This window comes from Ictidomys tridecemlineatus, chromosome 5, assembly GCF_052094955.1.
Source record: "Ictidomys tridecemlineatus isolate mIctTri1 chromosome 5, mIctTri1.hap1, whole genome shotgun sequence".
In the NCBI taxonomy this organism is placed as follows: Eukaryota; Metazoa; Chordata; class Mammalia; order Rodentia; family Sciuridae; genus Ictidomys; species Ictidomys tridecemlineatus.
Window position 1 is genome coordinate 80,785,954 of NC_135481.1, and position 72,089 is coordinate 80,858,042.

Below are 72,089 nucleotides of genomic sequence, written 5' to 3' on the forward strand. Positions count from 1 at the left end.
GGCAGTGCTTTTGGGTTTATTTACCTTAAAAAAAAATGAGGGGATGTTTGTAACTTCTTAGTCTGCTAGAACTCTGGGATGGGAAAGTGAACCAAAAGGTTTTTTTGGTTTTAGGTAAAATTTGGAACATGCAGATAATATTTTTTTGCCACAAAAATACTTTCAGAGCTTTCAACTTGTTTGATTTCCCAGGAGACTCAAAAGTGTGGTGGTTTAAGCTTTTTTAAAATTTGTGAGACTTGTCATGCAGAAGCATAGGCTACTGTTCACATCCTATACTCTCATAAACTATATTAATTTATTGGTTTCCAAGGTAACCATGGGATTGAACTAGTTGGCATTACATGGATACCACATAATAGATGTTTAATTGGCACATGCCTAGAAGGAAACAACACATTAAACATTTGGGTATAATAATGGATGGAAGTTCAAGCCAATAGGTTTTCTCTATACTTAATTCTTTTGTGTTTAAGAATGATAGCTTAGAAGCCTTTGTGTAGACATAGCTCTCATTGCAAAAGCTTATATTGTAAAGGCTTTTACATGTGTCTCCTCATGGGGAGGTTTAGTGGTGGTCTAAAGAGAAATAAATTTCCAAAGAAAGCGTAAGTGAGCTAGCAAGATAGAGTAAAAGTCCCTTTCCCACTCCCCTCCCCAAGTGATTTATATTCTGACCAAATCTATGGAATTATATCTCTATGATCCATTTCTCTTTGTATTGGTCAACTTTCCATTGCGAAAAAATACCTGAGATAAAAAACCGGAAAGATTTGTTTTGGTTTATAGTTTCCAAGGTTTCAGTGTAAGATTGGCCCAGTTGCTTTGGGTCTATGATGAGGCAGTACATCATGGTGGTGGAAGTGTGTGGTAGAGGAGGCTGCTCACCTCCTGGTGACTAGGAAGCAGAGAGAGACCGGGGTGTGTGTGTGTGTGTGTGTGTATGTGTAGGAGTCAAGGTTCCAAGATTCCCTTCTATTAGGCACTATCCTCCCTTTGTTAGGCCCCACCTTTTATAGGTTCTACCACCTCCCAATCGTGTCACAGTTAGTGACCAAGATTTTGGCCTTTGGGGAACATTTAAAATCCAAACTATAACACAATTTCTTATAACTTAGAGGCCTCTAGGTAATATTTGCAAAACTTGGCTCCTACACAAGTTGGGAAGAGGAGACATCAACTAAAATACCACTTTGTAAGTAGGAATTTTTAAACACACAAATGATTTCTGAGTGTATACTCTGAAACTAAGAATGTATCCAAGGGTTGAGATGGGCAAAACATTTCCAGATCTGCAAACCTGATGAGAGAAACACCACCCTGAGGACAAGTATGCAGAAGTAACTACTGGGAAAACTACAATAGTTACAATAGGAAAACTACATAGGTTTTGTTAATGATAACTGTGCATTCTCAAAACAATTTATCTCTTCATTTTGTTACAAATTTGTATTGAGGGAATTCTGTGCTGAGTATGATGCTAGTATTTGATATTAAAAATATATCTCCCTCTGAAGACTTTTAGGTCTTATTAAAGAAAATAATTTTTAAACCATTGTGATTACTATTTGACTAAAGATGTTGTTCATCTTCCCCTTCTAATCCAACCCCCTCTGGTGGGATGAACCCTTTAGAGCTTCAGTGTGGCCGGTAGACTACTACAGGCATAGTCCCTGTGGGTGGACAGAATTTAAATTGTCCTTCATGTCCTTCATGTCCTTTACCTTTATCACCTTCTCTTGAGTATGGGCAGTGCCTGAATCTTGATTTTAACCAATGACATATGGCAAAGGCAAGAGGATATACATGACTGTGTTTATGTGTGTACATAAGAATGTACCATTCATATGACCCAGCTATACACTCCTCAGTATTTTCCTAAAGAATTTTTAAAAAGTCATCTTACTATAGGGATACATAACCACAATAATAGCACAATTCACAATAACAGAACTATGGAATCAGCCTATGTGTCCCTCAACAGATGAATGGATAAAGAAAATGTGGTATACATATGAAACCTTATTCAGCCATAAAAAAATGAAATTATGGCACTTTCAGGAAAATGAATGGAACTAGAGACCATGATGTTAAGTGAAATAAGTCAAACTGAGAAAGTCAAGGGTCTTATGTTTTCTCTCATGTATGGAAGCTAGAGAGGAAAAAGGAAAAGAAAAGTGGGGGGTGGATCTCCTGAAAATCAAAGGGAGATCAGTGGAAGAAAGGGATCAAGGGGTGAGAAGCAGTGAGGAGGGGGAAGTGGTGGGGGTTAATATTGTCCAAATTATACTGTTATATTATATGCATGTATGAATATGTAACAACAAATCCATCATCATATACAACTATAATGCATCAATAAAAAATGTGGGGAAAAAAAAGAATGTACCATCCACGTTGCTAGAGTCTCTCTTTGTTGCTGGCTTTGAATAAACAAGCTGCCATGTATCCTGTGTCCACAAGGAACTAGATGCTTCTGACACCTTAGGGTGGGGAAGCAGATGCTTTCCAGTCAAACCTCCAGGTGAGAACCCAACTTTGGCCAACACCTTGGTTGCAGTCTTCAGGATCCTAAGCAGAGGACCTGGCTGTTTCAGATCCTTAGAAATGTGAGATAATAAATGGGTGTTGTTTTAAGCTGCTCAATTTGTGTTAACTGGTTACACAGCAGGAAAACACTAGTATAGTCTCTAAAGCTCCTCTACTCAAAAAGAAAAAAAAAAAAAAGTGTGTGGCCTGGAGTTAGTTTCACCACTGGACAGGGCCACAGAGACAAGAAATAGTTCCTGGGGTCCGAGGAAGGAGCACAGGGAGCTTCATCCTCGCTAAGGAGTTCATACCTGATCCAGGAGGCACTGAGGACTTTGAGGAGCTTTCAATGAAGGACTAGCACATTTTAGATCTTGGGCTCTAATTTCCCTCTGGATAAAAGAGAGGAAGAAAGACTGACATTCTTTGCACCTGCACCCCATTTCCCTTTCCCTGCGCTTGTGTTCTGCACCCTCCAGTGTCACTGGAGTGTGCTCTTCTTCACACTCCCCACTCTCTTCCCTCCCCAACCCCTCAACTATTATTTCTGAAACTTTCTTCTGATTTTTCTCGACTGCTTTCAAAGTTTCTGAAGATAAGTGGTACGAATATATTATTGGCTGTTAGAAAGTAGGCTTCAGAGATAATCCAAACAAAACCCTGCAGAGCGGAGACATCCTAGATGAGTCCTTGAGGGAATCAGCATTTGATAGGCAAACGAAGCTTCAGGGGGAGGGTGCTGTGCCTCAGGCACACCGGCAGCTGGTCTCAGCTCCAGTAACTACTTTATTTAAATTATCTATATCTATTATTGCCAGTGATCTAGCTTTGTTCTGACTGACACATTTTCAGTAAATATGTGAGAGAAAGAGATTTTTGTTGTACAAACTGTGCCACTTCGACACTTTACCCATTATGAGGTCTCTTCATTCCACTTCCTTGGTGCTACCAGTTTTCAAACTGTTTGTGAAAAAGACCTTCTTTCCTAACTATTGATGTGTTTATTACTATTAAATCCAGATTACAAATGCCCAGTGTTTTCTCTTATATAAGGAGGCTGATTCAAGATGGGGATGGAGGGAAGCATGAGAGCAATAGAAGAACTTTAGATAGGGCAAAGGGGAGGGAGGCAAACGGAGGGAGCATGGGGGGTAGGAAAGACAGTGGAATGAAGTGGACATCATTACCCTAAGTACATGTAGGAAGACATGAATGGTATGACTCTACTTTATGTACAACCAGAGACAGGAAAAATTGTGCTCTATATGTTTAATATGAATTGAATTGCATTCTGCTGTCATATATAACAAATTAAAATAATAATTAAAAAAAAATCCTAGGGTTGCTTTTAGACTCATCACCACCTACCTTTTCCCTGTCCCTTGCTGTTGTCTCGGTGTTTTTTTAATCCCCTCCTCCTTCCCCCACACCCTTCCCTCCACTTCCTGTGGACTCTTCCTTCAATCTGCTCAATGTTGTATCTGCTCCTTCAGGATTTGCAATGTGGCCACCCTGACTTAGGCAGTGAGAATAAAAGCAGTTAAGATATTGTCCCTGCCCCTAGATGATCAGCAAAGTATGGATACAGACAGGCAAAGCCAACCATTACACAACTAATCCAACGTGTGTCCAGCCACCCTCGGAATGGTCCCACTGAGTTGCTCACAAGCATTTCAATCCCAGGCTCAGCCCTGTTCTCACACCCACTCTCCCTGCCACTGCTCTGCCTCTTACCTTTCTGATTTCAGGCGACAACACTTACCAGCCCAACACTTACCAGCCACTCAATTGTTCAAGTCTGAAACCAGGAACCATCCTTAACTCCTCGGTTCCCTTCTTATCTAATCAACCAGTAAATCTTGTCCACTGTGTGGCCTCCTGGCTTGGCTTGTTCTGCATCCATCTACCCTCTGCCATGGCTCCTGCTGTCTTTCCCCTAGGTTATTGCAGTAGCTTCCTGAACCATTTTTCCTCATCCCTCCCTTGTCCTCTTCCAGTCTTTTTTTTTTTTTTTTTTTTTTCTTACAAGCCACTGACATCCTTTTAAAGTCCAAACCCGGCCAAAGCGCTCTCCTACTTAACACCCTCAGTGGTCCTCAGTGTCCACCATGGAATCCTGACTCCTCACATTCTGGCCTTCTGCTCGGTGGCTCGCTGCTTTCTTCCTCCCCCACTCCAGCCTGTGGAACTGACTGCACATGGGCCCTTGAGCAGACTTGGAAACGGATATTGCCCTCCTCCCTGGGTCTCTGTGGATGGTGTTCCCTCTTCCTCATAAATACTGCTGTCTCCACTCATCTATTATGGTCTCCTCAGGGAGTTGGCCTTGACCCCAAGACAGGATTATGTGCCTCAACTTTCCTGTGAAATAAAATAATTTATGGAAACCATTGTGTCCCCAGGACATAGCAGCACACTTCCCACTTCTTGCCATAAACAGAGTGGTAAGTAGGTGCTGTGGTGGTGTCTACTGCCGTGTGGGCTCACAGAGGAAGTATGCAGTACTCCACCTGGGGTGGAGAAAGACCGGGAAGTTTGTAGAAAAACTCAAGACTGCCTGCCTCAGTCCTACACCTGATCCCACCCGGCGTTCCTGTTTGATTGGTTGAATTGCTCAGACTGTGTCCCACCCCCTACCCTGGCCAGCAAGGGTGGTCCATAGGGCCCTCTAGTGGTGTCTTCCTCCAAGACCCATGCCATAGTCTTGCTCAGAAGAGGACAGAGACTGGTTGTCCCTAGATCCCTGGAGAGATTTTCTTTCAGTCCTGAGCAGAGTGCTGCTAGCACACCGGAAAGCAGCCCTGCTGGGAGAGTTAAACTTCTCACAGTGGCTCCCTGACTGGGGAGGCTTTGAGGTAACACATGTGAATGGCCCTTCTAGGAAAACCAGATCAGCTGGGAAGGAAGATTTGTGGGTGAAAACCAAAACCAAAACAAAACTAAACAAAAAACCCAATGACAACAACAAAAATTTCTTGTGGTTGACTCAGGGTTCTGAATCATTAGATACTAAATTTGGAAACTGTATCCAGCTGGAGCAATTTCCAGAGTGTTCATTTTCATCCAAGGTGAACAGTAACCCAGTTGCCCAGTGCCCCCACAAGAATGATCAGATCCCAGGATCCAGTGTCTGATGTGGTCTGGGAGGCTTTGGGATATGGCAACAAATGCTCTGCCTCTCAGCTCCTCTCTGCCTTGCACCCTCTCTATGCCCATTCTGTACTGGGGACACAGGGAAAAGTCGTAATGCCTCTTTTCATTTTGATCCATGCCTACTATTCTGAAACTAGGACAGCTTTGCAGACTTGACCCATAACTACGAGGGAGCGTGGAGCACCAGGTTCTGTTGGGTTCAGTCTTTGGCCTCATTCTTCTCCCCACAGTAGCAGACATTTGACTACTATTTCTATGACCTTCTGCCTGTTCTTCCTTCATTCCAGCTTCTGCTATTTCATTTGGAACACAGCAACAGAGATAGTTTATGAACTATCTCCAATTAAGGATACTGTTTTGCAAAAAATAAAATGCAGAAAGGCCTACTGAAAACTGAAGACACAAGTAATAATAAAGCATTAAGAACTTAGGTTCTGGAGATGGAGGGACTATATTCTAATCCTAGTTCTCTCCATTTCTACCTTTATGAGCTAGAAACTTCTATTGCTTTCTTTGTGGTTGGTGTTCCATCTATAAGACGGATTCATAATGGTACTGGTCAGAGTTCTTTGTTGCAAGCAATAGAAATCAGCTTTGATTCAGGTTAAAATAAAACTTGAGGAACTAATGGAAAGGACCTTGAGGTAGCTATTTCACAGATTTGTTGAAAGGATAAAATTATGAAAATTTATCTATTAGATAAAAATCACCTAGAATGATACGTGTCACATAGAAAGTATTAGAAATGTTACCTGTTATTGTGTCATTGCTGTTTTGAGTTCTGTCCTAACTTTCTCACCTGTAGCTTTGTTTTATATAAAGCCATTGCTGGCCTTGATACTTTACTTTTGATTTTTGAGTACTGGTCTCCAGAACATATGGTTGTTTCTGGCCCAAGGAGCTATTGAGAACAGAGGAATGTTTATCTGTACAAACTTGACCTGCAGACTCTTAATTCAGCTGGGGCTATAGACAGGGTACAATTTTCTGAGAAGGGCAAGCAAAACTGTATCAGTTTACCTGAATACTTACTTGCTTTCTAGGACCATTAACAATATTACTTGAGTTATTTTATCCAGGTACTGTGACTTATGCTGGTAATCACCCAATATGACAGGCTGAAGGAGAAGGATTGCAAGTTGGAGGTCAGTCTCAGCAACTTAGTGACATCCTGTCTCAAAATAAAAAAATAAATAAAGGCTGGGGATGTACCTCAGTGGTAAAGTAACCCTGGGTTCAATCCCCAGTTTTGGTGTTTTTTTTTAAAGAGGCATTTCATAAGCTTTAGCTCAGTAATCGACATCAACCCACTTCATCTATAAATTTTAGTAACTGGTTTTGCCTGAATCAATTCAACCTTTACTGAGTACCTATTACATATTAACTACTGGGTATACAAAAATAGTGTCTGCCTCCCAAGGCTCTTGCTGCTTCACAGAGGAGGAAAGTGTCGGACTAATACTTCTAAAACCATGGTGTGAAGCCTATGGGCTAAGTACAAAAAGCAAATAGAAGACGATGGGATTAATTATGCCAAGGAGAGCAGTGGAGGGGAAGTAAGTGGCATTTGATTTGTGTTTTTAAAATGACTAGGAGTTTCCTGGCTGGCAAATGGGAAATGAGGAAGAACACAGGGACCTTTGAATCTATGCTATGTGGTTTATACTTTGTTGTTTTGAGGTTTATGAAGTAGGAAAAGTGATGTGACCAGATGGAACTTTTTGGTGGCAGCATGAAGGAGGCTTTGGAGAGGGATTATCAGAGTCAGGGGACTGATTGGGAAGCTATTAGCATAGTTGTAAGAGACGATGAGGGCCTCACCCTAGCATTGGAGGACAGGAAGGAGCCTGGGACGAATGGGGCATAAATGGTAGGAGGACAGAGTCCCTACTATTTTGAGGATTCTCATCTGCCTGTGTGAGTGGATGGTGGTGGCATTCTCTGAAGAAGGACTCAAAGAAGACAGGCCTGTTTTGGAGGGAGGATGACGAGCCCCTTTTGACATGTTGCCTTGAGTTAGCTGTGGAATGCTCAGATGGAAAGCCTATGGGTGGACAGGATCTGGACGTCCAGGGAGATGTTGTTTAAGGTTTCTTGGGAAGGGCTCAGGCCTGGAACTAGCCCCATGAATGGAAGGCTTAGGACTTGGATCTAAGTCCTTGAGACTGGGAGCTAGGACCCTAGTTGTCCTTGCTAGTTCCCTACTCTGGGCCTGGAGTTCTGTCCTGCGCCTTGCCATGGTAGCCAGTGCCTTGCTACCCTATTCATCATCTCTGTGATGGCTGCCTGCTGCTGCTTCCCATTTCTAAGTGTTCCCTGATATTGAATGTACTCTACCCACCTTGCAGAAAAGTCAGGCAGCAAATATTAGGCCTTCCTGTTGCTGATAGTCAAGTTCTGGCCTCTACTGCCTTTTGTCTGTGGAGACAGTCTCAGAAGCTTGTGAACGCCTGTGCTAATTAATGCCTTCTCTCTTGTGGGAAGCTCCCCTGGTACCTGCAAGCCAGTCTGTGTAGCTGACATTCAACTTGCCCTGTCCTGACAGAACTGGGAAGCATTTGACTTTAAATAAATACGTAAGTTAAAATGTCCAGAGCTCTTAGTAACCAGGCAGTTGGGGAGTTTGCTGCAGCCCTTTAAAAAAAAAGAGAAGATAGCCTTCAGACTGCAATTTCTCTCAGTTTATAGAAGGCAAACAGAGGTAGAAAGTTCTCAATAAATCAAACATGAAGGTGTTGCCCCCAAGTGGCACGAAGGAGATTAGATTCCAACTATCACTTTCGAATAATGGGCCCTTGAAGACTTAACTGTGGTAGGGTTTTTTAAAAATGACATGAGTGAAACATTCAATTTGTAAATTGGGGAACTCATATCTATAGTTATTTGGGGTTTGGCAGTTACCCCCACTCCTGCCATGGGCTCTGTCCCATTCTCCTCAGCCCCCTTCCAGGGGGTTTTAACCTAGGGCCTGGTCTGCAGGGGGTTGTCCAGCTTTTTTCTTTATCTATCATGGCTGCACCTAGCATCTTTACCTTTTATCTTTGTGGTATTGTGCTCTTCTGAGTTGTGTCCTTAGACCTTTCTTTTTCTTACCCTGTTGGGCAATGATGGATTCATTTCTGGAACACAGAGCATTATACTGGAGACAAGAGAGTTAACTTTTAGTCCTAGTTCAGCCATAGCTAAGTTGGGTAACCTTGGACAAGACCTTTGCCTTCCTGGGCCCTATTTTCCTCAGCTGTAGAGTAATGAATGTAGAGACTCCTGAGCAAGTTATTCACCTCTCAGATAAGTCACATTGTCCACTTTAGCCCACCCTCCCACACCTGTCTCCATTTCTGAAGGAAACCCAGAGCTGGACCAGTTGCCTCTGCCCAGGCAGCCATGTCTCACATGTGAGAGGACCCTCCCCATGCACTTCTCCTTATTGGTCCAGGGGTAGTTTGGTGGTGCAAGGACAGTTACTTCATAAGCAGCTCTGTGGCGAGGCTCTAAGAAGATGAACTGGATGCTTCTCTTTTGCGGGGAAGGGGAGGCAGACATTGAAATAAGGAGCCCTAAAGGAAATTCTCATTTTTTCAGTAAGGACAGAAGAGAGTCCACACTTCATAAGGCTCAGCTGAACTTCGTTGCTATTCTTGAGTGTTCTTTAAGATTTCAACTTACAGAACATCTATACAATCATCTTGCTTTAATTGAAATCAGAATCTAGACTATGGAAATGAAAATGATTCTTCTTATTGAGTGGGAGAAAGAGACAAGAGCTAACCGCCAGCCTCTCCCCTCCTCAGGACCGCCTTCCTCTACTTGGTTAGGGAACGAGGGAGTTGGCCCCACATCCTCTGTTTCTGCCCTTCAGCTGTCCTCTCTGAGGTATGCTCAGAGAAAGCCGAGTTCAAATCCTAGAACTGCCACTTATTTTCTGAGTGGCAATGAACAAATTACTTTAACCTCTCTGGATCTCAGGTTCCATTTTGAATAATGGGAATAATTGTTGTATCTGTCTTACAGGGTTGTTGAGTGTTGTTTTTGCTCTGCTGTGTAACTCTTGGGTTCTATATGTGAATCCATACCTGAGGGAAAGAGGATTCTTCTTCATGTCTCCATTGCTTCAGTGTGTGTTTTGCAATTGGTAGTCAGTGGAATGATTTGGAGGAATAGTGAGGAAGGAGCCCGTCCACATTCCCATAGCACATCTATGACAGAAACAAACCCAGAATGTTCTTTGGCTATTGGCCTAGTTTCTTTTTCTCTACATTGAATTACCTCTGTATGGTGTGCACATGAATCCATGCATGAACATGGATGTGTATAAATGTACACATATGTTCATGTGTGTGCATACCATGTGTGCATATCAATGTGTGGCCACATACATGTACACGTATCAATCTCAACTTCTACAAAGTAGCCACCAGCTGGTAATTTTCATCAGAGTTTAATGAAAGAGAAATACCCCCACCCAAATCAGGCAGAGAGCTTCCAAGAAAGGAAGGCAGACTCAGGCACGATAAATTCCTGGTTCTGACAGCTTTTAGTAGTTTCTAACTTTAGGGGGGAAAAATGTGAATAAATAATAAATAAATAAAATTTACATTAACCTGAGAATTACTTACAGTGTTTTTTGAGAGGGGAAAAAAATGGAGAGTCGAGCTAGCAGATCTATTTCAAGATGATTTAACAGGTGAGAGGGAGTTAGCTGCGATTGTTTTATGTCTCAGTCTATTAGGTACTGTACAATGCGACAGATCCATTCTAATTTATACAGTTGTTCAGCAAAACTTTTGTGGGTTTTTAAATTGACTGTAATGTTTAGCAATTGGAATATAAATTTATTCAAGCCTCTTATTTGGTCGCCTCAATGGCGCATTACAAAGTATTTTATAGTGTCTGATCTGCTTAAGTTTTACAACCAGCTCCCGTTGTTCTGCACTCTTATAGCTGGTGCTGAGAGCAGGACCCGGTGTCCCTACCTCCTGCTGGTCCCTAAGGCTGCTTCCAGGGACCCAGAAAGCACTTAGAGCTGAGCGTAGGATAGAAACAACCCCTTTTCCTGGCTTCCTGCCTACCGTGTGAGGCAATCAGCTACTGCTTTGACCTAACCTCATTTGGGAATTTGCTCGCCTGGTCCTACCTGTGGTGATGAATGCTAAATTCTCAAGCTTCTTCCTGTGGTAATTTTTTCCTTTGTTGCTAACCTTCTTAAAATAATAGACTATTATAGTGTGTCTTCACGTTCTCATGAAATGCTTTTTCCTTTGGCATTGGGCTTCCTGGCTTTCTCAAAGATCTACAATGGCCTCTGGTTATCAAAATTTCTTTTGTGTGGTTTGTTTGTTTTTTGTGGTACGGGGGATTGAACCCAGAGGTTCTTTAACATTGAGTATTACCCCCAGCCCTTTTTTATTTTGAGACACAGTCTCACTAAATTGCTGAGGCTAACCTTGAACTTATGATCCTCCTGTTTCAGCCTCCCAAGTCACTTGGGATTGTAGGTATACACCACTACACCGTGCCTGGTTGGTTGTCATATTTGAGTGCCTATGTTTTCTGAGTGTCTGCAGGAGTTGACATTGAATGTTTCTCTGTCTCAATACCATTTCCCTCTGAATGACCTGGTATAGCTATTACATTTGCTTTCATTCATCCTTCCATTGACCCCTCATCTTCTTGTGCAATATGGAGAGAGTCCAGCCCCTTTCCATATGGGGCACGCACAAATTATGTCTGAGCAACCTTCCCTGAGCATTGTATCTCCATTCACTTTTTGGTAGTTTATCACATGTAAACTTGAGTACAAGGACTGTGATTGATACAGCTTTGAAATTCCTACGATGTTGTGCACACCATAGATTCTTGATGAGTTCGATTATCTTCTTTCTTGGGGGGGGGTGGTTGTGGGTTGAACCCAGGGCCTTGTGCATGCTACCACTGTACCCTCAATCCCTAATCCATTTTCAAACATGGGTTTTGCAGTGGGAGGAAAGAGGACTTTCGAAAGCTTAAAGGATAAGAAAAGGAAAGAATGGCATGAGACATATAGAGATGGGAAAGGGCCAGATGAAGAAGTCATTCAGAATTCTTTGAGGTTCTGAATTTTATCCAAAAAACTGTAATCGGCACAAGATTTCAAATGTGAGAAATGACATGGGCAAAATTGACATTTTATCATATTTCTCTGGCTGGTATGAAGACTGGAATGAAGAGAGACAGGCAAAATATGATGGTAACACAGATAGCTGGAGGTGATGGAGAAAAGGGGTATTTGAAAACTATCTTGCAGAATGGGTAGTAATAAAGGTTGATTGGATGCAAGACATAAAGGAAAAGAAAATATCAGGAGTATTTGAACAATTTCTTACTTAAATGCTAGGCCTCGTGGTGATACTAATTTCATAATGAGAGACTGTTGAGTAGGTTCAAAATAGGAGGGAGGTGCTGAGAGGGAAGAAGCAATTTAGCCAAGGACAGGTTGAGCTTGAGATATCTACGAGACATTCAGGGGGTGATGTGGAGCATTAAGGATACAGAGGTGGTCACTGGATCCCTGGATATAGATAAGTGAACCTAAGAAGGGAATGGAATAAGAAAAGGGAAGCCTGAGACAGAGCCTGGAACATTCCAGCATCTACTGGCTGGGTAGAGAAGGCAAAGTCAGCCACAGACACTGAGGAAGAGTTTGGTGGTTAATGAAGCCTCAGGGACACTTGTGTCAAAGCTACTAAGAGGTCAATTAAGAACTGAAGAGCACTAACTAGATGTAGTGCCACCATGTCAGCTGCCCTAGTGGGAGCTGGGGTGTGGACTGTGATGGGAAGGAGCCAGTAGTTACTAGACGGAGGAAAGGAAGACGGTGGGTGGTTGAAAGCTCCACTGAGAAGTCTCATTGCAAAGCAGGGAGAGATGGAGGCTGTAGCTCAAGGAATATATGGGACATGGGGGAGGTTTGTTTTGTTTACTTGTTTTTGCTTTTAAGGTAGAAGAGATTTGAACATGTTTAAATATGGGATGAAAGAGGTCAGGGAAGCGGGAGAGAACATGAAGATGCATCAGCCAGGCAGGATGAATGATGATGACTAAAGGCATCAAGTTCCCAGAGAAGGTGGGGAGATATCACTCCAGGCTGCAGACTGAAGGTTTGGCCTTTTGTCTGAGGAAGGAAACCTCTTCATTTATAACAGAGAAGAAAAAGGAGACAACGGGGACAGTGCAGGGGATTTGTGACAACAGGAAGGCAAGGTGACCTTTAAAAAGGCTTTAATTTCTTGGTGGCATTCATGTGCAGCTAAAGCTCTATTGCTATTAGCAGTAACAGTTACCAACAATGTAGAAGCTACCAGTAATGATTGCTGACTATGCTAAGTGTTTATATTCAGTAACTCATTTCATCCTTACCACAGACCTATTGAGTAGGTTCTGTTTTATAGACAAGGAAACTGGGATTCATGGAGGTTAAGTGACTTGAACAAAATCACCGTTGGTAAGTAAGAAAGCCAGAATTTGAACCTGAAGCGGATCCCCGAACCTTTGTTATTGCTATTACTATTACTGTGAAAACTGTATGGCTGTCATTATATTGACATTAGGTGCCAACTTTTTTCTTTTTTCATTCTTTTATTTTTTAAATTTTATTTTCCTTTCTTTTTTTTTTAAAGAGAGAGTGAGAGAGGAGGGAGAGAGAGAGATAGAGAGAATTTTTAATATTTATTTTTTAGTTCTCAGCGGACACAACATCTTTGTTGGTATGTGGTGCTGAGGATCGAACCCAGGCCGCACGCATGCCAGGCGAGCGCGCTACCGCTTGAGCCACATCCCTAGCCCTTCCTTTCTTTTTTTTAAAACTGTGCTGTGTACTTCATGCTGTTGGAAAAGTTTGTAGTATACCAAAGAAGCTTAATTGGACTGCACGCAGCTTTGAAATTCTAAGAATATTGGAAATAGAGCCAATCAAAGGAAAGATCCCTCTCTCCCATTATGTTCTGAGATGCAGTATTCAAATGCTATATTTCAGTGTAAAAATCTCTTACTTGTTCTGCATCTGTGCAAGAATGAAGCAAATATTTATCAGTCCTGGAAGAGTTAATGAGGCATGAAGCATTTGGCCTCTGACACAAAGGAGTATAGGGATTTGCCTTGTGATTGTTCAATGCACACTCTGCCCTCTAGTGGCCAAGCTTTCCCACAACCCAAGGGGCATCCATCTAGACCCCTGCAGGGAAGTGATATGGCAGTTGCCTTGTACTTCACAATCTCTTTCTCCAAAGGCTTTCCCTACATGCATTTCTGTGACATTTTCACTCAGTTGTTTCTCTCTCCATACCTACAATGATGCACTGACCAATTGAAAAATCCAGCTGACCCATACTCTAATGCCGCTTCATAGGCATAAGTCTTGAGCAGAGTCTGTCACTGAGGTACTGGTATGATCATGGGTTTCAAAAGCAGAGAGTGCAGGAACCAGTGCAGAAACCCTCCAGCATGAACTGTTGGTTTCCGCCACTGGGAAATGGGGATAACGTTACCTCCCCGAGGATTAAATGGACAAGTATATGTAAATGGCTAAACCTTGAGGTGTAGCCAGTACATGCTGGATCTCATGTTCCTTTGACCTTAGTCCCTAATTTCTGGGATGACCATTGAAGAATAAGTAAGAGCTGTCTCTTATGATTGTTTAGCCATGCTGCACTACTGTAATGGTCTATTTATTATTCATATCATCCACTGGACAATAAGGTGAAGATAGAGATTTTGTTGGTATCTCCACTGCCATTCAATAAATCTTTGCTAAATTAATGAAAACTAAATATGTCAGTTCCAAATCTAAGCATCTCAAATGATTTTTTAGGCACACTAAATTTTGAGAACTACTCTAGAAGTTTCTCTTACAGGAGTCAAGCCATTGATAGGAATTAACTTGGGCTTTGTCTTTGTTCTCTGTAATTTGCTTCAAATCTGGTGACCTTTGGCTTTAGCTGGAAAACTGAGCTTATGACCTACCACCAGTTTTTTTGTGTGTGTGTGTGAAAAGCATTAATATGTGTGTTTATGGAATAGAGTGTGATTTAATGCAGGAAACTTTTTTTAAAGGACTTGAACTTGGTGTAGGCTTAGAGGATTTTTACAGAAAAGACAGCATCTCACTTGCTGACTGTATGCTTGAAGTCTTTCCAAATCGACATTTTTTTTAATGATCCAGATATTTTAAGATTATTTAATTGTCTTTTAGTTACACATGGCCCCCCACTGTGTCCTTATGCTCTCCGTGATCCAGTGTCTTCAAGACTTGCAGATGGCTTGTGCAGTTAGTCTGGCTTGCTGTAGTTCCAGGAAGGCTGCTCCTATGATGTTCCCGATTATTTCTTCTGGCTTTTGTCACACAACAGTTGTACATATGCAGAAGAAAAGCCCATTCTTTCCTCTGGGTCAAGTAGCCAATATGCTTCTGCAGAACTCCATAGCTAAAGAAACCACTCATGAGCAGCTGGGGGCAGATGTCAGATTTCTATGGCAACATTTCCATAGCCCCTGCCTCAAGTGACATTTTTTTCCAGTTTTAGTGAGGCATACTTGACAAATTGTGTATAGTTAGAGAGTTTGAATATATATGCAGGTTGTGAAGTGATTACTACAATCAAGCTAACTCCTCCATCACCCCACATAGTCACCCCCGCTTTTTTGTGATGAGAACACTTAAGATCTCTTAGCCATTTTCAAGTGTCTAATGCATTATTATTGACAGTAGTCACCATGCTGTGGAATATTCCTCTAGAACTTACCTATTCAGACTGAAATGACATACTCTAGAAGCAACATCTCCCCATTTCTCCCCAGGTGACTCTTTGAATGATTGACTTCCAGAAATGCTTAATTTGGAAAAGCTAAAACAAATGAAAATACCCAGTCTGCTTACAACATGTGAGACAAGAAGGTCAAGTTGAGTAGTATTAAGCCGGGGTCATTGGTTCCCTGGTCTAGGGAGCTTCACTGACAGTGACAACAATGCATATTGAACATCTTTTACATGTCACGTATTGTGCTGTCTATATAACAGATTATATGCCATGGGATCCTCATGATAGCAATGGTGACAGGGTGCAATACTTGCTATCTCTTTTTGACAAAGAAGAAACAGAAGAAAGCAGAAAAGTGGCTTGATAAAGATCTTGTGGTCAGGGGCTGGGGTTGTGGCACAGTGGCAAAGTGCTTGCCTAGCGCGTGTGAGACATGGGCTTCAATCCTCAGCACCACATATAAATAAATAAATAATAAAGGCATATCAACAACTAAAAAAAATTTTAAAAATAAAAAGATCCTGTGGTCAGTGAGCACCAGCATTGGGATGCAAACCCAGGCCCCTCTTACCCACATTCTTAATAACTAGGCCATGCCCAGAGACAACTACATCTTTTTCTTCGGATTTTATCTGGAGATGTTGATGCTCTGCCAGCTATATCACTCAGGCCCATGGGACTGCTGTCAACAATGTGGTCTTTATAATGTAATCAATAACATGTTTTAGTTGGAAGCGTTAGGTCTAGATCCACACCCCCTCACCCAAAGTCAAATTCAGTCTTGGGCTTAAGTTTTGTTATAGGAATTCAGTTGATTTCTCTGCTGTCGTGTGGTGGTAATGCTATCTGCTTCTTTCCCTATAAAGAGCGCTCTCTCTCAATTTTGCTGGATGACTTGGCACCATTTATTTCTCAGTGCAAAGGGCTTCTCCTGTTAGAAAATCACTATATCATGGATTAAGGAAGGTGTTGGAGGCAGGCCCAGAAGGGGATGGCAAAAGGCTTGGGGGATGTGTCCAAGTGATGGCTGAACACCATCCAGCAAAGTAGGAGGGATGCAGAAAAAGAGTTGGAAATGGCAGGATGGGGGGTGGTGGTGGAGGGGAAGGTATATGGAAAAGTCCAGGAATGTATGCAGAGACAAACATTTTTTAATAAAAAAAATTGCTTTTTACATTAATCTCAAACATGTTTTTTTTTTTTTTTTTTTTTTTTTTTTTTTTTTTTGCACAAAGGTAATGTGGAGAAGTTAAGTCCTTCCTTGCTGGAGTGTGGGGTAAGGTCAGGAAGCTTGCTGGCTCGGGTGGCAGGCATATGGTAAAGCCCCAGAGGGGCAGAGGTAAGCAGCTGGCTTTCTTTGAAACAGAGGTGGTGTTGCTGGATGGTTGGTGCTACACGTACTGCAGTATTTGGGGGCTGAACCTCCACTGGGGTCTTCTTCTGCACAAACACTGCTTCTGCTTGAAATGGTTTCAACAGAAAAATCCTCTTATAGGAGGTGGCATTCCCTGGGATCATTTCATATCACCTGTGAGGATTTTTAGTTGACTGTAAATTCTCTATATTGTACCTGCTTACTTATTTATGAGAGAGAGAGAGAGAGAGAGAGAGAGAGAGAGAGAGAGAGAGAGAGAGAGAGAGAGAGAGAGAAAGGAATAAGAAATTGCCAGGGTAGGGAGGTAAAAACCTTCCCATGATCCTTGATTCCCAACTTCAGAAGCAATAATGACAAAATTTGGGTAGATTTATTTTTGGAAGATTTCCCTCCAATAAGGGAAGAAAAGCCGATTTAATGAAACCAACCCACCTAAAGCAAAGACAGATTCTATAGTAGGCAGAATATGCAATCCCTTCCCCTTAATTGTGGGTGTTTTGTTTCTAACCCATGACATGTGGCAAAGGTGATGAGCTATTACTCCCATGGTTGTTACTGCAAAGGTCTGGAATTTTGCAAGTGCAATTAAGGTCATTAATGAGTTGATAGTAACCAAAAGGGAGCTCTTCCAGGTCCACCTATCAAGTGAATCCTTTAAAAGAGAATCTACAGGTCAAAAAGAAGAGAGACACTTCTGCTGGCCTTGGAAAAGCAAACTTCTATGTGTGAAGAGCACTACATGGTAGAATTCCACAGATGGCCTGCAGGAGCTGAGATTCTGAGTCCTGCAACTGCATGGAACTGGATTCTGCCAATCATCAGTGAGCTTGGAAGAGTCCAAACTCACAGTCTCAAAAAAGATCTCAGCCCTGGCCAACACTTTGATTTTTACCTGGTAAGACCCTAGACATATAACTCAGCCAAGCCACATTCAGTGTCCTCATATATGTAAACTGTGAGCTGATAAATTTGTGTTGTTTTAAAGTGCTAAGTTTGTGGTAATTGCTAGGCAGTAATTGAAATGAATACAGATCTTATGTTTTTCAGGTGAAATCTCAACAGATCTTTGGGAGGACATCAATCATCAGGACTTTATTGTCACTTCAATTGAGCCATGTTATTCTCTTTTTCCATCACTACCTGCTTTGACTCTGGAAATCACCTCTTAGGAAGTTCATTCATGGGCTGGGTGGTAGTGAGCTTGTTTAGCATGCATGAGGCCCTGGTTACATCCCCAGAACTGCAAAAGAAAAAAAAAAAAAAAGAAGCTTTGATGTTAAGGACTTCCTGTGAGCTTTGTGGGGACTGTCGGAAGATAAATAAAGCAAAGAGATGTTTGTCTTCTGGTTTCATTTTGTTAAAAATGGAAAGATGATTCCCATGTACATGGGGCAAAAACCTTTTTGTAGGCTTTTGAGCTATCTCATCAGTGTTGTCAGTGAGAGAAAGCACAGCAAGGCACTTCTGGGATTGCAGACTCTCTCTGGTATGTCAGTCATCCAGCAATATGCAGACGACTGCTCAGGTCTACAATCCATTCCTCCATGTCTTCAAGGCTCTTTCTGGGAGTTCAAACCCCCTCATATTTTGCTACATTTGAGCCCAGCATCTTTAAGTGCTTAGAAAATATGGTTTGGAGTTTGGGTCATAGGATTGAGACTCATGAAGACTGTTGAGGATTCCAACACCCAGCTCTGTGCTGGCCACAGATTTCATACAAGTACTGTGGTTGTTTACAGACCTGCTCTTCCTGGGAAATCTGGCACCTCACTTTACCATCTTGGCATTATCTGGCTCAGTGCTGTATGTCATAGTGTTTGTTGAATGAATAAGACCTTTTATTTTACAGAGAAAGACAACGGAGCCAGTTGGGATTCCAACTCTTGCCCAAAATTGCATAACTTGTTAGTGGCAGAGATGGTTCTAGAACACCAGCTTTCCGAATTCCTGTGTCTTTCTTTCTTTTTTTTTTTTAAAGAGAGAGAGAGAGAGGGGAGAGAGAGAGAGAGAGAGAGAGAGAGAGAGAGAGAGAGAGAGAGAGAGAGAGAATTTTAATATTTATTTTTTTTTTTAGTTATCGGCGGGCACAACATCTTTGTTTGTATGTGGTGCTGAGGATCGAACCCCGGGCCGCACGCATGCCAGGCGAGCGCGCCACCGCTTGAGCCACATCCCCAGCCCCAGAATTTCTGTGTCTTTCTGTTTCATCTTCCAGTCCTTGCATAAGGCCTGAAGTGGAGGAGGCACCATCAAGCAAGTGGAGGTAGGAAGGGAACTGTGTGTCCTGCCCAAGGACATCAGCAGGTCAGCAGCACTGTCCAGTGTCCACCCAGTCTCCATCTCCCAGTCCAGCCCGGCCTCCATCAGGCAGCTTTCAGCTCTGTCTCTGTGTTACACAGCTTCTCCTCGTGGGCCCCTTGCTCAATTCCCCCCAGTGCAGTTTGCAGCTTCACACTTCGTGAATTTTATTTGCAATCAATAAATAAAGCTATTATCATCAGGGTTTTGTATTCTCATCGTATATCGTCATCTGTCATAAAGCATTTCAGGCAGGAGTGCGGTTCACTCGGCGTATCCCGTTCATCTTTATTTCTGAGTCAGAGACTGAGGGATGCGAACTAAGAGCACAAGTCCAAGAATTCAGCTTTGAATCAGTAACAGAACGTCTAAAGATAAAAATTGCGTTTAGGCATTATTATATTTGAGATTAGTGCCTGGGGAGAAAAAAGTCATTACCTTATCAGGCTCTCTGTACTTATTAGAAGCGACAAACTGTTTTGTTTTCCCAGTCAAATGTGACGGATCTGATGGGAAAGAGCTTTCCATTTAGGTGTGTTTTCAGAATGCTGTGGCTTCTGGCCATTTCTGCCAGCTTTGTGGGGAGCATCATAGCTTAGTGTAGCTTTGGGTTGGCAGAGAAGTTGGGATCATGGCTGCATATCAAAGTATACTTTGGGGGAAGAAGCTGTATAATGTTGTGGGTCTAATTAGGGTCTATTCCTTGGTAACTGCCACAGTTTTTAAAAATAGAAAATGTTTTCTGATAGATTATTAGGTTTGGGAGGCTAACGTTCCATAACCAAAATGGCTTATAATCCTGAAATTTTAGTCAAATCATTGGCAAAATAGTTTTCTCAACCATAGGTCCTAATTCTTAACCCTTGGGAAAATAGTGCTGAATTTAGCCAAGGTTGCTTCCCAACCCTTCATACCACAAGGGATAATGGTAATATTCACTGTATCTGGGGGTAAACTGGCATTCTGGACTGGAAGTCATCACCTTCAAGGGTGAATGTTGAGGCATGTTGAAACCCATTCATAAGCTGTACTCAAGAAGGAATAACTGTGGACACCTCCAGCTTTGTTTTGGTTTCTGTTGAGTTGTTTAGTTTTTCATGCGTTCTATTACTCGGTTCAGAATATTCTTTTGAATGCATGCTTTGCCTCCCAGAAAACCTCCATGGAGTTAATGTGCTTTGTGGAGCTCTGTTCTGTAAATCTTGTGAGGGTATTCTGTTTGGCCAACTCCAAACCAAAACAGAGATGAAGGTGGTATTCCTTCTATCCATTCAAGTATATGCATCTCATCATCCAAGTAGGTTAATGCTTATGTGGAGGTGGCCCAACACTTCAAATGATCAAGAATTATATAAACCAGTCATGACTGTAGGAAAAAAAACAGGGTTCAGGGAGGTATTAAGCATCTTGTTATTTTGACATGTACTATAGTTATCATTTATTGAGAACTTATTATGTACTATAAACTTGCAAAAGGCTTTACATTTTCCTTGGTGCTCATATTAACCTGCTAAGTTAATACCTTTGCTTTCCCAAATTTACAGAGGAGGAAACTGGGGCTTGAGAAGTAACCAAGCTAGAAAATGATATGGCTGGGATTAAAATCCAAGTCAGACTTCAAAGTATGTGTTCATAAAGTCTCTACCATGCAGCTCCCAGCATGCCGTGTAGAAAGGGCTGGTCCTGGTCCTGGAGAGAATTTTTTTCCAAAGCATGAACATGATTTTTTTTGTTTATTGCATAATGAACTTGGGGACTATTCTTCTTTTTCTCAGTTTTCCTTTTTCTGCCTTGAACAAATAACTTTTGGATCTTAACACTTTCCATGTAAAATGGGGAAAATGGCATGGTATTTGTCAGAAGCAAATCCTATGAGATGCATGATAATTTTAGAAAAGGGATTTTAACTCTTCAACACATTAGATTGTGAGAGTAAATAGTGATAAAGGAGAATTAGTGTTTTATTAGCTATAATTCATGGCCAAGAAGTCATCACATTTATTAAACTGTTTTCAGTCCAGTGAAAAACATGTAGTCAGTGAAAGACATAATATGTGACTAGACACTATCTGGGCCACTGGGATTATTCCCAAAGGAATGTTATCATGGGGAAAGAGATCTCTCAGCAGCGGGTGAAAGAGTTTCTTGGTAGGAACTGAGTTTATGGAAAAGAGCTCTGATAAGCTGACAGCAGGGGCAAGCAAACTTTGGGCTTTCTTTCTCCAGCCAGCAAATGGAAGCAAGAGAGAACCTGGGCCTCTCTCTGAGTTTAAAGCCCAGCTCCCCAATACCTGTTGGTGGTTGAACTGGACAATTTACCAATTCCTTTATGCCTCAGTTTCCTTATCTGTAATTAGAATATTCAGAAATATCAAGTACAAGGTTATCAACCCCTGAAGCTGAAATAAGATGGTGTACACAAGGTTTTTATCTTGACCATAATTTAAAGTGGAAGTGGGAGATACTCTCCCTGGGAGTGTGTACTGATGAAAAGAGTCCTCAGAGGAACAAATATCTAATGGGAAGTTATTAAGTTGTATATTATGTCTTCTTGGGTACAGGCTTTCATTGTGTATAGGCCTCTTAAGTAATTTTACTATTTCTTTTTAAAATTTTTTTGAAAATAGAATCAGGGTGTAGCTCAGTGGTAGAGTACTTGCCTGACATTCACAAGGCCCTGGGTTCAAAACCCAGCATTACACAAAAAAATAATGATTAAAAAAATACCTACTTTTTTTTTTTTTAATCACTCAAAATCAATCTGTTAGCATTTTGGCCTATTTGCTTCCAGTTATTTTAGAAAGGCAGAATTTTAGCAGGGGAGAAAAATTGCTATTCCTATTTTCAAAAGTATTTGCAGACATATTCTAAAGGCAGAAAACACAAGGATAAAACTTATGTAACTCCCAATTTCCACTATCTGTATGTTATTCTTAGGAGCAGGCAAATTCCAGGTGTGTATGGGGCCTATGGATGAAACAAGATTGATAAAATGTTAATACCTGTGAAGTTAGATTATGTTTGGATTTAGGTTTGGATGAGTGTTCCCAAAGAACCATGTGCTAAAGGCTTGGTTCCCAGGATGGCACTATTAGGAAGTGGTGGAACCTTTAGAAGGTACTGCCCTAAGGGAGATCCTTAGATCATTGGGATTATGGAATCCTGGTCTTCCTCTTTTTCTATGGCTTTGCTTCCTGGCTCACAAGTGAACAGTTTGCTCTATCCCACACTCTTGCTAAGACATGCAGTCTTGCAGGATGTCTAAAGTTATGGAGCCACTCAGTCATGGACTGGAAATTTCAGAATCATGAACCAAAATAAATCTTTTCTCTTTATAAGTTAATTACCTCAGGTATTTTGTTATAGAGACAAGAGCTAATTAATGCATGGGTATAAAGGGACTTTACTAAGGGAATACTTGAAAACTTTCAGGTTAAAAAAAAAACTTTAAAAAGTGGAATCATAAGACTCTTTTAAATAAATACCTACTTCAAATTTACTGAGTTTGATAAAAGAAAAATATACAAGTAAAACTAAACAAATGGTGAATTTTGAATGAATGTCTTTTCTGCTCTTAGAGGTAGTTTCTAAAAGGTCTCTTAAAAGCTTAATAATGACTTAATAATGACAACCATTCAGTTGTGTGGATTCATGGTTTTTAAACTTGAATTCCATTATAAATTACATTACCATTGAAAGAAGAAGATATGCCTACTCTCACCCTTCTCTTCATCTCTTCTATACCTCTCAATATTTTTTATTGTATAGGTTTACAACATTCACATTACCTTCTGTACCCATATTTTCTGTAATATTGAGTCACTGTTTAAATGGATTTGCATTTCTTCACCTGACCTTCTTATGTGACTTTTTGATTCTCAAATTAGTGTGATGAATCTCTTAATTGGTTGCATTTCATGACCGTAAACTTTTCAAGAAACTACCCATGCATCCTTGAGTTCTTTCATATTTCAAACTGTCTTCTCACTGTACCCAGGTGAAGTACTGACTGGATATCTCTGAATCATAGTTTTACCCTTAGAACATTGTAGACATTGCTCTAGTGTCTTCTGGCATTGAAGTTGGAAGTCAATCAGGCCTTTTCTGTGTTCTTTAATGTGTTTGTATTTGGTTTCCTTAATGCCGAAGACTATCTTTAAAAAATATTCTTGAAGTTTAATAAAATAACTTGATTTGTATCAATTTTGACTTTTCTTATGTAATATATTGCCATAAAATGATGCACAGCTTTAGTTTTTCATTTCGGGAGAATGCTTATGCATCATGTTCTTGAATGTACCATCTGCTCCAGTGTGAGAGGGGGATATACTTCAGAACCATGCTTGCCCTTATGTTGAGTTGTCTTTTTATTTCTTCCATATCTATTAGTTTTTCATTAATTTCTTTATTTTTTCTGCATTTAATGTATTTATCTCTCTGTGTCAGAAACGAATTTTCACAAGTATCTTGTCTGTCCTTTTTTTTCCCTAATTTTTGCATTAGTTTTATAATAACGTTGCTTTGGTTTTCTTTGAGCTACACACTTTCTTTCACCCCAATCTATTGTTGTTTTCTCTTTAAACTCTTGATTTTCAAAGTACTTATTAACTCCACTTATGGGATGATGCTCTTGTTTTTGGTTTGTTTACCTATATTTTTATGCATAGTTTCTAAAATGGTTTATTTTTATTTGTTAATATTTAATTATGCTTGAGAAGCTTTGTTTAGATGTTGTATTTTCTCTGGTCTAGTTTGAATGACTGTTTAACTCTTTTCCCACAATATCCCGAATTAATTCATTTTCCCTCTCAGCCACAGTATGAGGCTGAGTTTGTACTTTTCTATAATACAAAAAAGCAGGGGAATACTGGGCTTAGGTGTTTTCTTATAATTATATACCTATACTATAAAAACTAAGTTCTCTTCTGAGATTTTGTTATGTATTCTCTACCAAATTCACTGCACATCACTGGGGCTATGTATAACACTTTTTCAACTGCAGTGTTGCTTCAAAGTGCTGATTAAAGTTTACCCTGCTGTTCATTTTCTCTGTTTCATACATCTTTCCTAGCAATATCTTCTCTCAGGAGAGGAAAAAGTTAATCTTTCAGTGTGCTTCTCTCCAGATCTGAGTGTATTAGCGTTTTCTGTGTTACTATAATAAAATACCCAAGGATAGGTGTTTTATAAATAAAATAAATTTATTTAGCTTACGGTTTTGGAGGCTCAAAGTCCAAGATCTAGAAGCCCTGTTTGGACTTTGGTGAAGGGCCCTGGGTCATGTGGTCAGAGAATCAGGAAGGGAAAATAGCTTTAAATGAAAAGGCCAAGCAGGTTGGGTAACAACCTGCTTTTGAGAGAACTCACTAACTCTGAAATTCTGCACTGGTCTCTTCTGAGGAAGGTACCTTCATGACCTGATTACCTTGTACTAGGAAACACCTCTGAAAAGTTCCACAACCTTGACACTGCCACACTGGGGGCCAGTCTTCCAGCATGTGAATCTTCGGGGGAACATATGCAAACCATATCCAAATCATAGTACAAAAGTATTAGTGAGAACTGTCACTGATATTAAAATCAATAGTTGAAATTCTTGGGAGAGAGGTTGGGGGAATTATTCAGGTATGAGTTTGTGGAGCCTCCTCTCTCTGCTTCAAAAATGTCTTGTTTTGAAGTTTCTTAAGTTAGATTATGATCCTTTCTATACTTGTTTGCTGTCGTGAAAATGATTTTGTCTTTTAATATATATTTTTTCTCATTCTTTTAGTTATTGGTGGAGGGATAAGAATAGAGCCAGAACCTTTGATCTTCCATCTTAACATGGCACCTGGTAATTTTTCAGTAATTCGACATGACTCACTATTACTTTGGTTTGAATATAATTTTATCTTAAGAAGCTTGCAGATGAGGAGAGGATAAAAAGATACTTGGGTCACTGTGAGGTCATATGTGAATTTGTAGACCTAAAATGTGTTATTAAAAATGATTGTAACAATTTGAGTATTTAACAATGCCACTTAAAAATGTTTGGAAACAAAATGTTGGGAAACAAAATATTTTGACAAAACAGCAAATTCTGATGAACGGTAAAACCATATTATTTTTGATAAATTTAGATATTTTCATTCCAAAATAATCCAGATTTATTTATCTGGTAATAAACTGACTAAGTAAGTTTATTAAGTAAGAACATCAAAGTCAAACCCTGGATCCGTTTGATTCTGTATTTCAAGCAGGTTCGTGTTTTCCACTAGAGAGTGTCAAGTGTGGTTGGTTCTTGGGAGCCATGGTACCTCTCCCAGCAGAAGGAGCGAGGGAAGTAGAGTTACCTTGGAAAGACAATGGAGATGGAGCAGAGGAGAGATAAGTAGAGTTGCCTGGAAGAGAGACTGGTACCCAGGCTTGCAAGATTGCAACCTTGTATGCATGTATAATTGTATTAACATACTTGAAGATACAATATGTTGAAAGCAGAGGGCATTAGTTGTGGGAAGCAGAGTAAAAAGAGAATTACCAAGGATCCCTTTTCTTTTATCCCGTAATGACATGGCATGGCTGCCAAGCCATACAGCTAGCCCACTGGTCCCTGATGAGAGGTGGCAGCAGAGCGGTGGGCAGGGTGGGCTGGATCAGAGACAGCAAGCACAACCATGCAGAGCCTGCGAAGCCAGCTAAGGTCTAAGATGTGGTGGGCCTGAGATGTGGCAGGCCAGTGATTAGGTGAGCCTGAGCCGTACCCACCTGTCATCCTGCAGCAGCCCGGCCCAGGTCCAGTGAGGACACCTACTGCAGAGGCCTGCTCCACAGATTGTTGCAGCTCCAGAACTGGAGTATGAACCATCTGCTGACTGCAATCTGTTTTGAAAGCTGTAATTGCAGATGAATGGTTAGTAAAATGGAAGTGGGGCAGACCTATATGGTAGTTTGGACTCAAGAGTTAACCAATAGCTAGTACTGTTCTAAACCCTAATTGGCATAATTTGGGGCCAATGGCCTAAGTACTTTTCCAACTCTAATTAGCATAATTTTTGACCAATAGCATTGACAATTTTTTAAAACCTTGATTAGCTTTAAGTATAGACCAATAGCATTGCCCCAGATGCTACATAAACCCCTAGACTAGCAAACTCAGAGGCAACCCTTCTTGGTTCCCTTCTTATTCTATGAGAGCTTTGTTTTTGTTCTATGCATACTTGGAAAAATCTTACTTATACTTGTTTTTCCTGGTCCATGGATTTCATTCTTCAAATTCATGAGACAAAAAATCTAGAAAGAAGAAATTGAGGGTGAGCTGCTGAGGTCTGCTGTGACACTGGAAGGCATGGCCCACCATTAAGAGCTGCAATAAACTTCTTGACTGTAGCTTGTGCAGAACCCCACCACTTTCAGGGGCAGCCAACTCCAGTTTCAATACCAGCTCTGTCCCTAAGAATGGGAGAATTCATTATCAGACTTGCAGCAATTCTACTCCCAAAGGCAAGGGTGAAGAGTGTCCTTATTGTGAGCTTCAAGTTCAAACATGTTCATCTGATCACCTTTTCTGAGTCCACGTCCTTGGAGCAGCTTTCTATTTCCAGCGCAGTTGTGCTTGTGTAGCAAGAGAATGCAGAAACCCACAGATTTTAAATATTTCTGAGTCTTTCACAGTGATTTCTCATGGTAATGAGTGGCTTCTGATTATCATTTGGCTTTTCCTGACTACAGGGAGAAAAGGAGATTGTTATGCCAACCTGAATAATTCCAGTCTGTGTGACAATTCTATTTCTCACTCTAAATTAATATATTGCCACCCTGATGCCTTCCCCAGGTCCTCTGTTCATTTTAGTTAGTGTGAGTCAGTATTTTCACATCTAATTGCCCCTGGACATTGACAAGAGTGAGCCGGACTTCTGGAAAACTCTGATTCTATTTTCATCTTGCATTCTTTATTTAGTTCTACATCAAACACAGTTATTGTGCATTTGGTCAATTTGTGTGTAATAAAATGTGTTAAGACCAGATAAAATTCAAAATACCTTAAGAAAATTTATGACAGATTTTTAAGGACCTCACTCATCTTTACTTCAATGTTTTGAAACAAAAAAGTGTCATGGGAAACTGAGACCATTTCTTGCAATAGCCTTGCAAACTCATTTTTATTTTGAGAAACTTTGTGTCCTCTTTTTAAAAATGTCATGCTCTTTCTAAATTTACCATCCAACCTAAAGTCATTGAGGCACAGTAGAAACAAAAGGTGAAGCAATAAAGCAAGCATAGAACATGGAAGTGTTGGAGAAGACCGAGGGTCAAGAGCTCTCCTGTTTATTTGCTCAGACATTTCAAATGCTTTTCCTTACTGTGGGGTTATTTGTCTCAGATTCTTTAAAAAATCCATATAAAGTGATAAAAATCACAGAAGCAAAGGTTGAAGAATCAACATTTGAGCCATTTCAGAATGCTGAGAAGGAGACTTTATGGAAGTTGGGTGCATATCATAGAGACCACTGTGTTCAACTCATATAAATAGAATCCTAATTATGAAATTACAGAAGCTTTGTTGTCTAACAAGATCAGGACAGATAGTTTAATCAAAAAGTTGGATGAAGCATGAAATTTGTTTAAAAGCTAACCATAAAAACCAATGTGTATGTACCTACAATATTTCATGTTAAATTAAGATGTCTAAAAGCACTTTCTACCTAGATTTGATATAGATTTCAGTTTTTTTTGGGGGGGGGGCAAAGGCAAGACTACTACTAATTTTAGTCCTGAGTCATCTTTTTGCATAAACAATATTTCAAATGCATTCTCTTCATTGCCCAAATTTTAGCTTATGTGAAGAGAAGTACAAATATAAAGATGTCTCTAATATAATCTGAAAGCAGAATCCATTGGGAATTTTATTATATTTATAGTCAAACTTTATATTATATTACATTAGTCAAACTTTCAAAGTGACTTTTATTTTTGAAATCATCTTTACAAAACACTAAACTATCTTTACTAAACCCAGTTTTCATAGAAACAACAGTGTTTGTTCATGCTTCTATTTGAAATACTTATATGATACTAAATAAAATACACTGTTAGAATAACAAACACAACAGCTTTGCATAAACTCTACTGACCCTGGCATGGACAGCCAGAGAGTAACCTATCAGTGTTTTAAAACATCCCCAGGGGGCATTGACTATTAGGGAGGGAGTATGTCATGAATTCATTTGACCTGGCAGGTTGAAGTCAGATAGGGAACTTCACCTACCTGGGCTTTAGAGATTGTCTTGTGCAAACTTTATTCCAGAGTTAAGACAGTCTCTAGGGAGGTTAAATGACCTCTCACAATGTAAGTGAACAGTGGTCACAATTGTTTTTATTTTTATTTTTTGGAGTGCTAGGGTCGGTAGCTACTATTAATGCCTCTATTTCCTAATTCATTTTAATTCTTGATATCCTTTATGGTGATTCCTTTTGAATGTTTTTTAAAAAAGTTTTCTTCCATATTTAATCTAAATATGTTCTTTGTATCAGTAGATGCAATTCTCAAGGATTGTGGTTAAGACTTCTTAAGAGCCGAGAGCTGCAATTTTATATTTAACAGCAAAACAAATGAGCTCTATTGACAGTTCTTCCAAGCATTAGAATTATTCCACAAAAGAAGGCATACTCCACTTCCACGCATGAATCCTACTGACATTTCACCATGCTGACTGAATTAGATACTTGGATCACCTTCGCTGCAGTTATCCTCCCAACCATGGTAGACACTGGCGTGCATTTGTTTTCTCTAGATTTTAAACTCTGTAGGTATTTTTACTGCTTTGTGGAACCAAAATTTATTTAAATCTATCCATAATTCATTCTTTTCTTTTAACCGTGTCCTGTATTTTTTTAGTTTCCATCTGGGGTCATTTTTCTTCTTGGAAAATATTTTCAGTGTTTGCTATACTACAGTTGTGCTGGCAATACATTTTGTTTGGTGTCTGAAAATTCTATATTTCATCTTCATTTCTGCAGCGAATGAAATTCTGGATGAGGAAATATGTTTTTAGTATTTTGAAGATATTCTGTTGTTTTCTGGTTTAGAGGCTTTGCTGGTAATTTAGATGTTGTTTGTATAGCTTTTTTTTTTTTTTTAAGAGATATGTCTCTTTACTTCCTTTCTGGTTGTTCATAAGGTCTCTTCTTGGTTTTTGGCAATTTTACCAAAATGCACCTAAAGGTTGCGATGTGTATATTTTATTTCATTGTTCTTGGGTTTGAATCTCCAACTTGAAGTCTTTCAACAGTTTTGGAAAATTCTTAGTCATTATCACCTTACATTTTCTTCTGATATTTTCTGTCTTCTCTCTTGGGAATTAAATGTGTGTTAGGCCCTTTCGTCTTATTCCATGTTCTCCTTATACTTCTTCCTGTCTCTTTATGCTTTACTACAGATCCTTTCTGTTTCCTAATTCACTCCTCAAACATGTCTAATTTCCTCTTAAATTCATCCTTTAAGTTCTTAATTTCTGTTGTTATTTTTGCTGCAACATTTTCCATTCAGTCCTTTTATATTTAAAAACATTTTCTTAATTCTTCATATTGTTTTTATTCCTCCAATATTAATTACTATTATTTTTATGGTTCACATTTGATAATTTCATTCTTTGAATTTCCTTTAGGCTTATTTATATTATTTGTTGTTTCTCTTGATTTTATATCACATTGTTATCTTGCCTCCTCATATAAAAGACTAATTTTGATGGGATGCTCCACAGAATGTTCACAGTTGTGGTACATAATTTGAGGATCTGGTTGATGAGATTACCTTCAGGGTGATTTATATTTGCCTCTGAATGATGGTAAGGGTATGGGTACAAGGCCTTTCAACAGGATGCACAGGCAGCTGTGAACAGCTGTCTATCAAGTTTATTCCTCCTGTTAGTGTTGTATATGTTATTAATTAATTATTTGGGATTCTAACAGAAAGCCTGAAGAATCCACACTATCTCTTACTATGTAATAAGCCTTGAAATCCAGTTTAGCCACTGTGGATTACCAAAGTCTTACTCAGCTTCTGAGCCTCTCACCTGTTCTTACTGAGTTAACCATTGCCTTCAGGTGAAAAGTAGCTCCAAACACCAGACTTGTGTTTTTCTAATTCCTTCTTTAGGATCCTATGATTGTTCATTGCTTTGATATGAAGACTTTAAAAAATATTTCTTATTTTGTTTAGTTTATAAAGAAGTTTTGGTATAATTCTTCAGTCTGTTGTCAACGAATGTCTTTATCTTCTTGCAATGACCTGATGTTTGCATTCTTTGGAGTGTTTTAAGTTAACTAATTTTATTGTGATTGCATTCTTTCTAATTCCTTCATTCAATTTGATCATTCTTATTTTGACTTCTTGATATTGGATTCTTAATTTTTTCAGTGACTCTTCTTTTCAAATACACATTTGAGGGTTTTGTATTTCCCTGTAAGGAATGCTTCTGCTGAATCCTACAAGTTTTGATGTGAAGTATCTTCATGATTGTTATTTTCTAACTTTCTCTTTTATTTATAACACTGAATCTTAATTTTCAAACAAGATGATGTTTTTAGTTCTCCTTTGTTAACAAGCTTAAATGTACTATGGTTAAAGAATACTAAATTTATTGAACACAGGGTTGCTTAACCACAGAGCCACATCCTCAGCCCTTTTTTGAATTTTATTTAGAGATGGAGTCTCATTGAGTTGCTTAGGTCCTCACTAAATTGCTGAGTCTGGCTTTGAACTTGTGATCCTCCTGCCACAGCCTTCTGAGCTACTGGGTTTACAAGTTTGCACCATGGCACCCAGCTAAGAATTCTAAATCTGATCATTTCAATCTTAGGAACTTGTTAAAGTCCAGTATATGGTCAATTTTATAAATGTTGTATATGAGCTTGAAGAGTAATCATGTATTTAAATTATTAACTGCAGTGTTCTGTGTGTGTACATTAGATCATATTTATTATGTTCAAATTATTTATAACCTTCCTGCTTTACTTTTTTCTTCCTGCTTGTTTCAAGAATTTCTAAGAAAAATATGCTTAAATTTTCTAACATGATAATGGATTCAAACTTACAGTTCTAAATTATTTGACTTTGTAAGTTTTTAGATAATATCATGCAAATGTAAATGTAAATGTAAATTTAAAAAAATTTCTAGTGAACCAAACATTTTATATGAAGCAACCAACCCTCTTTATCTTCAATATTTTTTTGTTCTCATCTTAAAATTTTTGTTCTACAAAGGATATAAAAGGAAAAATAGATGTTGTGACTTTCAGAAACAATTACCCTTTTGACCCTTAGTGGAGGAGATACCCCATAGCATAGTAGTTTTTTAAAAAAAATCAAGCTTTGGAACCAGGGAGACCTATAGTACTATCCTGGTGCTATCCCTAGTTATTTATGAGTCTATGGATAAGCCACTTAACTTTTCTTATTCTCTCCTTCTAAATCTGTAAAATGGAAAGCTGAGTGTGGTAGCACATGTCTGTAATCCCAGTGACTCTGGAGGCTAAAGCAGGAAAATCATCAGTTCAAAGCAGTCTCAGTAACTTAGCGAGGCACTTAGCAACTCAGTGAGACCGTGTCTCTAAATAAAATACAAAAAAAAAAAAAAATGGAGATAATACTAGGAGCTACCATTACTGGGCCATGAGGATGCAATGAGAGAATGAGTGTAAAGTGCTTACTGCAGGACCTGGCATGTGGTAGACGGTAGCTATGATTACCTTCTTGTGATGACCTGATGTTTGTTTTCTTTAGAGTTGTCTTCAAAAACTTTAGTTCCTGGGGGATGGGGATATAGCTCTGTTGGTAGAGTGCTTGCCTAGCATACACAAGGCCCTGGGTTCAATTCCCAGCACCACCACCACCACCACCAAAACAAATAAAAAGTTTAGTTCCTTGTGTTAGAGAATACTTAAAGCACCCAGCCAGGAGTATGCCATGTCTCCAGATAACTAGTGGCTGCTCAGTAGCTTCATTTTGAGTTCTCATTAGTAATCCAGCTTCCATTAAGAAGGTTTCTCAATTCTATTCATGCCAAATATCCATGTGTCTATGAGTCTACTTTGTGGAATCTGATATTGAAAGATCATTTGATACGTTTCTTGACCTAATGTATGAATTGTTTCCTTGAATTGTGATAGTGCCTGGTGTTTAAATATAGTTCACATTGATGTTTCTGAGATAAATGGTTCACAGAAGATACTCCACAACCAGTGGGATTTGGAACTTCCTTGCAATGTTCATACAGCCAGAAACTGTGAAGTACCTTACTATTTCTGTGGGATTCTTTCTCTCTTTGGATATATGGAGTTAGCAAGAATCCCCACTTGTCAATCATTTGTTGAAGAGTAAAAGGACCTCATTGCAACTTTCCTACTTTCCTCATGTCTGATTTTTCATGCTTTCTCAACTTTGTGCTAGATTATGTAAGAAGCAATGGAGGCCAAAAGGCAACCCTTTGGAAATAACTGGTGAACAACAATAATTTAAGAATTAAATTCAGTAACAAAATAAGCTTCCCCTCTCCAAACAACATGGCTTAAATGAGTTGGAAGCTGATTCGGTTTCATGTAAAAAAGGCTCAGAAGTAGGTAGTCTATGATTGGCATAGAATGATCCTCAAGGAACTAAGCTCTACTTTCCTATCTTAGCCCATGGCTTGCCTTTATAAAGTCACATCATAATCCAGTATGGCTCCTGGAACTCTAGCCATTATGTTTGAGTTACAGGCTCAAATAAAGAGGAAAGATAAAAGCAGAAAGGTTCTATTTCCAGTACATCTGCCTTGGAAGTTCCTACCCTGTGCCCAGATCTCATGGGCTAGTACTTTGCCATAAGGCTGTATGCAGCTGCAAGGGAGGCTGGGAAACAATCTGCTTTATTCTGGGAAGCACTGTGCTTCCTTAAAATTTTGGGATCTGTTACCAAGAAGAAAACAGGAATGGAATTGGCTCTAAAGGCTTCAGCTGGGATTGATGATCCCATATGACTCAACCTCAATCTCATTCACACTTGGGATCAAACTCATCCTTTCTCCATAGAATAAATTATCAGCAAATACACTTCATTACTTTCTCTCTCTTTTTTGAAAGGAGTTTTCTTTTTAAAAATAACATCACAAAAGAGCCACTGTGGATATCAGAGAGGTCATGCCAAACGAGGTCAATTTTTCTGGGTAGAAATTGAGAGTATAAAAAACCCTTGATACATCATAGCACCTTATGCACATGGAATATCTTCTGTGGCTGAAAAGCTGGTCTGGAGCCCAGGCTGTGGGGTGAATTAACATGATGTACATAGGAAGAAAGTGAGAGAGATTCCAAAGAGCAAAACTTTGCCTCAAGTCCTCCTGTATAATACCCACTTCATGTGAGCGATGAAGATATTATAGTTTCTTAAAGAAAGATCATGCCAATCAGTGTCAAAAAAGAAAGTCATTGGCATTCCTTAGGGATGCAGTCTTTCATTCCTTTCAGCGCTGAATCTCTGAGAGGGTAGCCATCATGTGCTGTTTTTGTTCCCCATGTCTGTCTGACACCTTGTTTGTTACCTAGCTTTTGTGTTTCCTTTAGTGGTGATGATTATTGATGTCCTCTTGAAACCTTGTCCTTAACTGGCTTCTGTGACATCTCTTCCGGTTTCCCTTTGGGTGACTTCCTGTCACAGGCTCAATTTCTGTGGGCACTCTTTTGGCATTCCTGAGCACACCATTCTCGGCCCTTTCCTCCTTCCATACTCTCCTTCCTGTAGAATGCCATCTAGACCCATGGCTCCGACTACTGTCCAAGTGCTGGTGTCTCAAACCCCATAACTTTAGGAAATTTCTCTCCAAAGACCTAGAACTGTTTTTCCAAGCACTCACTGGACATTGCCATAACACCTAAAATTCACCATATCTAAAATGGAGTTCTTCAACTTCTCTGCTCATTCTCTGATGTCTTTCTTTGCTCCTGTCTTCTCTGTCTTGTTCAGTGACATCTATATCCCAAGCCAGAACCCTGAGTTGTGTCTTACTCCTTCCTCTCTGTAATCTCTCTCTTCATGTACAAACTATCACCAGGACTTCTTTCTTAAATCCCTCAACTTCACCCCTTTCCTGCCACACTCACTGCTGTCCTCACCCAAGATATCATTTTTTTTTAATCACTTGGGATACTGCTGCATCCAACTGCCGTTCTGCCTTCTGCATACAAAAACCCTAGTGATTAAAATCCTCCAAAGTTCCCCTCTCCTATTAGACACCATCCAAACTCCTCTGCATAACATTCAGGATATGTGCATCACAGTGCTGCTGTTTGTCTATATGGATATATAAGGATATATATATATATATATATATATATATATATATATATATATATATATATATATCTCCAGTACAATATATATATATATATATATATATATATATATATATATATATATATATATATATATGATGTGAACCCAGTGTGCTATACCATTGAGCTACAACCCCAGTCTTTTTTATTTTTTATTTTGAGGCAGGTTCTTGCTAAGCTGCTAAGTTGCTAAGGATGGCCTTGAATTTGTGATTTTCTTGCCTCAATCTCCTGAATTGCTGGGATTACAGGCATGTGCCAACATACCTGGCACATGGTTCCTTTCTGTGAATAAGAAAAAAATGCCTCTTCTGGGCATATGCAGCCCACCAAGTGCAGAAGGAGAACTTAATTAGCAGAATATGGATTTATGTGAGAATGAGGTAACTCTTGTCAGGAAGATCAGCCTTGGGGACAGGGCTTGGCTACCAAAGCTTGTTCTGGGTTCCCTGACTTGCCAGCTGACCTCTACCCATGTTCCTCGGTGTAGCCTGGATCCAGTATATTGACTTATTTCCAAGCTCACTCCCACCTCTATGAAGGTGCCTATACTTTCTAGGAACTCTTCTTCCTCTAGCATCCACGATTAACTCCATCTTATCTGCCAAGTGCCATTTTAAGTGTCACCTCCTCCCAGGAGGCTCCTCTGCCCTCATGTCCTGAATTACTTGCCATCACTCAGTGTTCCCCTAACACTGGGGATATGTTTGTCGTGTCACTTGTCATACTGTTGTAATGATTAACTTTTACATTTTTTGTCTCCCTTTCTACTCTGTGAACAACTAGAGGGCAGAGGGTAATGCTTTATTCATCTTTATACTCTTGGCCTGGCTTGGATAGATCTTCAGTAAATTAATTGTAGACCAGTGCAAGAAATTAAGCAAAACTCCTGATTGTGGTTTAGATAGAACTACAAGGCTTCTATTTATTATTTAAAAAAATGGAAAATAATAGATATATTTAGTGATGCAAAACCGTTGCAAAATATTCTAGAAAGGAATTGTCATTTCTTATTTATGAGCAGAGGCATGAAAAGGAAGGGGGCAGTCTTTCAAGAAGCGCATTAAGGGCCTTAAGGCAGAATTTAAGAGGTGGCCAGACGCAGATGCAGCTATGGTGTGAATAGGGCAGATGAGCTAAGAACAGACTTGAATTAAGCCTGAGAGCAGAAAGGGGAGCTTCTGTTTAAAACCCACGCTTGCAATTGACTGGATGTTTGACCTCTGGGCAAGTCATTAACCTCTGTGTCTTAGTTTCCACATCTGTAAAGTGGAGATAATAATGTTTCCCTACTTCAAAGAATTATAGATTAATCAATGTCTGAAAAATGTCTCTAACTTGGGCACCTCTATGTAAATATCCGGAGTGGCATGGAGGAAACTCAGGTGGAAATACTATAGGAACAAATCCGAGCTTCCTTTTAATTTATTCATAATGTTCAAAATGAAAAATAATTGCTAGTGTCCTCATCCTAGGTATTAAGGAAATAGCAGTTACATGTATGCTTTCAAAAAATGTCCTTTAAATGGTTTTAAGTCTTTTATTTTTCCATGTGACTTCACAGCAGAGGTGTCTGCTGAGGTCAGTGAACTCCAGGCACATGGGGGTTCCAGGTCTACTGGATGAAGCCCTGAGGATGTAGCCGGTGTAGACAGGGGTCTCCTTCCCTGAAGTGGGTTGTTCACTTATGGCACATGTGACTTTCTTCATTTCTTCCTCTTTACTCCCCACTTCCCAGCTTCTCTCTTTCAGAGAAGTCCCTGACCAGGGAGGGGGTAGGCTGGGCCCTGTGCAAGTTCAGCTCAGGACTCTTAGTTCTTCCACCTGAGGATGGTGGTTAGGGAGGAGGGTAAATTGTGTGTATGTGCACTTTTTAGATCACTTTATGTGATCCAAAAGTTGAAATTCCTTCCTCAGCTTTCTAAAAAGGACAGACTGCTTATAAGGACCTTTGATTTATTGGCTAACTTGAGGGGGCTTATCATGCTGAATGGGGTGATGGATGGAGAGGAGGGTGGGGTTAGTCAAGGGGGCAAACTGCCCTCCAACCCTGGAGAAAAAAAATAACATAGACACAGGAGGAACTCTTTGGGTACAGGAGGAAGGAAAAAAGGCAAATGGTGGAGGAGAGCTAGGCCAGAGCCCAGCCAGAGCCAGGAGAACAGCCACACTGGCTGGGAGCCTTAGTGTATGGGGAAACAGAGAAGGGGAGAGAGATAAAACCTGTTTCTAAAAACAGTGTTTTATTTTATTTTATTTTCTTAAAGAGAGAGAAAGAGGGAGAGAAAACTTTTTTAATATTTATTTTTCAGTTTCCGGTGGACACAACATTTTTATTTTATTTGTATGTGGTGCTGAGGATCGAACCCAGTGCCCTGTGCATGCCAGGCGAGTGCCTTACCGCTTGAGCCACATCCCAGCCCCCTCAAAACAGTGTTTTAAAGGGGGAGAAGATGCTTTGAAGAGGATATTTAGAAGTTTTCCTGGGTCATGGAGTATGAGTGTGGTGTGTTCTTCCTTTAAATGAGTTTATAAATTGAGATCAGCCTTAAGGCAGGGTGGCTGACAGTAGTCCAGTCCATTCGAGAAAAGCAAGGATTTTCAAACACAAGCAGTAGAGAGGGAAGACAATGTTTTAGATGCAGTAGGACAGTGTACTTGAAACCTTAAGCTTCCTCCTGAGTGCTTGGGTAGCATGTTTTGGGGCCCATAGGTCTAGACCCAGTGCAGTGATCTCCCTGCAACCTCCAGTGCACACTGCTGAGCCCCTTTTCCTGGTCATATTTTGATCTAACCCAGACCATAGGAATCCAAGGGCTGTCCTCAGGAGTGAGGTGTTCCTAGGGGACTGGATTATGTAGGATGCCTGGGGTTAGTGCCTCTCATTGAGGATTTTTAATAGTCTACCTGTTACTACACTGCTTCTTCTGCATTGCTTCCCAATTAGGAAGCAGAGATCACTGAGAAATCTCTCTTGCATAAGGGGTTAATGGTAAGCACCACTGCATTACGGATCTAACGATTGTACAAGCTTATATCTTAAGAGGGGCTGTTTCTATGTTGCTTTGTTAGTCACTTATTTTTTCTTTTGAATTGCAAGATGAACACGTTATCCCAGGAGTAGCCCTATGACCTTAAGTGATGTTAAGCCACTCACAGAAGTAGCTTGAGCGAGAGTGCTTTTGTGCTGTTGTTTTGTTTGGAAATATTAGCCTTCTGTTAAAGTCATAGTGAAGTGGTTTAGATCAGACCCTCCTGGGCAGCTCTGTTGCTGATTTGTGTAGACTTGGATAAAATATTAATACCATTCCAAGTTCCATACCCATCACTCTTGGCCTCTTCCATCTGTAGGTGGAAACTGCAGAATGGGGTCCAAGCTTTATGTACGTGAGAATTTTACACACACACACACACACACACACACACACACACACACACACACACTACTGTTATTTCTTTGGCTTTCTGAGACTAACTCCTTTTTTTCTTTCTTAGTACTGCCTGAAATGGAATAAACCTTCTGTTTTTATCTTCCGAATAAGATCTTTTCAAAGACAGCTTCTTTGGGGGAGTCTGGAATAATTAATTATCTCCCCCCTCCATCTTTCTCAATGCTTTTAATTTGAACTTTCTTAATGAAAACTCATCTCTCATAAATGCTGGGTTGGCCCATTTTGTGTGTGCCTGCTCCATCCTGCTTTGAGTGATGGGTAAATAAGAGGCAATCTGGTGATGAGTTTTGCTTGTGTGGTGCGGAAGGGTGGAGAGGGAGGAGGGTTTGATGAATAGAGGCAACCAGAAAATGTACTTGATAATAACATGGCTGTGATTGATGTTGCAATTCCTGAAAAATTATCATTGTGATATAATTATTTGTTTATGAACTGTGCCCCGAAACTCCCAACTTTGAGATTATTCATGGCACAGATAAAACTCTAAAGCCAATAATTCATCAAGGGTATAATGGTTTTGTTTGGGGAAGGTGGGGGGGGGTCACATGGATATTACATCCTGTTTCTGACACTTCCGCTATAAATCTAAGCACTCCTCAGTACCAGGCAGAGCCACCTCCTCACCTTCTGCTCCATTTCCCCCCTCTTAAAGTGGTTTTAATAGTTTGTATAATTTTCAAAAACTGAAATTTATTTTTCTAACATAGTAACATCATCTGGGTCTTTCTGTGTTTCATGATTCCAAATAGGGAGAGGTGAATGGAAGAATGAAAAACAATTATTTCTTGTCCCCCCTCCTTGGCTCCAAAGCACAAGACAATAGATGGAAATTTGGGGGTTGTGAGCTCTAATTCCAGGTGGAACAAACAAAGTTTCAGTGAATATATCTGGGCTAGTCTCCTTGATTTTGATCCATAAAAGAGAATTAAAGGAGGCCTACTCATTTTCAGAAAATTAATGAATCTGGTTCATAACTGTTATTTGAATTTTGAATGGATTTTATCCATATGTATCAAAGGTCTTGACATCTTGCCCACCCCGTCTGATCCCAGAAAATGGCTGATACCATAGATTATCTCCATAATTTTTTCCATTGCCTTCTCATGGTTGGTTTTTCTATGTCTCCGTTCACTTACATGACAGTATCCCACTGGCAATGTTTGTCACAGGTATATCATGTGCCTGGTATCCTGGGGTTCCACAAATACTAGGTCTCTCCTCTCCAGCATAGTTGTGTGAAATACAAGGAAAATGGGAAAGTGTTTTCGAAGAGATAGGCTCTTGCTCACATTCCATGTCTAGTGAACTTCTTCCCTTGACTTGTCACCGAGGCACAGCCCAGCATTATGTGAAGACCATATACATAGAGGAGGGTGGGAGCTCCACAAATCAGACCAAAGCGTTATGATTGTCCAGTGGTTTAAGATGAGATAACAATTTAAGCTGGCTGCTATGAAATGACTGCAGTCAAGGACAGGTTGAATTAAGAACTCTGAGTCCTGCAAAAGAGATGGAATGGGACTTTTGTATTGGGCAGATACTGGATCACAGCTGCAGCTGTGTGATTTGTCTAAGGTATCATATTTCAGTAGGGGCTGTTAGGAATTGAATTGTGTCCCTCTGAAAGTTGGAGTCCTAGCCTCTGGTATGTCAGCACGTGACCTTATTGCCATTCCTTTTTTCCATGATAGGGTGTTGTAGATGCGATTACTGAAGATAAGGTCATAGTAGGTCATAATGGAGTAGGCTGGGTCCTTAATCTATTTTCTATGTACTTTTTTGGGTACTGGGGATTGAATCCAGACACTTTGCCACTGAGCTACGTCTCCAGTCCTTTTTTCTATTTTGAGATTGGGCCTCACTAAGTTGCTGAGGGTCTTGCTAAGCTGCTAAGGCTGGGTTTGAACTTGCAATACTTCTTCTCAGCCTCCCAAGTCGCTGGAATTCCATGCATGTGCCACTGTACCTGGCTGTTGGGTCCTTAATCTAATATGACTGGTGTCCTGAGAAAAAAGAGACACAAGGGAAAGAATTCCACGTGAAAACACAGTGAGACATGGGGAGAAGATGGCCATATGATGATGAAGGTAGAGATACAGCTACAAGAAATGTCAAGGATTTCTGGTAACTTCAGGAAATTAGGAGAGAAGCATGGAATAGGCCCTCCCTAGAGCCTTCTTTGCTGTTACCTTGCTTTCAGATTTCTGTTCTCTCTGTGCAAGACCAGAAATTTATGCTGTTCTCACCCCAGTTTGTGGGTGAGAACCCTAGAAAACAAATAGAGGGGTCTTGAAAAATCCTGCTGCACTCAAATAAGGGTGACTAGGATATATAAGCACAGCCATAATGTCATTAGGGGAACAACTAAAATAAAAAGTGACATTTAGCCTAGAGATTTATTGAAACTCTAGTATCTACATTCATATCTTTGAAGGATGTTCAGATGGAAGATTTTGGATTTCGTCCATTTAACTCCAGAGATAGATATCAGCGCAATACCTTCTAAAATTGTAATCATTCAACAGTGGGCTAGAAAGACCCTCAACGCTGAAACAATTAAAATGTGACTTATACATGAGAGGGTTCCTCTTTTTTGAGATTCTCTGAAAGACTGTTTATACAGCTTAATGCTCGTCTGTGAGAATAAAGTAGGAAGTTATGCTTTCGGATCTAAGATCTGTTTACTTATGTGTCCACAGGAGACAATGTCATAGTTTATTAGATCATAGTTTATTTATTACCAGCTTACGTTCTCTCTTCTTCCTCTCCCTTTGATTTACCTAAACTATTACTATATATAAATAGACAAGGATTGTGGACAAACACCCAACCATACTCCAACATCTCTCTCTGGGCAACATTGCCAGCCAAGTGAATTGCCCAAGGAGGCAGGAATGAAGGAACTTGCTGCTTTATCCCTTCTGATATTCCTTTCTTAATAAAAACTCAAGCTAGCTTGCCAAACCGTAGAAACATTTCCAGTGGAATCTCTGTTTCTTGTTTTTTTTTTTTCCTACATGTCTTTGTTCATTGTTGTTATTCAGCAGATCTTGGTCAATCACTGAGCTTGGCACTATGGATGGACATGAAGATGAGGAGTCAATGATTCATGCCCCTGGGAATTTACCAGGTCAGCCCCTCTTTATAGTGGTTTCCTAGGAGACACAAGAAAGCAGAAGTGGCTTACCTTAGTGTCCCAGAAGGGTTTCTTAACTCTGCTAGTTGTCATCAGCTTTTCGGAATCATACTCCAGAACAAGATTTGTCTTTTTATTCCACTATGTGATTTGAAGAGTTGGCAAAGATAACTTTTCTTTCTTTGCCAAGTCCCTCACTCTTTCTACTTTTTGAAACTGGATAATAATCTTGGCATGAAGACTATCTCCTGTGCTTAATACACCTTACCTCCTACCTTCAATGCAATGCATAGGCCAAATTGAGTCCAAGTTGCATTAAACATTCTCAATGTAAATAGGGACTATTGCCCTAGGAGTAGGAGAAGGAGGGCAAGAATTACAATCTACTTGGACTGAAACCAGTTTTTTTTTTTTTAATGCTCAGCTGAGTGCATATCTTCCCTCTTGTTGTTACTGCTGATTTTACTTAATTTTTTTTCTTGTTATTTACTGCCATATAAACTACATCAGTATCAGCTGGGAGGGTGAGGGGAGGAGGTATAGAGTGCAGGCTGCTGACCCCTGTTCTGTCCATCACCTGTAAAATGGAGTCTTGACAAGTTGACTTGCTGACAGCCTGGCAAGAGAGAGGTCCTGTGGTTCTGGGGAACTGGGGACTCTGGCTTGGTTGCCAGCCCTGGGGCTGGAGAAGTGGCATGGCTTCCTGATTATCAGTGGGTCTGAGCCCAGAGCTCACTCACACTTTCTGGCTGAGAGATGTTTTTTATTTCATTAGTGATCCATTTTAGTATTGATGGGTACACATAAAAGACAGGGAACTATTGATGCAAAGGGAGGCTTGAGCTTGGCTAGGAATCCAGGATTTCTTCCACTTCCACTGCAGGAGCTCCAAACATTGAGGATTTCAATTAACCCACCATGCCTAGCTTGCCCATGTCAGCCCTCATTACTGCTATCCTAGGATCCCAGGGCTGAATGAATATCCAGAAGTAAAGTGTTATTGCTGACCATCACTATCATCTACTCTCACACTCCTACAATTGTCCCTCTGCCTTGACTGGACCCTGCCCTATGCAAAGCCCCAAAAGCTGTCACTAACAACAGTTCCACCAACACTTAGAGAGCACCTTGGGTAAACTGGCCTCCTCACTCACCTTCATCTGTTCAGGATTTCGAGTTTCTAACTTCACCAAATTTTGACTTCTCAGTCTTGCTATACCATATCCTCTGACTCTCAGGAGCTTGGGATAGAGAAATTTTATAAAAGATAGTTGGGTGAGCTCAGTTCTGTTGTCAGTCACCTTCTCCATGTTCGCTATTGTTGTGTACCTATTTCAAGAACTCACTCAGGGCACAATAGAGAAATCTAGGGCCCCACAACCCTAACCACACTTCCCCTCCACTATTAACAACTGCCCCTCAGTTGGTCACTGTCAGGGAGATATTTACTATTGTTTGTAGCTTTTGGACAGAAGAATTTGTCTCTTCTTTTTCTAAAAGCTTGATCATTTACATATCTTCATTTTTTTGGAGAGCACAGACTTAACAGGTGACCCATCTTACCCTTAACTTTGAGGTAACAGTTGACACTTTTTAAAAGAAGAGTTAGCAGATAATCTGCCTTGAAATGGAACAGGCCACCTACGGACCTAACCATAACACAGCACAACATGACTCAGCCTGTCTGGAGAAAGAAAATACATATTTAGTATAAAGAGAAGATATAAGCAATGGAACAGTTGGTTATATAAGTTGTAATAAATGAAAATATCGAGTGCATTTTAAATGATTAATGTATGAAAACTGTCATCACTTAAGGTGCATTAATCAAGAAAAAATGCACGCTTCACATAGTGGTTAATGTCGCAGGCCCATTGTTCAGCTTTGATAATGTGCATAATAATGCTCAGTATGACAATGAGTTGGGGTAGCTGAAAATTTAGGATGGTTGCAGTTCCGTGTAGTATTTGGATTAGCATCTTAATCTGTGCCTTGTCAGCCTCATCAGTACACAAGCTAGGTATTTTTTTTTCCAAAACTAGCAAAAATAAGGATGCATTTTTTTAAAGATTTTTTTTTTAAAGATAGAGAATAATGACCAAGGTACCTGCTTAAACAAATACTACCAGCATTCATTAGTTAGGATGGTTACATGTAAAAGAAATGATGCCAGATAGTAACAAATCCAAGAGAAGTTTATTATGAAAATGGCACCTGCGGATGAAAAAATTAAGTTACATAAAAGACAACCATGTATGTGACATGTATGAGAATCTACAAAAGTATAAAAAGAACCCTGTTGTAAATGAAGTATGTACATTTCTGATTTGCAGCATTATCAATGGTCAATGAAAAAAAAATGTTTCAAAATAAGCCAGGCACTCAGGAAGTTAGGTCCCGTTAGCTTCACACAAAACAAATGTACCATCGCTGTCGCTTTGTAACGTTTTAATTATTTTTTTTATATATATCGTAGAGTTGGTAACACTGCTAAGATTTTTTTACGAACAGAATATCCCTTTCCCCATTATTCAGCTACTTGGCACCAGTCTCCTCATAAAAGTTTTCATATATTTGTACAAGAAATAGTTAAAAACACAGACACAGTCTTCACAGGTAATGAAGTGTTTTTTTTTTTCATTTTGTAATTTTAAACACTATGGATTTAGACAGCAGCTGTGATTATCTGTTAGTTTAAATCACCAGAAATCATTTTGACACAACACAGAAACATTTATAAAAGAAAAAATAAAACAGCTGTCTAGCTGTTCTTTGTAGCTGATAGGTGCATTCCTTTGATTGTTCGATAGCTAGAGTAGAGCTTCCAAAATTAATCTTTAAATTTCTCGATCGGCCTTCTTCACCTTCTACACCACCTAAGTCCTTCAGGGAAGTTCACTACTAAAAGTTGTGGCATTTAACTTCCTTCTGCTTATTATTCCAGCATGGCTTGGGCCCAACTCACAGAATCAAAGGTTCGAGAGGAATCCACTCAACACAGTGATATTCAAAGGACAGCCGAGTTACTATATTAGCATTGCACGAATAAACAAATATATATGACAATTCTATATTCCATTACCCCCTCCCATTTTGTTTTTTAAAAATGTTGGTTGACCTTTGAAATAATTTTCTGTCTCACTGGTAATTGCTTTATATATTGCTCCATCAGCCAACCTGAAAGGAAACCAAAGAAAAGCACCCACTGCTTATAGGTAGAGCACAAGGGACTCTGGGAATGTTAACAACTGAGGCTGTATGGCATCGATTTATTTAATATATCTGAGCATTATTCTTCAGTGCTTTGCGTAGCACTCCAGAAGAAAGAGAGAGAGAGAGAGAGAGAGAGAGAGAGAGAGAGAGAGAGAGAGAGAGAGAGAGAAAGAGAGAGAGAGAGAGAGAGTCATACCCAGAATTCCGTTGTGGGAAAATGGCTCCATTAACCTTGAGCTAGTTAAGAGTCTTTTTATCTCTGAGAATGAAAAAGATTTTGGGGACAGGGGAAGGAAAGTAGAGGAGGGGGGAAAGGGAGACAGGAAAGGGAGGGAAAGAAAGGAGAGATAGGGAGAATATACACCAGCAAAGCAACAGCAGGAATTTTAAAAAGTAAAACGGAGGATTCACAGACAGTAGAAGCAGTATAGGGTGACATTACAGAGGAAGGCCACCACACAAAAACCACTAACCCCCAAGAATCACTGATTCACTAGGACTGCAGGAATGGGACTGTACCACTCCGGACTAGAGATAGAGCACAGAGAAGACAAAGGACAAAACAACTACATTAGCTTAGTATATACTGCATATAGAAACACACATTGAAACTGCAATGGGACTGACAGCCAAGGACACGTACACACCGTACACATTACAGTTCTCACATCTGTTATTAGATGCCTTAACAAACAGCTGCCAAAAATGAAGTGGAAGAAGAATTTATACTTGACAGTCATTTGGAGTGTTTGACACCACACTGATTTCTGGCAACAAAGACAAAATAGGATATTTTTTTCTTTTTCTTTTTCTTTTTTTTTTCCTTTTTTAACTTAATGTGCAGTTTTCAGTTGCAGTTATCTGTCTGAAGCTTATTAACCCATTCTTTAGTTTTAAAACTTATTGGTTTCAACTTAGAAATTAGAATCAAGGGAAATAAATTCCATTAAGTCAGTCCCCCAAAATACAAACCGTTTTTTTTTTTTCAGCAAGAAATGAAACAAACCAAAAACATGTTAAATACTTTTCCTTCCTTTACTCTGAAGTGTTATTGAAGTTGCAAAATTAGCCTCAGTTAGACTGAGTAAGGGGGAAAAAAAAGCTCAATAAAAGGCAGTATGTACCTAAACTGCTCCTCAAATCAGTTTGAGTTTTTCAAAAGCCCCTCTTTAAAAGGGCTTTACTGACCCATTAAATTTAATGTGAGGCTATGTTTGTTAGTTGGGAGGTAAAAAACTTTAAGTCCTGCAGCAAATGTTAATGAGGGCTTTGTCTTAACTAACCAAGGAGACTGCAGCAACGGACTCCAGACCAGGACAGAACACATTTTTTTTTTTTCCCAAAACCCAGCCCAGGAGCTGCATTTTGTATGAAGACATTACAGATTAATAAATGATAGCACCATGGTTTTAGAAATTAAGTTAATGTTTCAGTAATTAACATTTAGTCCAACTTTTTTTTTAAAACATTCTAGTCACAGGCCAGAAATTAAGTTTAAGAACCCAAATTATTTTTATGTGCAAGTAAGAAAATCTTAAAATCTTAACCATAAAAAGAGAATTAAATTCTGCATAAAATTCTAAAATACTATTTCCCTATTTTTAAAGGAATTAGGAACAGAAACAACAACAACAAAAAAAACCCACCCCATTTCATTTGACTTAGTCAAACAGGGCACATTGTTTATGCTTGTCTCTTTCCATCTTGATCATATCAAGATCTTTATGAAGAAAACCCAATGGTTGTCACTTGAGAAATCTCTTGACCACAAGACTGAGTATTCTATGGCAGAGGCATATACACATTAAAGACATCTTAATAAAGATGCAAAGGAAAGCAAAACAACCCAACACACATCTTAGAAGAAGACAAAATGGCAGGCAACTGGTCATCTGACCCTCTGAAGGCAAAAAAATAAACATATCTTTACAGGAAAGAATAAGTCACGTTAAAGAAAGAGGGGATGGAATGGGGACCATCGTGTTGAAAGAAGACGCTGACCTGCTCGAATTCAAAGTGCTAGAATTAAAGGTCTAAACGAAAACGCCAACGATGCCTCCTCCGAGCGGACCCTGCGCACCCCCGGCGGGCGGCGCCTCAGTCCTCCTTGCGCTCCAGAGTCTGTGCCGCGTGGATGCCGTTGCTGTAGACCGGGAAGGGCAGCGTGGAGAAGAGTCCCTCGGCCGTGGTGAACACGTTGCCAGCGGGCATCTGCGTCAGGCTGGCCGCGCTCACAGCGCCGCCAAACGGTCCCGACATGTTGAGCCGGTGCACGTGGTGGTAGAGCATCTCCATGGGCGTCTTGGGGTCGAGGCCGAAGCCGGGGCTGTTAACGTCCACGAAGTTAACAGCGTGCGCGTTGGGCAGCAGGTTGCCCTGCATGGCCAGGGTCACCTCGGCGGGCGCATAGCGGATGGTGCCCGTGGTGTAGACCCTCTGTGCCGCCGTGCTGGTGGCAGCCAGGGTCCCGGTCACCCGGTGCACCAGCGGGAGCACGACGTTGCCCGCCTGCAACCTCTGCAGCGCCTCCAGGTCCCCAGTGTACAGCAAGGAGTTGGACGCGCTCGGACCACCACTGCTGCCACCGCCGCTGCCGCTGCCGCCGCCCCCAGGGTGCTTGTCCCGCGGGGACGCCGAGAGCGGGGGCGACAGCGGATCGGAGGCGACAGGGGCCAAGGCCGTGGTGGCCGAGGTGCTGAATTGAGTCTTGCGGGCAGCCGCGCCGTCGGCGCCCGGCGGGGTGAGGACCGAATCCGGGATGGCCACGTGCAGCCCCCCGCCGCCCCCGCCGCCCTGCGGGGACGGGAAGTGCTCGGAGCTTGGGGGCTTGGTCATGCTGTAGGGAGACTCGTTCCTGGAGATCTCCCGGTTGGGCGGGTAGTTCCAGATGCTGCTGTCGTTATCGAAGTTGATAGGTTCCGAGATCTCCGTCTTGATCTTGAGCACCGAGGCACTGTGGGGGGAGGACAGCAGCCGCGGGGGCTCCACCAAGCCTGCGTCCAGGCCGCCAGGGCTCGACGCACTGGACAGGCGCCGGCGACTGGTGCTGCCGCCCTTCTGCCGTTTCCGCCTCTTCTTGCGCTTCTGATGCTTGCTGGAGGCCTGCGCGCCCGCCTCGCCGGCGCTGTCCGAGTCCTTGGCGCTGTCAGACGTGAGCGACTCGCAGTTCTGCAGCCGCAGGTCCGACTCGCTCTCCACGTAGCGCTCCACTTTGATCTGCATAGGGCCCAGTGCACCGAAGCCGTCCTCTGCTGCCTTGGGGTTCTCAAAGTCCGAGTGCTCGAAGCTGTCGTCGCTGTCGCGGCTGTCCGGATTGCTGGAGCTGTGGCCGTCGTCGTTGCAGTTCATGTCGTTGTCGCACGCGTTGCCTGACTTCTTCCGGTCGGGCTCTGGGTCTTCGCTGTTCTCAGACTGATTCCCCTTCTCATCGGACTTGGAGTTCTCATTGTCCTCTGCGTGGGGCCAGCGGCCGGGGTGACAGGGTGGGTGCGGGGAAAGGAGAGACAGAGAGAACATCCCATTAGCAGGGCAGAAACCACAGTGGGGCAGGGAAGGTACCATCTTCTGGTGACTTAAAGCCTGGACTTTCTGTGTTGAGGGCCTAGATTAGCAGAAGTTTTCTTGGAGGGTGGGCATGGGCTAGCAGCATGGGCCTCACCTGGACACCTGGTACAAAGGAAGAATCTCAGCCCCTCTTGGACCCACTGAATCATGTATTGCATTTGAACAAGCTCTCCAGGAGATTCTAAGGCATATTATAGTTTGAGAAGCCCTATAAAGATACCCAGAGAATGAGTAACCTGCAATGAGGTGCTAGTATCAAAGAAAAATGAAGGCATACAAAGTGACACTTTGAGAGGTCTGCACCTTCCGCTGGTGAATATTTTTTGTTCATTATTGAAAACTACACTCTGTTCTATTAAATTATTTTTATCCATAGCACTTAGGATTCACCATCTGATTCACTGTATGACTTTATTTGCTTCTATCTCTTCCCCCATCTAGAATATAAGCCCTATGGTGGTAGGGGATTTTTGTCTGTTTTGTTCACTGTTATAAATAAGAGCAGAGACTATTGTAGAACTTCTGCCATAGTAAAGAACTTTCAAATCAATACAATTTAGGAGGTAGGAAAACAATCAAGATTCTCCATGAGTACTCTTCACTTTCTCTTGCTTTTCCAAGGCCATGTCTAAAGTACAGGCATTCCAGTTGATAAACTTGGAGCACAGGTGCCCTGATGATAGGGGGTGTGGGGGAACTCTAATAACCTCCCACATTTTAGGAAGATTAGATTGTACCAGTAAAAACAGTCTTAGAAGACTCAAGGATGATACTGATTTTTACCACTTTGCCATGACCATTTTGGATGTGGTTGGGATTAGAACATTGGGCAAATCATGTAACTCTCTGGCCTTCACTTCCCTTTTTGTAGCAGAAGAGATGGGGTTAGAAAAGGTTTAGCAATTTTTGCAGCTATAAAAATTTGCCAGTTCTGGGCTCCCTGGCTCTCGAACATCTGTGGAATGGAATTGGGGATAGGAGGAAAAGCAAATTTTTGCATTAATTTTCCTGAATTCCAAGTAACTATTTGCAAAGTCTGCTTGTCAAACTGCCTAGAAAGGGGAAAGCATGGATTTGTTCTGATAATTGAGAAAATGAGTAACAGACCAGGTGTCCTGGCCCATGCCTGTAATCCCTGTGACTCGGGAGGCTGACCAGGAGGATTGCAAGTTTGAGCCCAGCCTTGCCAATTTACTAAGACTCTCAGCAATTTACTGAGACCCCCATCTTAACATTAAAAATAAAAAAGACTGGGGATGTAGCTCAGTGGTAAAGTAACCCTGAGTTCAATCCCCAGTACCAAGGGAAAATAAAACAAACCAAAAAACAGCATCAACAAACAATAAGAAAATAAGTAATATTCTAACAGCGTGACAGGCATTTATAGATGCCATTAAGTATCCTACTTTAGGAGTTCAATCCCAACTTGGTGAAGGTATGAACATTTGTGGTGCAAAGTCAGACACTCTTGGAGGTAGCTCTCTGGTGCCTGCTTTCAGTAAAGAGGCCACAGCGCTATGGGGTTATAGCATAGCTCCTCTACGTGGTCAAGGAAGGTCTAACATTACATAAGTGATTGCTAAATCAGTCTCTTGCCCTCTGTATGTTTATGTTATTATGTATATATACACACTCTCTCTCACACATATATATCACAACATACACACACATATTTATATACAATGTAAATATATGCATTTGTATATGTAGAGAGAGGAGACTCAGTGATAACTTGATGTACACATTTAAAATTTAAATGTGTTACTTGGCTTTGACCATGGCCCTTGACTACTGCCCACCCTTCCTTTCAGACAAGGCAGTCATAACTATAGAACATGGAGGAGAAGTAATACCTGTAATACCTGAGGTGTCTTTAGAGTCTGATTCAGAGTCGGATGTCTCAGAAGATTCAGAAGTTTTCTCTGGCAGGTGGGGGAGCTGTGCGATGTCCATGGGCGTGTCCTTGTATTCAGGATTACTGTGGGGGAGGGAGACATTGCTCAGGAGTGCAGTCACCTTTTCTGAATGGTTTGCTTTGGACCACCTTCTCCCAAAATTGTGGAGTTTAGAAAGTTTAGGAGACTAAAGAGGAAATCATTTCTCAGCTCTTCATGGGACTTTTACAGACGCCTATATTGCATGAGCCAGGGTACAGGTGCACCCTGCGACAATGATTGAATACCCAAATGCTGCATGAAAGCCACTAAAAACCTTTTAAATAATCAGGTACCACTGGAGGCCAGGGAACTGTGCTGCTTGACATTCCTCCCAGTATAACCCCTGGGGGGCTGGGAGAATGAGAAGTACTCTCAACAATTCATTCCCATACCTCCTGGTGTGCCCTACCTTCTCTTGGGCTCTTAATGAGTCCATTGCCTCAGTACCCTTGTCTTGGCCCCTTGATGTAACTTCTCAGCTGTTCAGATAGTTCCAAAGCTATTGGTGGGGGTGGGGGGCAGAATCTTCAGTGCCTAACGATCTGACAGATGCACAGGTGTACCTTGGGATGCATGGATTATGGCTACTGAACTGTCAACACACCCATTACAATCACATTTTCATCTGCTCATGTGGTGTACACCTGTGGCTTGTTAGCTGGGAATCTGATTGCAGTGGGGAGAGTCCCAGTGTGAGAGAGGCCCTAACAGAATGGATCTAACCCCATTTGCACAAATGTGCTTAATTTTTGGTCTATTTTTAATTCAGAAACAAGCCTCTTCTGGAAAAGAGAGCATGTTCGGTCAGTTCGAGAGCTAGTTGTCTTCTGGAAAAGCCACTTCCAGCTGGCCTGAAAGTGTGTGAGCAACATAGGCTGCTGAAATATGAAGGCACAGGGAGGCATCCTGCCTTGGAACAGGAAATGCCTCTTCTATCCTTCCTGGATGGCCAGCCAAGCAGAGACTTACAACAGATGATTACTGATTTGTTTTGCTAGCCTGCAGTGAATTTCCTATGTTAAAGAGTCACTATTTCAGTAACTACTTTAAAAACTGCAGATGTCCCTGGGAGAATTAATTCACAAAGATGGATTATCAGGCATTTACTCCTTAGTGTGAATTAGTTTCAGCAACAAAACTTTCTCCTGATAATCAGATGAGACTAATGGTAGGAAGGTGGACTTAGCACTTTGCTGTCTCTGAATACTCTGAGTCTATAATTCTATTCCAAGTTATAAGGGAATGGGAAGAATATTAGGCAGGTAATTTCAGAATAGAGAAGGATGAGCCAGGATGGGACCCAGAAGTAAAGGATTCTGGAACAAAAGACAGTAGGAAAGTATTGCTTGGGAAAGAACAAAAGATCAGAATTTGGGAAAGAAAGCCAAACTTCAGTAGTTGCTATTTTGTCTAGGCAACGTCCTTTTCTAAGTAGATCTCCAGCCTACAGAATGACCTTCATGGGTGCTGGCTTGGTGGAATTTCCTCTGCTAAAAATCCATCAACATCAGTGTTCTTTACTCCAGATACCATGGGAGTTCAAGGGTCAGTGTCCTTCAGCTTACTGTCTCATATCATCAACCTCAGGGTAGGTCTACCACATCTGAGACTCAGGCTCTGAAGATTGAAGCCTGGTCTATGATACTCAAACTACCCCCTATCCATATGGAATTCGGTGAAACAGAATTACCAAAGGCTTATGTACCATTTGACTCTTGGCTAGATCAATGGTATTGATCCAAGGTTGTATAGATTGACTTTTCCTAACTCTTCTTACTCCCTCCATTTGTGGACAGAATAGGAAGTCATGAGGCTGATGAGACAGTAGGAAAGATTTAGATAGAAAAATATCTCACAGAATGGGCATAACCACCATATAGATGACTTCAGTACCTTATGTTAACATGGAAGACAGACACTTTCCAGCCTATAATGTTCTTGTCATCAATGCTTATTTCTTAATAGTGGTGGGTGTCATTGGCACAGCACCATTTTTGCTCAGCCAAAAGAATGTCAATCCCACAATACCTTGTTCTATTTTCTGTTTGTTATAAAAGCTTTTATAACTTTCTAAAGGGGATAGTTTGCATGAAAATCAAGTCTCGGAGAAAATGGCATTAAATACACATACTTTTACTTTTAGAGGGAATTAATACAGAGCAGCAAAGGTCAAAAAAGGAAAAGAAAGTAGATAAATGAAGATTCTTTTAAGTGGTACCCATTAAGGCCCTCTCTAGAGCAATAATCATTAGTGTCTGATTGACACTAATGTCTTTGGAAGCAAGCACATTCATGCCTTCAAGTCATCACCAAAGTATGTGAAACACTGACAGGCCAGCATGCTGGTGAGCCATGGTTGTTAGCATCTCAGGTGTAGTTGGCTGTCTCAAAGAAAAATGGGGATTCAGGTAGTCCCAATCAACATTATCCACACAGGGCACCAACTTCTGCTCATTAGACCTATTGGATGTTTTCTCCTCAAACCATATGTGGGCCCTGCTTGGTGGCTTTAAAAGACTGGAATGACAGTGGTGGCAGAGAGCCAAGCCAAGCATTGTGATAGCTTCATGACAGGATTAGAGCATCTCCCAGAAGGCTTTTTCCCCAAACTCAGACCACCCTGTCTGTTGATACTGGTTCCTTTTCCACTTGCTTGAATCCAAAAGCAGAGTATAGATAGGAAAAGAGAGAGAAAAGGTGTCTCATACCAGAATTTAGGAGGCAGTTGACCTTGAACTCATACATGGATATAAATTTGAGGATACATTGTAAGAGCAGTAAAGCTTTCCTGAGTTCACAGAGCAGTAGGCAAAAGATTGTCTTCATTTTTTTTTATACTGAGATTGTCATTATTCTAGCAAAGCCACTCACTTTACCTCAATATCTAGAGAATCATATGCTCTGAAATAGGCTGGGAGCATCAAAAGGATGAAATACAAGAGGAATATATTCTACCCTGCTACTTCTCCCCACATCTCCTTTTGAGCTTAATTCTCACAAGGCTGGGAGTATGTGGTGGAGGATAAGGAGTTGCTTTTTTAATGCTTCAGTTGCAGACAAAGGTCCATAGTCTTTTTCTGGTCTGAGCATTTGTGAGGAGATCAAAGCAACCTCTTTGGAGCTGATCATATGTCGACAACCTAAGAATTACTGAGCATCTTGCAAATCTTCTCTGCAAGATCCTTGCAAAAGTTTGATCTTACATTTCTTTGACTCTCATGGAACTAAGAGCAGAACTTCCATGAAATTCCATACCAAGTAACATCTAAAGATAATACTTTCTACAACATGCCAGCTATTAACTATAGGGCTGCACAGTTTATAATTGAGACAGAAATAAAACAAGGAGAAAATATACCTAAGGAGATAATTCACCCAGATGATGTTCTTTTCATTTGCATTCTTGGCATTGATAGCTATGGTGGCACTAGACTGTATCCAGATATATCCTCCGTTCTTCTGCATCCAACGGTAATACTTCGTCACACACTGACCCTTATTCAGCACTAGGGGGGGAAAAAGCAAGATAGAGGCATCATATTAAGACTGGGGCCAAATGATTTTTCATTCCTGCAAAATCTTAAGTCTCAAAACAGAAGGTCCTGTACCAAGCCAGGGGTGCTCCTCTGTGTACTTAATGTAGGATCCCATTAGTAGGACAAATGAAATCAACAATTCAGTGGAGCGGCAGCTCTGGAGCCAGGGTTACTGGCATTAGTAGCAAGACTCTATTCCATTCGGGGCAGCCATGGTGTGAAAGGAAGCATAAAAGGACCACAAATCTTTTTGGCTCGAAGAATACCTAATGTGGTGTGGATATTGTCAATGGGTTTGATGTCAAATGGTAAGAAGGCAAATTTGTATGTGATTTATTCATAGCTTCAAGATAGCGCTCTTTTGAGGTTCTGGAGATTTGGTTCCAAAGCCGTTTTACCCCTCTCCTTTGGTCATTTGCCCTCAGTGCAAGCAGTATCAACTGGCATCCTTCTACACCTGGTCCTTTGATCTTGTCTAACAGCATTTATAGTCCCTGGATGAACTAAATTTACATTGGTCAGTCAGGGGAAATTCTGGTGAGACCGCTGAAGGTTGGAACAAAATAAATCCCCCAGTCGAGTCAGAGAAAAACATTGGCCTAAGGGAGGCACAGAATTGACTTGGCTAGAGCCAAACAGAGTGACAGCTCCACACAGACTCTGAAATATGGCCCAAAATGAAGGAACAAGTAAAAACAATCACTAATGTGAAACGGTGCCATTAAATACCCACTGAAAGGGAGCTTTAAAATGCAGATGTTAAAAATGATACTTTAACCAAAATCTTGCCAAGTTGAAATTGATTTGATTTGTATCTGGGTAGTCCTGAGCTAGTAAAAGGGGAAAGTGCAGTAAATCATCCTTTGAAATAAAGTGCTATGGATGGGAATGGTTTAAAAGGATGCCGGAAATGTGCAAAAACTGCTGTTATGACTTGGATACGGACAGCGGCAACACGGCGCCCCCCCCAAAGCTCACCGGCCGTCTGGCCACTAGAGGGCAGTGTGCACTCGTCTACGTGGCTCACTTTTGGCATGTCCTTGTCTCCGTCTGCTAAAATGAAAAACCTCTAACTGCTGTAATAAATTTGGCTAAATTAGCTGCTAAATGGTTATCTCAAGTAATATGTATTTGCATTAATCATCTTGCTCTAAACCAGAACAAGCCAGAGTCCTAAAGACGTAGTAAATTCATATTGTCCATTTAATTACGGCTAATAAGTGCTTCATATACAATAGTTTCATGAAGTACATTTTGATTTTTTTTGGGGGGGGGATGGATGGGTGAAGGGGAATCACTTTGGAAAAGAGCCGTGTCTCAGGTTGTAGAAACTCTTCCCATCATGTCCTGAGCCACTCTCCTGCTTCTGAGAGTGGTCTCAATTCAAACCTCCTCTTGTTACCTCTATGAATATACTTGCTTTCATGTTTTCTTCTCCTCTCCCTTTTTTTCTCCCAATACACTAAATGCATGGTTGTAAAGTTTAATAATTATGTTGGCACTGTTGCTTGAAAAAGGCTCACTTATGAGTGTTTCATTTGTGGTAAGTTCCATTCTGAAATTACCGCACAGTTTAGGGTATTCTAAGGTCCGGAACTGTCACCTTCCCTGGGTGTCAAGGCTCCACAGGTAGCATTGTACTCTCCTTTTGTAGGCAATTGTAAGTTCTTCCATTCTGCATGCATGGCTTCCCAGGCTACAAAACTGCGTGGTGAAGCTGAAAGCAGTAAAATACTAACTCTGCCGTACAGCTCTTCTGTCAAACCATTGTTGCATGCAACAAGATGTGCTTTTATTCAGAGCCTCTCAACCTGGTTAACTATTAATCGAGGAATGATGGGTTATGTAATTCTGTCCACTCTTTTCACAGAGAAAACTTACAGCATTCCAAACAGTGGTTGGTGGTATATTTCTATCTGCTTTGTATCTGGAAAAAAGGGCAATTCCAAATGGTTCTAGTATTTTTTTTTTTTTTTTAAATACAAAGGCAAAGAGACTAAGAAACTCCTTTTGAGAATCACATGAAGAAAACATTGAGATGGTGGTCAGGTCAGCTCAGTCTGGTTGGGAATTCTGGACTGGAATTTGACCAAAAGCAGGCAGGCAAAACTTAAAAACAAAACAAAACAAAACAAAACAACAACAACAACAAAAACCCTTAGTATCCCCAGAATACAGAGTATAGACAGAGGCAAAAGAATAAAGAGATTGTAAAATCAAATTAGAATTTGTGAATCCACATAAAGATACCCCTGCCCTCTTTCCTAATGATACTTACTCTTACTCAAAGCAAGTAGACAAGCAAAATCTCAACTGTGAAATGGATATCCTGCAAAACATCTGCCTCCCTGGTGGTTTTCAGGTATGTGCTGTAAAGGGGGATGAAATGCTTATTTGCTAACGGGCTGATATGGTGTCACCTTTTAGAGATAAGGCAGGATGACTCAGTGTGCTTAAATGCATCTGTGTTTTCTGAGAAGACAAATACTAATTTATTAGGGCCCATGAATGCATGCACACAGCCTTCCTTATCAAACCCAGGCTGAGGCCATCTAGCAGAGAGGAGACCTGAATGAAGGAGAGGCAGGACAGGTGAGTTTTGATGTGAGGAGGTGGCTGTAAAAGGATCGAAGGGCAAGGGGTTTTCTTAGGGAGTCAGGGAGCTATCTGATTGCCCCTCAGTTACCTTGGTGAATATCAATCAAGAAGCAGGTTTCAGAGGCCTCCTCAAGCCATTGAAGAAGGCAAGTTTGATCTAACCCACATTTACCCTGGGCTAGTCTGATAAACAGAACTCTGAAAGGGTAAACATTTTAGCATGGTCACAAGTCTGTATTGAAGATTTGTGTTTTGTGAATGAGACCCCCATGCATCATTAGGAATCTAGATAACTACTGATAGTGTATGAAATTAGCTACCACTAAAGCATGAAAAAGTTGACCAAAGTCAGTGCCCAAGTTGTTTTTCAGGAGGTCTCATAAAAGAAGTCACAATGGAATTTTACTTCTTTTAAAATGAACAAGGAATAATTTTTGCTTGGGTCTCCAGAATATAAATTTATGACTTTGGGATGAAGCTTATTTCTTGAAAAAAAAAAATCATACTGGCAAATCAGTTGGATCATTCCAGCTGCGCCAGAGGCAGGATCTGACAGCTTTTCCTGAGCTCATGTGGTCCTAATCAGCTCAAGAAGAAAAGCCACCTTGGTGCCAGTTTGAAAGAGATTTTTAGTGAGTAATAAATTAGAGAACTTGAAAAACACACAAAAACTTTTTTTTTGATTCTCTTTAATCCAGTGGATGTTTTTTTATTTTCAAGTTTTAAGTTAATATAACACAGAGAAATGAGAAAATATTTGTCAATTTCATAACACCCCTTTTGTGGGGGAAAACCAGAATAAAGCACAATGTCAGTTATTTGACATGAAGTCCTTAAAAATAGTTAATTGTCCCTAGAAAAGAGATAGACACTCATCAAACTTTTGAGCCCAGGAGTAAGTTCAAACCATCGAGGGAAGGAAACAGACGGAGAGAAATAGACATGTGGATATTTTTACCTTCACACCCATGAGATATGGTCTAAGTACTCCTAACACACAATGGCTTCTTTTTGGTTTATTCCAAAGTTTCCTTTTTGCTGTCCAAAATTTTTGGGTGGAGCAGTTGTGTGTCCTTCAACTGAATTCACTGATCACAAGATAACTTCTCTGGAGTTAGGTCTTTAAGGGTATTCGATAGGAATGAGTTTTTATTTAAGGATCTTGAAATTTTTAAGTAGCCTCTTTTTAGTTTTCACATCTGAATGGACCAGACATGACTGAGCATCCCTCTGCTACCACACAAGAATATGTTCCTTATTAATCTAGAGTGTAACTGGTTGCTTTGTCTCTTAATGCCCTAAGGAAAGCCAAGCTACTTAGTGTCACCCTATCCTCCAAGGTGAAGGTTCCTGAGACCTACAAACTGTGCTCTTTGGTGGACAGAGATGACCTTCTGCTTAGGAGAAGAATACAGCAGAGATGAACAAAGAAGTCTGAAATTCTTCTTAGTTGAGCTGTACCAGTCCTGCTCATTGACAATTAAGAGAACCATGAGTGTCTCTTTGGCTTTTAGTCAAAATATTACTGACTCCTAAGAAGATAGTTTGTTCAATCAAAGAAAATAAAGTGCTTACATTTTAGAGCATGTGACTTTTTACATTCACTCCCTCCCCCTGCCCCCCCCAAAAAAAAACCCCAACTGGATGCTAAGTTTTATTGAATATGCTTTTAAAATGTCACCTGGTCTGTTGGTTCAAGCTTAGTGGTTAGCATACAAGAAATGTTCTGCTTGTAGAGAATAATCACTCTTCCCCAAACCCGATGAGCTTTGTTGCTGTAGCACACACCCACAGCCCTGTACGCAGTTCCCAACAGAGGGATTTCAGTTTTCCTTGGGAAAACTTTGTCCACAGACATAGACTGATGACTGAAAGGACATAAAGGAAGCCAGTGTCTGCGGCGGGAACATAATTCTGTTAGTAAATCAAAACAAATCAGTACAAGTTTGTCTTCAGAAATATGAAGGAAAAAAGAGAACATGGTCTCTTCCTGTTGGGCTGTTCTACAAAATCAAAGCCAAAGAGTCTAAATAGTGAGTTAGTTGTGTGTCAAAAAGAAGGAAGCAGTCGAATGCAGTTTGCAGAGGAGATGAAGAACACATATCAAAAGCGGTCTTTTAGCAGAGTGTCTCACAAAAGGACATTTTAGTGGTTTGCATATGCATTAAAAAGCTGCAATACTTGGTGTATTCAGGTAAGTATAGAAGAAATAGGAAATGGTGAGATCATCGGAGATTCCACACTTCACATTCACACAGCTGAACAAAGAGCTTCATTATCGTCACGGCAATATGAGGACGCATCTGCCGCGCCACTCACCCCCCCCCCCCGCCCCCTTGAGGTACCTTCATCAGTGGCTGCAGAGCGCAGAGAAGGGATGCCTTCTGCTAGAAACCCCAAAATGATTTTTGAATTCACTAAAGTGGAGTGTGTATGTGTGTGTGTGTGTGTGTGTGTGTGTTTAAGTAAGGGCGGGTGTGCTAGAATCACACTCTCTACTTAATACCACAGTTGGGTGCTCAGCTGTAGCCACTGGTTCTCTTTCTACATTCACAAAACTGGCAGATGAAACATGAAAAAGAATACTGACTCTTTAATCTCTGCTTCTCCACCTAAGGCCCAAGGCAGGCTGACAGGGAACTTCATTCTGGAAACAGACTTTTTAAAAAAAAAAAAAAAATTCTGGATTACTTTTTCCTCTGCTTTTGAAAACTGTGGGCTATAGGGGAATGAACCTGACATAGACTTAAAACAAGAACAAGTTTCTTTATCTAAAAAGTTATAGTCCTTGATGCTTACAGGAAGGTCATTTTCAAAACCCACCGGAGAAACAGCATTGTAGCCAGAGACTGCATTAAGTGCTTTATTTACTTGCAATAGAGACAGTTTTTCATTTAGAACTGCTCATAGGATCAACCGAGGCTTTGAAGCTGTGCAGACTTTCCTATAGATTTTGCAATTAGTGACCTAGATGTCTTAAATAGCAAGCATTCACAAATTGGTTTTAGTTTTTTTTTTTTTTGGTAAGCCTATGTGCTGAGCAATATTTGGTAAAGCTGAATGATATTTGATACATAACGTGGGTTATGAGTTTAAAGACAAAAGACCTGTAGATGTTTTGTGAATGACTTTGCATCATCTATGGATTTTTTTCCCCCTAATACACTAATGACTGGCCCTGCTTGAACTGCTATCTGTGTGATTTACAACCTCAGAAGAGGTTTTGTCCTATACTACTGCCAATTGATAGATTTTTATTAACTGTTAATATTGAATCATGCAGAAAACTTTTCATTGATTTAGAACATGTCAATTTGTTAAGTTTGAAAAATAAATTCCCCTTTTCTTCTTCAGTGATAATGTACTAAATTGGAGTCTAAGGCTTTTAAACACCGATGATATCAGTATCATGTTCTAGGACACGGAGCATCAAAGTAATTGTTGGCACAAGCGACATCTAACATCTCACGTTTTTTCAAGTTGTCCCCAGTCCAACTAGAAATTCTCAGTACTATTCATTCCTACCCTTCTCAACTTAAAAAAAAAGTTAAGGACAGTATTTTAAAAGACCCCATACCTTTATTTTTGTAGGGATTTGCTATCAAAAGGAAAAGAAGTAAATTTTTTCAGCACAGAATTAGGACCTTCCCTAAATCTTTAGGGAAAGTTCAATGGACTTATCCAACCACTCAGTATTTTTTGTGTGTACCTACCCTGTGTCAGGCACTGGGAAATATAGCCAACAGGCTCTGTGGTGGCCCTGTTCTCCTACTCAGTCTCAATCATGCTAAGTACATTCCCCCTGGGCGTGATTGGGTAGGTTTAGAGTATGATGAAGGCCTGGCAGTGAAAGTGGAGGGAAGTCACCACTGTGAGAAGTGGTTGAAAAGGTTTTCTTCACTCTGAATTAGTGACTTACCTCTACTTGCCTTTGAGTGAGCAAAAGAGAGGCTTATCATTTTTACTAAGAAGTTTATAATTGTGACAACTGTATGGAAAATGGCATGTAGGTCTAGGAGAGCCCACGGGGCCTGACTTGGGCTGGGTGAATTCCTCCCCTCCCTGGGGCACTGGAGCTGTTAAGCTGACTGGGAAGTAGGGAGAACCAAAAAAAGGCAAAAGAGATGAAGAGGGCCCTAGAAGAGGACCTTGTGTTTCTGGATGCAGTCATTTGGTTGAGTCTATGAAACATCTTTAAAAAAAAAAAATGTAAGTGGGGAGGTATAGGTATATAAAAGTAGGATTTCATGAAATCAAGACTATTTAAAGAACCCTAGACAAATTCTATTTTTTCTCCCATTATGCAGATTTTTAGAAATCCAAGTACTTGGTGGCAAAAACCTTACAGATTCTGCCATGTAGCTAGCTGTCCTTGTTGATACCACTGGATAGACACTGCTACTTCCTCCCAGAAAACAGAACTCTGGTTTTGAGTTTTATGTTTGGTGGCTTTCTCCAAAATGCCAAGGAGAAAAAAAAAACCTTGATTGTTGAACTCAGAAATAGTTAATTCTATTCCTTTGCAGTGTGTAACTTAGGCTAGGGCATCTGATAAAACCCTGGACAAAGAGACACAGGTGCTTCTCTCTGCTGGGCAGAGAGCTCTGGGAGTGTTTTCTTTCTTTAAAAAATGAACACACAACAGCAAGTCACCAAGTCCTGACTTTGGACCCTTACCCTGTTAGGAAGTGATGATTGGCGGATGCTATAGCTATCTTCATCATGAAAAGAAAGTTATGAGAATTCCACAGAAAGCTTAAGTCATTTTACTTGGGTTTTCTGTTACTTGTAGCCAAAATACATTTCAGCTGAAATGCCCCCCCCCCAATTCCAGGAAGCCACCAAAGAATGCATGTTCATAAAGAGGTCTAAGCAACCTGATCATTGGCTAACCTCTCACATGTGGACAAACTCTTGTATGTTAGACACATACATGAATTGAATCCTATGCTGCTTATTTGGATTTTTAAATATTTAAGATTTTTTTTTTTGAGGTATGCAGGATGTCATTGATGTTTTAAGGAAAACTTAGAAAACTTAAAAAATACCAGATTAAGATTGCCATTACGAGAGATGATGAAGTTTTTATTTAGGTTAATTGTTTTAGGTTAAAATTTATGATTTAAAAGTATTGATATCTTCCTAATCCTGTTTTATAAGAGTAATGGGTTACTTTTTTTCCAAATAAAAGGTGATTGTTTTTAAAAACTATAATAAAAGCAGCTACTAATTGAAATGGTAATGGTAAAATAATCCACAGGAGGATTGAATTTATCAGTCAAATCAAAGTTATGGCTTACTTTCTGGGGAGAAAGGAAAGAGTCTCTGTTTGTATTCCATGTTCCTCATATGCTCTTCTAAGCCTGGAATGCCCTTATCACCCTGCATATCTCCTACCCTCTTGGCTTCTTGCCACCATCTTTCAAGGTCTCAGGCAGTGTGCTTCCCTCCTGGGTGTTTCTATCCTTTCTTGCTTGCCCCCCGCCTCTGGGATTTCTGTGTTTTGTCTACACTCTTTTACCTATTCAGAATTTGACTGTTGGAAGCTATCTTCTCTTCTATCATATAAGTGTCTTGAAGGTAAAGACTGTATCTTAGTTATTTTTGAAACCTCGTAGCAATATCACAAAACTTTGTATATAAAAGAACTCAGAAATGTTAGATGAACTTGAACTGGGAAAATATCACTGCTCATATTCAACACATGGAATCAAGTAAGTATGCATAGGAAAACTTTGACCTGGGGGAAAACACCAAAGAACTACTTTTCTTCCTAAGTTGGATACTATTACTTTTAAAACTTTGCTAACTTCCTCCTTAAAACTTCACATCTTTGTGAAGACATCAAGTTATCAGGTAATCATATACTCGCCTCATTTGAACACTGCCTTAGACACCCTCAGAGCCAACTCGCTACTCACATCTTAGCGTTAATAGAATTCATCCAAATCCAGAGGAAAATGAAATTTTTAAGATGGTCAGTTGCGTTGTATTGACTCTATAAAACAATGCCTTCTACATACAAGAGTATGGTCAATATTTCTCAAGCTTTGAAAAGTTGGCTGGGGATCTTGTTAACTGCATATTCGGATTCAGTAAGTCTGGGGCAGGCCTGAAATTCTGCATTTCTGTAAGCTGCTGGGTGATGTCAATACTGCTGTTCCAGACCAGTGTGTAGAGCGGATACTCAGCTGTGGGTTAGGCTCTCGTGCTGGTCTTTTTTCTCTGTGCTTGCTGCCCATGGATGGGAAGAACCCAAATCAGCAGCTGGCAGGAATTTGGGGGGGGGGAGACATAAAATAATAATACTAATTCACTCCTGGATAAAGATCTGGCTTTATCTTGCTCCCAGTGACAGTGTCTTCAATTAATGGACAGGCCCATGATGTAGGCTGACTTGGCTTCTGAAGAAAGGTAGACAGGGTGGCTATGAAATGCATTTTCTTCTGTGGGAGTTTTCATATTCACACGGAAGAAGTGAAAAAAAAATTATTTGCTTTGGGAAAAAGTCCAGCCAATGCCCAGGTTGCAGTGAAATCCCTGAAGCTGTACCAGCCCTGAAGAAAGGCTAAGATGAGGCGATAGCAAAAAGCCCATGGGTGCTCTCTGCATTTGGCCCACCCACCAAACTTCACTCTTCTTCCTTCACTTGCAGCTTCCTTTGCTGCATGCAATGGCTGCATACCCAAATCAACAATTAAATTCCCCCTTTGTTTGTGTGGCAGATGACAAATGCATGGAGGACATCTTGTGTTGCCTAGGCAGGCAGGGCACTTACTTTGATTGATGCTCGGTTGTGGAAAAAAATGAGCTGGGAAGGAATTACAATGGAGGGCCTGCAGACTGGAAGGGGATATACTAATTAGTCCTGCATTAAGCAGTCTGCTTGCATTTGGCGATGAGACGCCTTCAGGAGGGAAGTGTAGGGGTTATTGATGCAAAACAGCATGGAATGCATTATGCCAGGTAGCTGTGTATTAGTTTTGTTAAGAAGTATAGAAGTTTGTAATTAAGAAATAAACACTTAGATTACTGTATTTTTTTTTCAACACTCACCTCCAAGTACATTGGGGTGGTCATGCTTTTTTTTTTTTTAAAACCTCCACCTGGTGTCTTAGACAATCTGAAAGCTTTCTCTCTCTGGAATAATTCTTCCAGAGTTTTCTTATCCCGAGTAAGGTGCTGGGAAGGGAAAGCTGCCACCACGTCTATACTCAGTGTCTACTTTTCTCTGAAATCCCACAGCTGCAGAGGTTTGAGTCTTGCTGTTGGAGTGTAATGTCACAAGGAGAAAGAGAGTTCCCCCCTCCCCCTTTACACTCCAGGCCACTCTTTAAGGTTTTAGAGAATTGTTGCTGATTTGACCCAGGAAGAACCCTGTGGATGTGTCAAGACAGATTCAGCTCCTAGTAGAGACAAAAGACAGGATTAAATGGGAATAAAGAGAAATGCAGAGCCTGCGTCTGTCTGTGTTTGGCTTAGCCTTCTATTTTTCCAGCTACAGAGAGAGGTAGATTGGTAGATGGTTGTGCTGAAACCTCTCATAATTCAAGGGTGACACAGATGCTCTGGGTAATGAGCAAGTGACTCTCGGGTCACGACTGCTCATCTCTAGGTCAGCACTTTCTGAGTGATGGAGATCAGAAAGGTGATAGAGAGGGAAAGGTGCCCAAATAATTACTAATATGAGTGGTTTAAAATTCAAGCCTTGAAATGCTGATTTGGTCAATTTGACCTGAAGAATCAATGAAATTGGGCTTAAAGAAAAGAAATCACAGAGGTCTTTGGTCACATTGGGAAAGAAGGGGCCATGAAACTCTCTTGGTTTTAGAAGCCCAGAATAATCTCACTAACCCACCATGTTGGCATCAATAACATGATTCTAGTGATTCTTTATGTTGAAATCCAGTGAACTACCAGGTGTCTGGTGTTCACCCAGTGGGAAGTACACGGTCTCAAGTCTTGGTTGGGTTTATCAGAGTTGTCAAATCCTGGTGCTGCTGAGATTCCCCTTTATGTTCCTTATTCTAGAAACAAATTCACTTACGGATTTACAGATGCCTATGCTGGGAAAAAAGATACCAGTGATAAAGATGATATTTTTAGTTACTAAAGATGAATGAGCCTTTTGTCTTTAGGTTTTATCCATAAACCAGAGCCTAAGACAGTTATCAAATATCAGAAGTATTATCAGATGTCTTAAATCTGTCTTTCATGGACAAAACCAGGAATTGTGCCAATAGCTCTAGGAAGAAAAGCTAAATAGTTAATGTGTTTTATTTTTTAACCACCCCTTTGTTTTAGAATTCTATCTTATTCTTGAACTGATTCTATGTCACCATGACCTTCTACCACCAAGACACAGTGGAGGCCTCTTTTAGTAATAGCCCAGGGCTTTGGACAAGCAAGATGCTGTGCTGGCTTTTTGCCGTTTCTTCCAGTGTTTACACAACCAAGACTTATTACATGCTCTGTCATTTTGTTACTGGGCTGGCTTTGGTTCGAGAATTAGGTAAACATCAGACATTCCATCACACAATTTTAGACTCAATCTTACTTTAAAATGATGTTAATGTTTATTGTACAAAGCGAGATGCATTTGTATATTTTAGCATTTTCTTTCAGTCACAGAATGCAAAACCTGACATTGGAATCAGTTTGATTTTTTTTTGTGTGTGTGTGATTGAAGATATTAAGCACTACAAGAACGTTGAAATTTCAATCTGATTAGGATCAAAATTCTTCAGGATCAAAACACTCCTTTTCCTCCCCCTACAGCTTTACTAATTGTGTGCTACTTGACATTGTGGAGTTATTCCACAGCATGATAGCTAAATATGTGAAGTGTATTTTACTGTGCAGAATTATCAGCTCATTCTATTTGTTTTTCATGTGTTTAAGGTTATTAAAAGAACTCAAAATTAGAAGTCATGTGTATGAGTTAAAAGAGTGAACTCAATCATTGTTAGCAGGCTAAATCATAAAAAAGCAATAGCCAGTATGTCAATATCAAGTAATGAAAAAAATCGCAGAATTTGAAAGCATACTTTCTCTGTTTATTAGTTGGCAAGACACCAGAAAAATTAGGAGAAGTGCACAATAGTGAATGGTAGAGTAGTTTATTTTCAGCACTCTCAAATTATTCCAGCTACTGAAAATGAGATAAAAGTAGATGGGAAAGAATGGCATCAAACATATTTGTTGGAGACCTTTGCTGTATGGGAAGAAACGAATTGCTCTAGCTCACTGTGCCTGAGGAATTGTGTTTCTTCAAGCTGTAAATCAAATCCCAGAGAGATAGCATAACGTTTGCCAAATAATAACAGAGGATGACAAAGTTCTTTTTTGTCAGTGTCAGGTTTCTGAATTTAGACCTTAATTAAGATTCCCAAATGAGAAAATACATCTGGTCCTCACACACATGGTCTGCAAAAGTATCCTAAGAGCAATATATTCATTTTTAAAGTTTGAATTTCAGGCTTATCTCATCCCAAAAATGTATCTAGAGATTCCTTCAAAGATCCCGAGTTTTCTCCATTTCCTCCTAATTCCAGGCAACAAAGAACTTGATGTTTCATTTTAGGAAACAACATCATTTTCCTCCCCAATTAATTGAAGAGCCATCTGCTTCTGTGATACACGGCACCCATTCATTCTTAGCAACAAGTGTGTTCCCTAAATCCCTGGTGTGCAATATCAAGGCACATGGTTCAGTGTTGGAAGGGGAGTGTGCCAGAGAGCAGCCTTGCAGGCAAGTTCAGCCCAGAGATACAGTAGATAGAATTTGACATTGAATTTGCTCCTACACTAGAGTGTCTAAATCAAGGTTAAAAACATCGCACAAAGTGGGCACATTTTGAGGCTTTGGAGAGCTGTCTCCATCTTGCCTTTGAAGATCTGAGTTTGAAATGAGGAAATGATTGCCAAGGCAGAAAGAATTCAAAATAGTTCTCCTTAACCATAATAAGAAAGGGGAGAGGGGGCAAATACAAAAAATATTTGGCTGGTGTTCACTACAGAAAACCTCCAACTTGAAGCCATTTCATTTGTGCCCCTTGCACGTACTTAAAATCTGAGTTCAGAACTGGGTTTAGCATCTTCTAGGAATGTAGCTGCTCCAGCTGTTGTCTTTCAGGAAGAGTCTGTTGAATGGTCATAAAAAGGAGCTCTGATGAGAAAGGGGAACCTCCTTCCTTTCTTGGTGGTCCACCAAATCAGGGTTTTTGTCAGACCCCTTTCATATACAGTATAAATAAACAGCTCGCGGGGCTTTGAGGGAAAAGGGCATGATGATACTGGTGTGTGAGTTATTGCTTGGATCCAACCAGAACCCTGTTGGTCTTGCTTGCTTGAATGCCACAGAAGGTCCTGGTAACTGAGCCTGAAGGTCAGGAGCTCGGAGACAAGACTCAAAGGGTGGAGATTAGTTTCTTTTTTTCCAGGAATCAGAGGCTGGATGTACCTGCTCCTCTGAAGAGCCTCTATCCAGATATACACAGAAAAGGCACTGCTGTTGAGAGTTACTGTAACCATATGATGTGTTCTCTCCCTGCTCATTGGACTTCCTGACCTCGCCATGGTTTTGTGGTTGCTCAGGTAGACATTTTTGTGTGGATCTGGCCTATTTGAACGTGTTTTCTTCCATGTACAGCTTGAAACTGAGAACACGAATTTTCAAGCAGAAGTTGCTCTCTAGAAAGTGAAAGGGTCAAGGAAGCACTTAAGATTGAGGGTTCCCTACCACTTTCTGGGAGAGAGAGCACAAGAGACCACAAAATTCTGGGAGAGCATCTCAAGATCCAGCAATTTCTCAGGGTCTGAGGTCCACCTTTCAATCTAATGCCACCACAAGTTGAAATGATTTAGGTCTCACTTTTTCTCACGGCATGCTGACAGACACCACAAATGCATACAGGACAGAGGAAGGGGAAAAATCAGCACTGAAGCCAAAGAAGCATCAGAGAGAGAGAGAGAGAGAGAGAGAGAGAGAGAGAGAGAGAGAGAGAGAGAGAGAGATATGATGCCAGCCCAGTTCGTCCCCCACACAGGGATACTTACAGTCCAGGTGGCTGTGCCTGATGCCCTCCACGTCTTCTGCGTGAATGAAGTGGTAGCATCTTTTCCCTACGATGTCTACAGGGGTCAGGTCCATATAATCACTAATCCTACAAAGAGAAGGACACGGAATGGAACTTGGAAAGAATAAAAATAGAGAGACTGTCCGATAATAAATCTACTGATGCACTTTCATCATGCCAGGTACTGGTGAGGACGTGGCACTTGGAGGGAAAACCCCTTATAGGTAAGATTATTTCTTTGTCATATAACAGAATTTTTCAAAACCAGGACATGTGCTAGTTCAAGCAATTACATTTAAATAATTAGATAGGATTTTCTTCTCTCCCCCCCCCCCACCGCATTAGAATACACATTTAGACAACATAATTCCATGGAATTATTGAGAATCAGTAACAATGCAAGATCCTCATTACAGGCCAAGATAATTCAAGGTTACATAATAAAATAAAAACATGCTATGTTTATACCAAATGATTAGAGACACCTTTCATTTAAACAGATTGGTCTTCTATTGGGTATTTCCATGAAAAAAGGCTTCAACTGCTTCTTGGCACAAAGTCCAAATTGGCATTTCAAGGGATATAATTTAAATGCTGAGACATACAGATGCCTGGGGGTATTATCTTTTTTAGTCTTAGTCAGCTGGGAGCTCAGCTTTCACTCCTGGCTCTTTTAACTGGTACTTTGTGGTAGATTCCACACAGAAACTTTTAAACCATTTCAGCAGCTCTCCCAGGCTTGTGCTGGATGGTACGTGTGTGTAAGCCCCTGTCATTGATTGTCCAGACGTCAATGTCCTCAGGCAGAGCACAAAAAAAAAAATAGAACCCAAATTGGAAAACATGTTGAGGGAATCTGCCTGGTTTACGCAAACATGTCAAAATGCTTATTACCCTCTGTATCACTAAATCCAGATTCACTTTGGTCAATCTGAAATAGACTGTATTTTTTTGGTTGTTATTTAATTTATTTGTGTGTGTGTGTGTGTGTGTGTGTGTATTTTAATGGTTTATGACATTTGATCTATTTAAATATAAAATAAATCTTCGGAAATGACACATTTAAGCAACATATGAGATTACTGTTGGGGAGTTACATCTGGCCCCCAAGGCAAAAAAAAAAAAAAAAAGAAAGAAAAACAAAACCGAAATACTATGGAATATAATTAAAATACAATACTCAGTAAATTTCTCAATGACTCACAATTTAAATAATATTTTTTGGTCCATCTAGAATTCTTAGTAAAATAAGATTAATTGGAGAAATAAAAAAGGAGTGTTTCCTAAGGATTCCGTGGTTTTGTGCTACAAAATAGATTAAGTTGGTGTTTTCCTAAAATCATTAGCCTGTTCTTCCAAGTGCGCTTTGCACTCCCTTTCTGCAAATGAGGGAACAAGGATGTCATTAAAAGACCCTCCTTGGTGTTTCTGAATTTGCCAGCTCCTCTGAAAGCATTAGATGTCAGCTTTGCCCGAGGCCGTCCTAGGCAAAGTGCACAAGAATGGTCTGCAGCTCAAGGAGCAAGCTCTAGTTTCTAGTTACCAATTCCCTAATTACATAGCAAACCCCAGGAAAAAGCCACTCCATCTTTAGGGAAGGTATTTCTTTAGTTTATCCTTTATTCAAATTAAATCCTTCAAACAACAGAGCTTGTCACCCTGGTGAAGGTGAGCAGCTCAGTGGTCAAGGACTTCTTAAATGCACAGGAAGCAGCAGACCAGAAATCCCGAGGCATCTTTTACTCTGATCCTCAGTTTCCTCATCTGTCAAGTAACCCCACAAGGTGGGGAGGGGATTATGGAAAGGAATGAAATTAACACAGCATAGGGCCTAGCACACTGTATGCCTTTTCTGTCAATCAAATATGCAATAACCTTTAATACAGGCCTTTTTCATAATTACTATCATCTTCAGTTGGGAAATAATGCGGTATTGTATTGGCTAATATGGGGATGTGGAAAGCATTTTTTTTTTTTTTTTAAATGGAAAGGAAAAGCTAAAAGCAGGTCATAGAAAATGATCTCAATTACTGGAGTGATACCATGAGGCACTCAGGTCTATGGAACTTGTCAGAAGAATCAATCAATTGATCACAGGAGTGAAAATTAAGTGATGTTTTGGGATAGGGCAATCACTGGAAATTTGGGAAATAAGCCGAGGCTCTATTTTTTGGAAGGTCCGGAGATGGTGAATCTCAACCAAATGAGTTATCATATATTCATCCTCTGACTTCATATCTGCCTGTCTTGGCTGCATCTCCTCCAGTATTCTACATTTTGGTAAAATGAAGCAGCTTTGAGGGCAGTAATTGTGTTCTTTCATGGAGTCTATGTATGAAAAGTCCCTCTCAGAGGTTATTCTGACTGCTCCCTTGCCATTTGGACCCCACAGAATGTAGCCAAGTGCATGGTCTTTTGAATCTGGCAGACTTGGTTTTGAATCTTGGCCGAGGGCAAGAAATCCTTTCTCTCTAAGCTGAAATTTCCCAAGAGTGATAGAGACATTGGCAGCACCTACCTCATGGAACTGTCCTGAAGCTTAAGTGAGATGGTGCAGATGATTAGATTTGCACATGGCTGAACATGTAGTAAATGTTCATTAAATGCCAGCTGTATTTATTATTACTTGCCAACTCTAGCTAATCACGGTGGCTAACTTGTCTTCCCTAATATTCTGTGGCCATTCCCGAATACCTTAGACGTAGCCAAGTATATCATCATGGATGATAAAAATTCTAGTAAATGTTAATAAAAGTTGAAAAGCAAACTTAGAATTATTTGTCAAATAGTGAGAGGTTCATGCTATCTTCTACTCTATTGAACAGTCACAGCTCAGGTGGGTTTCTTTTCTAATTGGTGAATTCCTTCCCCTGAATCAGACCCTGTGTGGAAACGGTAGGCAATTTCTAACTTGATCTGGATTTCTGTAGCCACCTCCCTGCGGGCTGAATGCAGGGGCTGCCTAGCTCCCTCTGGGTCAGCCTCTGGAGAGGTCAATTACTCAAGACACTTGACCATTCTGCTCTTTCATTTCCCCTCCAAAGACACTTAGAGGGCTCAGTGAATATATATTGCCTTCAAGCCTGACAACAATCTGTGCGACAAAAGCACCTTCCCCAAACTGACCCTGTGATTCTCCCCGTGGCACCAGGGGATGCCCGGGATCACCATGCTACCTTCTCATGGCTGAGGTGTGGGCTCTTTTTCACTGCTCTCCCCACATCCTGTGATTCTCTCTTCAAATCAGTCTGATGATGGGCTGGTGACTTCTAGGTGAAAGGTCTGAAGGGGCACTGTCCCAGTTTCCTGTCCCTTGCTTTGTGCTTAATGGAAAAAGTGAACTTTTTAACCAGAGGTGAAAAGTCTTTTTATAAAAGCTCAGTCTTCAAGAAGAACTGCCAACTCATTCATGTGATGACTCATCTTTTCTTAATTTAGTGAAATCCTCAGGATGATAAAGTTGTATTCAATAGTGTTGCAGATTCCTTTTGCATTGCTTTTCCTCTGGGGACCTCAACTTCTAATTTGTCCTCTGGGCTTAATTTCTGTGTGAACACTCACCATCATGATGCTGGGCCTTTGAACTAGTTGAGGTGGGCTTCTCAGAGGCACCAGGAGATACCTTTTACTGCATCACTTTGCCAATCCAACAATGCCCCAGCCCTGCTCTGTCCTTGGGTTCTCATCCATTCACTATAGTGGATGGATGTCTGGGTATCCTAATTCATTCAATTGTTGTCCCTAATGTAAATCAGGGCAGCCATATAAATTTTAAATAAAAAGCATGTTTGGTGTCAGTCCAAGCAGCCATTAAAACTAAGATCAGGATTTTTAATGAGCCTCACTGGGAGAGTAAAATCCTTCAGATTGCTGAAAACACAGACCCTCACCAATGAGCAATGTGCAACAGGACAAATGAAAACAAAAACAAAGTACCTATTTTCACAGTAAATGATATTGAGGTCCATATTTACTCGAGTGACGAACATATGGCAGTCAATTCTGACTTCGTTGATCGTTGGGGGAGGCAAGGCATGAGCCACAACCACAAGACCCATGATTTGGCTGGGGACGGTCCTCCCATGGGACAGTGACACTCTCAGGCGTAGCCGACCTGTTATGTGAATCACCTGGAAGAAAAACATTAAGTACAGGACACCAGTCAAATTTCCATCCTAGATGTAATAGTTATTTCTTCTGAGAAATGCAAAATTACATCTGGAACAACCAACATTAGCGTCTATCTTTTATAATCATAATGACTGTCAGTGTGCCCTCAATGTCCCCATGGCAAGAGACAAAAGAGAAATAATAATATACTCTGAAAATTTCTCAAGGCAGTATTATTACAGAGTTGTTGCTTTTTTTTTTTTTTTTTTAGGACCTTTTTTGTTTGGTTGTTTTTACATTTAGGAGAAACTCATAACCAGATGAAATGACCAAAATGTGAAACTGAGCCACAGAAGGAAACATTTGCATTATCAGCCCTTCTTAATAATTTCTCTCCAAATTTGTACTGAGAAGGATTACATGGTCATCTCCTTTCAAAAGGGTGATTCAGAGCTTACCTTCATCCAGGTCTTGATATTGTAAAAGTCAAAGACTCCAAGAGATAAAAAATTTAGGGGTTATGACATGATTTTTTTTCCCCAAGGATATTTTGCGGCACTGAGTTATCAGGAACACAGCAATATATTGCAATGCCCCGGGGGGCGGGAGGAAGGGTGTTGGTCTATGATTCATTCCTTGAGCTAGGGATGGTCATACTGCAAAACTTGCACCATTTTGGTGGCAGCTCAGAGGGACTTTTCCAGAAACCAGAGGGAGAATATTGGGCTGTCATTTTTTATTTTTTAGCCAAAGAATATCAAATAAAACCCAGGTCACCCAGACTACCAAACCTTTTCTTGTAAACTGCATATAGAAGGAAAGCCATAGTGTCAACTTCCTGAAATGATGTTTTTGGGGAAACAAAATCATAAAAGGGTAAAAAATAGGAAGAATTTGTGTGTCTATACTTTGAGATAATGAGTGGAGTGCATGTGTGTAGTCTTGGAGGGTGTGTGTGTATGTGTGTGTGTGTG

At 40.5% G+C, this 72,089-nt stretch overlaps 1 protein-coding gene and 1 long non-coding RNA gene across 15 annotated transcripts in view; one reads left to right on the top strand and one right to left on the bottom strand.

Moving 5' to 3' along the window:
- The first annotated feature begins 7,085 nt into the window (after positions 1 to 7,085).
- LOC120886133 (uncharacterized) lies at positions 7,086 to 18,189 on the top strand. Its single transcript, XR_013439036.1, has 4 exons — positions 7,086 to 7,238; positions 16,709 to 16,812; positions 17,481 to 17,743; positions 17,896 to 18,189. It is a non-coding gene; the product is annotated as an uncharacterized LOC120886133 (long non-coding RNA).
- A 25,067-nt stretch (positions 18,190 to 43,256) lies between these two features.
- Npas3 (neuronal PAS domain protein 3) overlaps positions 43,257 to 72,089 on the bottom strand; it is an 836,745-nt gene continuing 807,912 nt past the window's right edge. For 9 of the 14 annotated variants that reach the window (XM_040275944.2, XM_040275937.2, XM_040275936.2 and 6 more), the window contains 5 exons: positions 70,942 to 71,135; positions 66,986 to 67,092; positions 53,152 to 53,299; positions 49,710 to 49,834; positions 43,257 to 47,744 (listed from right to left, as the gene is read on the bottom strand). In XM_040275944.2, the coding sequence (XP_040131878.1) occupies positions 46,390 to 47,744; positions 49,710 to 49,834; positions 53,152 to 53,299; positions 66,986 to 67,092; positions 70,942 to 71,135 (1,929 nt within the window). In that variant the 3' untranslated portion in view covers positions 43,257 to 46,389. The remainder of the gene's footprint in view (positions 47,745 to 49,709; positions 49,835 to 53,151; positions 53,300 to 66,985; positions 67,093 to 70,941; positions 71,136 to 72,089) is intronic. The other 5 variants (XM_040275939.2, XM_040275938.2, XM_040275946.2 and 2 more) reach the window with 1 other exon arrangement.